The sequence below is a fragment of the Ranitomeya imitator genome, chromosome 6, assembly GCF_032444005.1.
Source record: "Ranitomeya imitator isolate aRanImi1 chromosome 6, aRanImi1.pri, whole genome shotgun sequence".
NCBI classification, from domain to species: Eukaryota; Metazoa; Chordata; class Amphibia; order Anura; family Dendrobatidae; genus Ranitomeya; species Ranitomeya imitator.
The window spans coordinates 222,587,054-222,659,142 of NC_091287.1; positions in this window are offsets into that span (position 1 = coordinate 222,587,054).

Genomic DNA, 72,089 nt, shown 5'->3' on the forward strand with positions numbered 1-72,089 from the left:
ATGGGCTGGCGCCATGCGCATGGTCAGCTGTGTCCAAAACTGAGGTTTATTTATAGCCAACGGTGTAGCATCAATGCCCCTTAAAGGAATAGGGTTCTGCAAAGGCTGCAAGGGGAAACCACAACGTCTGGCAAATTCTAAGTCCATTAAGTTCAGGGCGGCGCCTGAATCCACAAATGCAATGACAGAAAATGATGATAATGAGCAGATCAAGGTCACAGATAACAGAAATTTAGGTTGTACAGTACTGATGGTAACAGAACTAGTATTCTCTTTGTACGCTTAGGGCAATCAGAAATAACATGAGCAGAATCGCCGCAGTAAAAACACAACCTATTCTGATGCCTGAATCTTTGTCGTTCAGCTCTAGACAAAATCCTATCACACTGCATAGGCTCAGGGGTCCGCTAGGAGGACAATGCCACAGTGTGCACAACTCTGCGCTCGCGCAAGCGCCGATCAATCTGAATGGCCAGAGACATAGAATCACTCAGACCAGCAGGCGTGGGGAACCCCACCATAACATCTTTAACGGATTCAGAAAGACCCTTTCTGAAAATTGCCGCCAAGGCATCCTCATTCCATTTAGTCAATACAGACTATTTTCTAAATTTCTGGCAATACGATTCTGCCGCTTCTTGACCCTGACACAGGGCCAACAAGGTCTTCTCTGCATGATCCACTGAATTAGGTTCATCATACAATAACCCTAGCACCTGAAAAAAGGTGTCTACATTAAGCAAAGCAGGATTCCCAGATTCCAGGGAAAATGCCCAATCCTGAGGATCACCACGCAGCAGGGAAATAACAATTTTAACCTGCTGAATGGGATCACCAGAAAAACGGGGTTTCAGAGCAAAAAACAGTTTACAGTTATTTTAAAAGCTCAAAAATTTAGACCTGTCCCCAAAAAACAAATCAGGAGTAGAAATTCTAGGCTCTAAAACTGGAGTCTGAACGATATAATCGGAAATACCCTGTACTCTAACAGCAAGTTGGTCCACACGAGAAAACAATTCCTGAACCTCCATGCCAGCGCCTAACTCCTGAGCCACCCAGAGGAAGAGGGAAGGAAAGACACAACAGACTACAGAAAAAAAAATGGCTCAGCACTTTCCTTCCCTTCTTCTGAGATGCGTTTAACTCATTGTTGTTGGCCAGTTGTACTGTTATGATCTGGTGGCCTAGGAGCAGCATGAGACGTACTCTGGAGAAGGAGGTACCTGTACTGACCGCAAACCCTGAACTTAGCAGCGCAACTAGAAATAGCCGTGGGATGTACCTAACACTCCCTAGACACCTCGACACAGCCTAAGGACTAACTTCCCCTAAAGATAGAAATGGGAAAACTATCTTGCCTCAGAGAAAATCCCCAAAGGATAGACAGCCCCCCACAAATATTGACTGTGAGAGGAGAGGGAAATGACAAACGCAGACTGAAATCAGGATTAGCAAAGGAGGCCTTACTAGCTAAAAAGAAAGAATAGGACAGAGAACTATGCGGTCAGTTTTAAAACACTAGAAAATATCCACCACAGAAAATACAAAACTCCACATCTGACTAAAGACATGGAGGGTATATCTGCAACTCCAGAGATACCACTTGGCTGCAAAAAATCCTTACACAGACAAGCTGGACAAGACAAAACATGAAAATGCACTGAACTATAAGGCCCACAGCATGTGGACAGCAAAAACAAAGCCAGGACTTATCTTTGTTGAAAAGCACAGCAAACAGGAGAGACCAGTAAGGGATGTGAATCCTCCAAAAACAATGGACAACTGGCACTGACTAAAGGATCAAGCAGGACTAAATAGCTGAGTCCAAACTGCAAAAAGTGAACACACCTGATAAATGCTGCGATCCAAAGACAGCAGCACTACCACTCATAACCACCGGAGGGAGCCCAAGAGCAGAATTCACAACAAAATTGACAGGAATTGAGATGGGACACCATGTTGCGTTTGGAGAGCCACTGATGTGCCTAAACATTGAAACCCCCCACAAGTGACACCATTTTGGAAAGTAGACCCACTAAGGAACTTATCTAGATGTGTGGTGAGCACTTTGACACACCAAGGGCTTCACAGAAGTTTATAATGCAGAGCCGTAAAAATAAAACAAAAATTTTTTCCCACAAAAATTATTTTTTAGCCCCAGTTTTGTATTTTCCCGAGGGTAACAGGAGAAATTGGACCCCAAAAGTTGTTGTCCAATTTGTCCTGAGTGCGCTGATACCATATGTGGGGGGAACCACCGTTTCGGCACATGGGAGGGCTCGGAAGGGAAGGAGCGCCATTTGGAATGCAGACTTAGATGGAATGGTCTGCAGGCGTCACATTGCGTTTGCAGAGCCCCTAATGTACCTAAACAGTAGAAACCCCCACAAGTGACACCATTTTGGAAAGTAGACCCCCTAAGGAACTTATTTAGATGTGTTGTGAGAGCTATGCACCCCCAAGTGTTTCACTACAGTTTATAACGCAGAGCCGCGCAAAAATAAAAAATATTTTTTTTCCACAAAAATTATATTTTAGCCCCTAGTTTTGTATTTTTCCAAGGGTAACAGGAGAAATTGGACCCTAAATATTGTTGTCCAATTTGTCCTGAGTACGCTCATACCCGATATGTGGGGGGGGGGACCACCGTTTGAGCACATGGCAGAGCTCGGAAGGGAAGGAGCATCATTTGGAATGCAGACTTAGATGAATTGGTCTGCAGGCGTCACATTGCGTTTGCAGAGTCCCATATGTACCTAAACAGTAGAAACCCCCCACAAGTGACCCCATATTGGAAACTAGACCCCCCAAGGAACTTATCTAGATGTGTTGTGAGAACTTTGAACCCCCAAGTGTTTCACTACAGTTTATAACGCAGAGCCGTGAAAATAAAAAATCCTTTTTTTTCCCACAAAAATGATGTTTTAGCCCCTAGTTTTGTATTTTCCCAAGGGTAACAGGAGAAATTGGACCCTGAAAGTTGTTGTCCAATTTGTCCTGAGTACGCTGATACCCCATATGTTGGGGTAAACCCCTGTTTGGGCACACGGGAGAGCTCGGAAGGGAAAGAGCACTGTTTTACTTTTTCAATGCAGAATTGGCTGGAATTGAGATCGGACGCCATGTCGCTTAACGCTAACCACACCTCTAACCCAGACACACCCCTAACCCTAATCCCAACCCTATTCCCAACTGTAAATGTAATCCAAACCCTAACTTTAGCCCCAACCCTAACCCTAACTTTAGACCCAACCCTAACTGTAGCCTAAACCCTAGCCCCAACCCTAACCCTAGCCCCAACCCTAACCCTAGCCCCAACCCTAACCCTAATGGGAAAATGGAAATAAATACATTTTTTTAATTTTTTAACTTTTCCCTAACTAAGGGGGTGATGAAGGGGGGTTTGATTTACTTTTATAGTGGGTTTTTTAGCGGATTTTTATGATTGGCAGCCGTCACACACTAAAAGACGCTTTTTATTGCAAAAAATATTTTTTGCCTTACCACATTTTGAGAGCTATAATTTTTCCATATTTTGGTCCACAGACTCATGTGAGGTCTTGTTTTTTGCGGGACGAGTTGACGTTTTTATTGGTAACATTTTCGGGCACGTGATATTTTTTGATCGCTTTTTATTCTGATTTTTGTGAGGCAGAATGACCAAAAACCAGCCATTCATGAATTTCTTCTGGGGGAGGCGTTTATACCGTTCCGCATTTGGTAAAATTGATAAAGCAGTTTTATTCTTCGGGTCAGTACGATTACAGCGATACCTCATTTATATCATTTTTTTATGTTTTGGCGCTTTTATACAATAAAAACTATTTTATAGAAAAAATAATTATTTTTGCATCGCTTTAGGCCGGCGTCACACACAGCGTAAAACAATACGGTCCGTATATTACGGCCGTAATACGCTGAAAAGTCCCGAAAAAAGTGGTCCGTAGCTCCTCCGTAGGCAGGGTGTGTCAGCGTTTTTTGCGCATGGCATCCTCCGTATGTAATCCGTATGGCATCCGTACTGCGTGGTTTTCTCGCAGGCTAGCAAAACCAACATACCGCTATAGAAGTGATCCATGTGTCCCAAAAAGAAAAGAAAATATATATATACTGTCTATATATATATATATATATATATATATATGTATATATATATATATATATATATATATATATATGTGTCAGTAGACACATATATTAGAGAGAAAAGCCGGTAATTCAGTGCGGTGTACAGTAAAATCACACTGACAGCTTACAGTAGAATAGGTAGAATAAATGTGTACACATAGAATAGGTATATATATATATATATGTCATTAGACACATATATGTATATATATTAATATTTATTCCAGCGCTAGACAGCTTGAAAGCCGGTAATTCAATTACCGGCTTTTTCCTTCTCCTTCCTAAAACCCGACATGATTTGAGACATGGTTTACATACAGTAAACCATGTCTTCTCTCCATTTTTTTTGCAGATTCCACACTACTAATGTCAGTAGTGTGTATCTGCAAAATTTGGCCGTTCTAGCTCTTAAAATAAAGGGTTAAATGGCGGAAAAAATTGGCGTGGGCTCCCGCGCAATTTTCTCCGCCAGAGTAGTAAAGCCAGTGACTGAGGGCAGATATTAATAGCCTGGAGAGGGTCCATGGTTATTGGCCCCCCCCTGGCTAAAAATATCTGCCCCCAGCCACCCCAGAAAAGGCACATCTGGAAGATGCGCCTATTCTGGCACTTGGCCACTCTCTTCCCATTCCCGTGTAGCGGTGGGATATGGGGTAATGAAGGGTTAATGCCACCTTGCTATTGTAAGGTGACATTAAGCCTAATTAATAATGGAGAGGCGTCAATTATGACACCTATCCATTATTAATCCAATACTAGTAAAGGGTTAAATAAAACACAAACACATTTTTTAAAATTATTTTAATGAAATAAAAACAATGGTTGTTGCAGTATTTTATTCAACGCCCAATCCAGTCACTGAAGACCCTCGTTCTGTGAGTAAAAAAACATAATAAACCAACAATATACTTACCCTCCGCAGATCTGTAACGTCCAATGATGTAAATCCTTCTGAAGGGGTTAAAACATTTTGCAGCAAGGAGCTGTGCTAATGCACGCTGCTCCTCGCTGCAAAACCCCAGGGAATGAGGCTAAAAATAGATCAATGATCTATATTTAGCTTCATTTGCGGTGAGGCGCCCTCTGCTGGCTGTTCATAGATCGTGGGAAATTACCTAGAAAGCCAGGGAGCCCACGCCAATTTTTTCCGCCATTTAACCCTTTATTTTAAGAGCTAGAACGGCCAAATTTTGCAGATACACACTACTGACATTAGTAGTGTGGAATCTGCAAAAAAAATGGAGAGAAGACATGGTTTACTGTATGTAAACCATGTCTCAAATCATGTCGGGTTTTAGGAAGGAGAAGGAAAAAGCCGGTAATTGAATTACCGGCTTTCAAGCTGTCTAGCGCTGGAATAAATATTAATATATATACATATATGTGTCTCACTGACATATATATATATATATATATACCTATTCTATGTGTACACATTTATTCTACCTATTCTACTGTAAGCTGTCAGTGTGATTTTACTGTACACCGCACTGAATTACCGGCTTTTCTCTCTAATATATGTGTCTACTGACACACATATATATATATATATATATATATATATATATATATATATATATATATATATATATATATACATATATATATATATATATATATATATATATAGACAGTATATATATATTTTCTTTTCTTTTTGGGACACATGGATCACTTCTATAGCGGTATGTTGGTTTTGCTAGCCTGCGAGAAAACCACGCAGTACGGATGCCATACGGATTACATACGGAGGATGCCATGCGCAAAAAACGCTGACACACCCTGCCTACAGAGGAGCTACGGACCACTTTTTTCGGGACTTTTCAGCGTATTACGGCCGTAATATACGGACCGTATTGTTTTACGCTGTGTGTGACGCCGGCCTTATTCTGAGGACTATAACTTTTTTATTTTTTTGCTGATGATGCTGTATGGCAGCTCGTTTTTTGCGGGACAAGATCAAGATGACGCTTTCAGTGGTACCATGGTTATTTATATCTGTCTTTTTGATCGCATGTTATTCCACTTTTTGTTCGGCGGTATGATAATAAAGCGTTGTTTTTTGCCTCGTTTTTTTTTTTCTTACGGTGTTTACTGAAGGGGTTAACTAGTGGGACAGTTTTATAGGGTCGTTACGGATGCGGCGATACTAAATATGTGTACTTTTATTGTTGTTTTTTTATTTAGATAAAGAAATGTATTTATGGGAATAATATATTTTTTCTTTTTATAATTATTTAGGAATTTTTTTTTTTTTTTTTTACACATGTGGAAATTTTTTTTAAAACTTTTTTACTTTAACGGGGGGGACATCACAGATCACTGATCTGACAGTTTGCTCAGCACTCTGTCAGATCACCGATCTGACTTACAGCGCTGCAGGCTTACCAAGCGCCTGCTCTGAGCAGGCACTTGGTAAGCCACCTCCCTCCCTGCAGGACCCGGATGCCGCGGCCATCTTGGATCCGGGCCTGGAGCAGGGAGGGAGGTAAGGAGACCCTCGCAGCAACGCGATCACATCGCGTTGCTGCGGGGGTCTCAGGGAAGCACGCAGGGAGCCCCCTCCCTGCGCGATGCTTCCCTGTACCGCCGGCACACCGCGATCATGTTTGATCGCGGTGTGCCGGGGGTTAATGTGCCGGGGCGATCCGTGACCGCTTCTGACACATAGCACCGGATGTCAGCTGCGATAGGCGTGAGCGCGGCCGATCGCGCTGGACGTACTATTCCGTCCTTGGGAAGTAGGGCCCACCCCACATGGACGGAATAGTAAGTCCAATGGCAGAAAGGAGATAAGCAAGAAAAAAAGCCTATCTGAAATATAATCACAGTGCAAAACCATGTGAACGTGTATTGCTAGGTAATAATAAATATGCGTCAGGTCCAATGAATCAGAAGTAAATATACTACCTGACTGAGCAGTAGGAAAGATATATGATCAGACTAGTTAAACCCTATAATAAGGGGAATATAAGAAGTCCAAATCACTGTAATATCAATTGCCTGATCCACTCACTGAAAAGCTCACATGGCAGCCATCATGAACATGTGGTCTTAAAGGGATGGGGGTGTGATGACAGGTAGAGGGGAATGATGGGAGAGAGAGCATCAGCTGATGCATTCTTTTCCATCATTGCATTGAACTGTAGTTGAATGCATCAGCGCTGCCAGGGGGGTGAGTTGATGCTGGCAGGGGGATTGTTGGCGCTGGAGGTAGGCAGCTGGCTGGGGGCTCCTGGGGGAGCGGGGGCCTTAGGTAGCTGCCTGGTCTGCCTGCTGCTAACGCCTGCCCTGTGCGTGGCTTTCCTCCGGGTACTCCGGTTTCCTCCCACACTCCAAAGACAGGGAATTTAGATTGTGAGCCCTATCGAGGACAGCGGTGATAATGTGTGCAAACTGTAAAGTGCTGTGGAATATTTTGGCGCTATATAAATAGAAGATTATTATTATTAAAAATTATGATTTTTTTTGCTGACATTAATAATCCAATCACCTGATGAACACACATTTTGCTCATTCATTGGGTCATTGCCGACATGTAAACACAGGCCATTGATAGGAAACAGTTCTTTCTCCGAATGTCAGCTCTTGTATATATACCTTTAAAATAGAATTTAAATTAAAAAAAATCTGATCTGGTAATATAGTATGGTGCTTTAAAAATAGTTTGCATTAATTTCTCCAACTTACTATATCAGATTTTTACTGCAGAGCGGCATTTTAAAAGTAAAAAAATATTTTTATTATATTCTTATAAAAAATATGAGCTAGATAGAGAAAGATGATCAAACTGATTAAAATACAAATGGGACAGTAATCAGTGATGGTGTGTGGGTGTAGCTCACGCTAATAAGCAATAATGATCCCTATTTCCTCTACTCTAACTCAATTAAAGCTAACTAACTACTCAGTAGCTTCTAAATGAAATTTTCTTTCCCTATGGCTAAATTGTTGAACAAAAGAGAAGAACTGATAGACTTGAGTTACCAAACAGAATAAAAAATACACAATATCACAATTGTAACTGACTAACTGTCCTCACAAATTTCCACCTGCGTTTCATAATTGTAATACGACAGCCTTGATTAATCAGGGGCTAGGCAGCAGGGTTGTCAACCATCCAGAGATAACAGGAAAGTCCGCTTTTTTACCATATGTAATAAAAAATTTGATGTCTTCGTAACATTGTTTGGAAACTGGAGACGCTTGTTCAGATTTTTTGACTGTGATTACTATCATCTTACAGAATGCATTGAACGTAGCTGATGTCTTCATCATAATTATAGGCTGTAGACATGTATCACTTATAATTTTAATAATTTATTACGGTTTTCCAATGTGTTCGCAAAAAAATTTGGTTGTCCTTGATTTTTAGATAGGCTGTCCGGGAAAAAAAAAAATCAAGTTGGAAACACACACGCAGAAAAGTGTAAAACAGTAATAATGATAGTACAATAAGACACATTTGTGTACACCTAGTGGCAAGGGTGCTTACCGCATTTGGCTGTTCAGCTGTTAGCTTTAAATGTAAATGTTTGTGTTATGTACTGTTATCTCAATATTCTAATTCACGTTTAAGTAATGTGACACAGAGTGGTAACCATGGGTGAGGTACTCGTCTTCTGCACCCTGTCATGCTTCAGAAAAATGGGGTCCTTGGTGTGTGTGTGAAGTGATGTTGCTGTGGACACCTTCAGCTTGAGCTCTGCCATGACCCATGTGGCAACAGAACCCTTTAACCCGAGGATCAGGAAATCAGACAAGTTGTTAAAAACAAAGTATTTTTATTGACAATCTAACTGGCATATAAAGGATAGCAGGAAATTGTGCTGTTCACTTCTGCACAATACAGAGGCGACAATACTTGTGATGAATGTTACTGTAGATTACAGGAAAAGATTTACAGATTAAATTTAGCACCTCCATAATACCAATGTAGCACCACCCAAGTCAATGTGTTCCGTTGTGACTACTACACTCCATCTACACTTCCTGTGAACATACGTAAAGGAGATTTTCCCACTTTCTCCTACCTATACAAGCACCAACCTTGCTGACACCGTCTCAATGACTGCAGCTTCCAGGTCGGTCCAGCGCTAAGGACGTTCTGAACAGTCTCTTAAACACTTTCCTATCCACTGCTTGCCTGTTTAAAAGAGAACACTGCCGCCTCCAAAGCTCTAGTGCAGTTTCTTCCTTGTTGAGGTTGTCTCTTCTTGTCTCTCTCTCACTAGCTAAAAAACAGGAGCTGACTCGCACATCCCCAATCATCTTCTCCAAGTATGGGCTGGTCCTATAATTAACCCTGTCATCTCTAAGTAATAACAGCCTAAAGGAAAACAACACATAAAATACAGTACAATGTGATACACCTTCATACATCCATAATTTTTCAATTACAGAAGTAGATATACACTGCTCAAAAAATAAAGGGAACACTCAAATAACACATCCTAGATCTGAATGAATGAAATATTCTCATTGAATACTTTGTTCTGTACATAGTTGAATGTGCTCACAAAAAATAACACATAAATCATCAATGGAAATCAAAATTAATATCCCATGGAGGTCTGAATTTGGAATGATACTCAAAATCAAAGTGGAAAATCAAATTACAGGCTGATCCAACTTCAGTGAAAATGCCTCAAGACAAGGAAATGCTCAGTGGTGTGTGTGGCCACCAAGTGCCTGACTGACCTCCCTACAATGCCTGGGCATGTTCCTGATGAGGCGGCGGATGGCCTGAAGGATCTCCTCCCAGACCTGGACTAAAGCATCCGCCAATTCCTTGGCAGTCTGCAGTGCAATGTGACGTTGGTGGATGGTGAGAAACAATATGTGTCTCCTTATGAGTCTCACAACACATAGCCAGATTGGGTTGTTAAATGTTAAAGTTGAAAAACGCATCAAAAACGCTGCGTGTGAACATAGCCCAAGTGATGGAGGAACATTTTTGTTTGGAGTTAATTATTTTGCCCTAAATACAAGTCATTACCCTGGAAAGGATGTTCCTTAGCATATTTCCCAGCAAAATCCATTTGGGTTTTGGTTTTGTATGTTTTTTGGTGCACCTGTAACAATGGCGTGAAACTCTGACAATATTGTTTACAGCTGTGACCTAGGAGTCAGAAATGTTTCCAGGGACATTTGCCATGATGTTCCTGTGTCATTTGAGCAGTGTTTCCATCATTTTCAGACATTTTTAGCCCTTAAAAGACCCTGGGGGGATCGCGCTAAAAATGTTTGGGTCCCCATAGACTTACATTGGGCTTGTTGTTCTGTCAGAGTACCCGAGTATTACAAATTGCTCGACCCGAGCAACAAGCACCCGAGCATTGTAGTGCTAGCCCATCACTATGTGGCACTGCTGAGGTGTTATGGAAGCAGAGTCTGATATCTCTCATCTTCCTCTTTACTATACCCCATAGATTCTCTATGGGGTTAAGGTCAGGTGAGTTTGCTGGCCAATGAAGCGCAATGATACTGCTGTTTTTAAACGAGGTATTGGTACTTTTGGTACTGTTGGCAGTGTGGACAGCTACCAACTCTTGCTGGAGAATTAAATTTCCATCTCCAAAAAGCTTGTCGGCAGAGGGAAGCATGAAGTGCTCTAAAATTTTCTGGTGCACGGCTGCACTGACTTTGGTTTTGATAAAATACAGTGGACCTATACCAGTAGATGACATAGTAACATAGTAGTAACATAGTTAGTAAGGCCGAAAAAAGACATTTGTCCATCCAGTTCAGCCTATATTCCATCATAATAAATCCCCAGATCTACGTCCTTCTACAGAACCTAATAATTGTATGATACAATATTGTTCTGCTCCAGGAAGACATCCAGGCCTCTCTTGAACCCCTCGACTGAGTTCGCCATCACCACCTCCTCAGGCAAGCAATTCCAGATTCTCACTGCCCTAACAGTAAAGAATCCTCTTCTATGTTGGTGGAAAAACCTTCTCTCCTCCAGACGCAAAGAATGCCCCCTTGTGCCCGTCACCTTCCTTGGTATAAACAGATCCTCAGCGAGATATTTGTATTGTCCCCTTATATACTTATACATGGTTATTAGATCGCCCCTCAGTCGTCTTTTTTCTAGACTAAATAATCCTAATTTCGCTAATCTATCTGGGTATGGTAGTTCTCCCATCCCCTTTATTAATTTTGTTGCCCTCCTTTGTACTCTCTCTAGTTCCATTATATCCTTCATGAGCACCGGTGCCCAAAACTGGACACAGTACTCCATGTGCGGTCTAACTAGGGATTTGTACAGAGGCAGTATAATGCTCTCATCATGTGTATCCAGACCTCTTTTAATGCACCCCATGATCCTGTTTGCCTTGGCAGCTGCTGCCTGGCACTGGCTGCTCCAGGTAAGTTTATCATTAACTAGGATCCCCAAGTCCTTCTCCCTGTCAGATTTACCCAGTGGTTTCCCGTTCAGTGTGTAATGGTGATATTGATTCCTTCTTCCCATGTGTATAACCTTACATTTATCATTGTTAAACCTCATCTGCCACCTTTCAGCCCAAGTTTCCAACTTATCCAGATCCATCTGTAGCAGAATACTATCTTCTCTTGTATTAACTGCTTTACATAGTTTTGTATCATCTGCAAATATCGATATTTTACTGTGTAAACCTTCTACCAGATCATTAATGAATATGCTGAAGAGAACAGGTCCCAATACCGACCCCTGCGGTACCCCACTGGTCACAGCGACCCAGTTAGAGACTATACCATTTATAACCACCCTCTGCTTTCTATCACTAAGCCAGTTACTAACCCATTTACACACATTTTCCCCCAGACCAAGCATTCTCATTTTGTGTACCAACCTCTTGTGCGGCACGGTGTCAAACGCTTTGGAAAAATCGAGATATACCACGTCCAATGACTCACCGTGGTCCAGCCTATAGCTTACCTCTTCATAAAAACTGATTAGATTGGTTTGACAGGAGCGATTTCTCATAAACCCATGCTGATATGGAGTTAAACAGTTATTCTCATTGAGATAATCCAGAATAACATCCCTCAGAAACCCTTCAAATATTTTACCAACAATAGAGGTTAGACTTACTGGCCTATAATTTCCAGGTTCACTTTTAGAGCCCTTTTTGAATATTGGCACCACATTTGCTATGCGCCAGTCCTGCGGAACAGATCCTGTCGCTATAGAGTCCCTAAAAATAAGAAATAATGGTTTATCTATTACATTACTTAGTTCTCTTAGTACTCGTGGGTGTATGCCATCCGGACCCGGAGATTTATCTATTTTAATCTTATTTAGCCGATTTCGCACCTCTTCTTGAGTTAGATTGGTGACCCTTAATATAGGGTTTTCATTGTTTCTTGGGATTTCACCTAGCATTTCATTTTCCACCGTGAATACCGTGGAGAAGAAGGTGTTTAATATGTTAGCTTTTTCCTCGTCATCTACAACCATTCTTTCCTCACTATTTTTTAAGGGGCCTACATTTTCAGTTTTTATTCTTTTACTATTGATATAGTTGAAGAACAGTTTGGGATTAGTTTTACTCTCCTTAGCAATGTGCTTCTCTGTTTCCTTTTTGGCAGCTTTAATTAGTTTTTTAGATAAAGTATTTTTCTCCCTATAGTTTTTTAAAGCTTCAATGGTGCCATCCTGCTTTAGTAGTGCAAATGCTTTCTTTTTACTGTTAATTGCCTGTCTTACTTCTTTGTTTAGCCATATTGGGTTTTTCCTATTTCTAGTCCTTTTATTCCCACAAGGTATAAACCGCTTACACTGCTTATTTAGGATGTTCTTAAACATTTCCCATTTATTATCTGTATTCTTATTTCTGAGGATATTGTCCCAGTCTACCAGATTAAGGGCATCTCTAAGCTGGTCAAACTTTGCCTTCCTAAAGTTCAGTGTTTTTGTGACTCCCTGACAAGTCCCCCTAGTGAAAGACAGGTGAAACTGTACAATATTGTGGTCGCTATTTCCTAGATGCCCAACCACCTGCAGATTTGTTATTCTGTCAGGTCTATTAGATAGTATTAGGTCTAAAAGTGCTGCTCCTCTGGTTGGATTCTGCACCAATTGTGAAAGATAATTTTTCTTGGTTATTAGCAGAAACCTGTTGCCTTTATGGGTTTCACAGGTTTCACTTTCCCAGTTAATATCCGGGTAGTTAAAGTCCCCCATAACCAGGACCTCATTATGGGTTGCAGCTTCATCTATCTGCTTTAGAAGTAGACTCTCCATGGTTTCTGTTATATTTGGGGGTTTGTAACAGACCCCAATGAGAATTTTGTTATGGTGATATGGGGACATGGCTCCCCAAATCATTACTGATTGTGAAAGCTTCACACTAGACCCCAAGTAGCTTGGATTGTGTGCCTCTCCACTCTCCCTCCAGTCTCTGGGACCTTGATTTCCACATGAAATGCAAAATTTGCTTGCATCTGAAAAGAACACCTTGGACCACTGAGCAACCTTTCCGTTCTTTTTCTCCTTGGCCAGGTAAGACACTTCTGGCATTGTCTATTGGTCATGAGTGGATTGACACAAGGAATGCAACACTTGTAGCCCATATCCTGGATACGTCTGTGTATGGTGGCTCTTGAAGAAATTACTCCAGCAGCAGTCAACTCCTTGTGAATCTCCCCCAAATTTTTGATTGGTCATTTCTTAACAATCCTTTCAAGGCTGTGCAGTTATCCCTGTTGCTTGTGCACTTTTTTCTACCACACTTGTTCCTTCCCAAACTTTCTATTAATATGCTTGGATACAGCACTCTGTGAACAGCACTTTTGGGGTTTTGTTGTCCGTGGTTGTGTGGGAACTGCAGGCCCAGCAACTAGAACTAGAGGGCAGGAGATTGCAGGTCTCATGGCCCCAGCTGACACCCTGAAGTACAGCAGCATATGCGAGCCCGGAGTCACCACGAGGAAGTGACACCTGGAACACGCTCAAGCTGCCTGCCATGCAGGTAGTGTTCCATTTAATGGACAGACAGAGAGGGACTTGAGTGGAGCATAAAGCATCAAGAGCCCAGGGAGCAGCGCAGTAGGGAGGCCTCCACAACCAATTGGCTAGGTGGGTTCAGAATTGCTTCCAGGCTGCCTGGATCTCCAATACCACCTGTTACCTGTGCTCTGGACTGCACCTTCAACCAGGAATTAAAGGTCAAGAAAACTGCAGCCCTTGTGTCCTCTAGTCCTTTCCAGCACCGTCAGTCCTGCACCCCAACATCCACGATCCCTGATAGACTGTACTCGTAACCCTGGGAAGCAGAACCATCTCAGCAGCGACACCATCAGCCCAGCGGTCCCCTAAAGCAGCATCAGCTACCTATTGCCGAACAACACAGGTGGCGTCACGTGAAATCCCCTACAAACATTCCCTCATCCCTTTATTGTGCGCCCCGGGCCATGGCCTGGGTTCCGCTGCCGTGGCCACCTCTTTAAGAATCGTCCGACCTGATTCCGAGTACCCCACGACCCAAGCGGGTGTCGCATATACACATCCTTAGGCTAGGTTCACATTGCGTTAGTGCAGTTCGTTTAGTGTATACGCTAATGGACTGCGTTAACGCAATGTCCAAAAAGGGATCGCGTTTAGTGATCGCACTAAGCGCAGATGCCAGATCTGCCCGAGAACGGACCCAAAAACGCTGCAGACAGCAATCGAGGTCGGTCACAAAATAACGGAACATCGCTAACGCGTGCCAAAAATGGCATGCGTTGGGGATGCGTTACATACATTGTGGTCATGGGGTGCGCTAACGGATCCGTTACATTGCGTTAGTGGCGCTATGTAACGGATTCCGTTAGCGGATACCCACTAACACAATGTGAACCTAGCCTAAGATGTCCTTGCAAATAGTATAAATCAGCTTTAAAAGCATATGACATTTAATCAAGTATTTTCTAGCTGGCCTTTGATTCATGTAAACCATGTTTGTATGTATTGTCTACTCCTGAGAGTCACAGGACGTTTATCAGAAAAGTGTATCAGAGGCTATGGTTTTCTGTTGTACTTAAGAAAAGACTTTTTAGCCTTCTGAAAGACAAAATAATCCACTGATCTTTTGTACATAATAGAAGATGATTGTTAACAAACATTCAATAGAGTCATTATCTCTAATTAAATGAGTGGAACAAAGCCGCTTTATACTTCAGGGGCAAAGAAAACATGTAGTTATAGTCTCAGTTCTAATTGAGATTCAAAGAAAATGTTGTCAATCTGCATAAGTATTGTTTAAATAATGAAGCAAATAAAATAGTTATAAATACTGAATCCCATCACCTAACTTAGTTAATAAGTATTTTAAACTTTAAAGCGCTGTGGAATATGTTGGCGCTATATAAATAAAGATTATTATTATTATTATAAGTAGAGTTGAGCGACTTTTACTTTTTTAGGATCGAGTCGGGTTTTGCGAAACCCGATTTTCTCAAAAGTTGGGTCGGGTGAATCAGCCGATTATTGCGAAAAGTCGGGGGCCGACTGAAACACGAAACCCAATGCAAGTCAATGGGGAATCAAAGTCGGCAGTGAGTGGAGGACAGGAAAACACCTACAGTGCCCATTTTAATGCCAAAAACATCAATTCATATTACTGAAGCTTGTCAATCTTAATTTACTTTATAATAATAGTTAGGCATTGAAAACAGGGGGTCATTTGGCTAAAGTTGTGGGGGGGTAGGGCTGGCTCAAGATTTTCGTGGGCCCAGGAAAGGCGGAATACGTCACGGCGGTGGAGCAGGTAGAAGTAAGTATTTCAACTTTACAAGTGCTGTGATCCTGAGCAAGCAGGGGGGGGGGGCCACTAGTTGGCACTGGCACAGGGCCCCTCATAGTACGGTGGTGTGTTTGACGGCGGGTGGCGCCTCCCACTGCCAGAGACACTTTTGCGTACTATGAGGGGCCCTGTGCCAGGGCCAACGAGTATGCCCCCCTACCTGATGAAGGAACCTGCACTTTCATCTGCACCTTCCTCTTTGTCCCCGTGTAAGGTGGTATAGTATGCGGGAAGGGGAACCTGACTTTCAGCAGGGTCAGATTCTGGCTGTGTAAAGTGCAAGGGGAATGTAGTGGTCTGGGTCAATGTACCAGCAGACTCATCAAGCAGTGGCTGGGCAATGGGCAGGATGAGTAGGAAACACAGATATAGGCCCCCCCCAAAAAAGTAGGCTAAATGCAGTTCAAAATTGGTAACAGGACTAAACAGGTGGCATAGCTTTGTTCTGTGGAGGACAATTGTAATGAGTGGCGCAGACACAGTTAGTAGGCCCAAAATAAAAAAGTAGGCTAAATGCAGTTAAAAATTGGTAACAGGAGTACACAGGCAGCATTGCTTTGTTCAGTGGAGGAGGACAACTATAATGAGTGGCTGACAGCCAGAGACAGGTAGTAGGCCCAAATGATAAAGTAGGCTAAATGCAGTTCAAAATTGGTAACAGGAGTACACAGGCGGCATTGCTTTGTTCTGTGGCGGAGGACAACTGTAATGAGTGGCTGACAGCCAGACACAGGTAGTAGGCCCAAATGATAAAGTAGGCTAAATGCAGTTCAAAATTGGTAACAGGAGTACACAGGCGGCATAGCTTTGTTCAGTGGAGGACAACTGTATTGAGTGGCGCAGAAAGACTTAGTAGACCCAAAATAAAAAAGGAGGCTAAATGCACTTCAAAATTGGTAACAGGAGTACACAGGCGGCATTGCTTTGTTCAGTGGAGGAGGACAACTGTAATGAGTGGCGCAGAGAGACTTAGTAGGCCCAAAATAAAAAAATAGGCTAAATGCAGTTCAAAATTGGTAACAGGAGTGCACAGTCAGCATTGCTTTGTTCGGTGGAGGAGGACAACTGTAATGAGTGGCTGACAGCCAGACACAGGTTGTAGGCCCAAATGATAATGTAGGCTAAATGCAGTTCAAAAGTGGTAACAGGAGTACACAGGCGGCATAGCTTTATTCAGTGGAGGACAACTGTAATGAGAGGCTGACACAGTTAGTAGGCCCAAATAAGTAAGTAGGCTAAATGCAGTTCAAAATTGGTAACATGACTAAACAGGCGGCATTGCTTTATTCAGTGGAGGACAACTGTAATGAGTGGCTGACACAGTTAGTAGGCCCAAATAATAAAGTGGGCTAAATGTCTGCCAAAAAATTGTTCATAAATAAACAGGTGGCATAGCTAGGTACAGGGGTGGGCTCCTCTGCTGAGTAGCAGACAGAGGTAGTTGGCGCAAAGTATTAACTGGTCTAAATGGAGGCCAGGACCCCTGTATATTTTTACTATCATCTATCATTTCAACAAATTTGTATTGGCAGTGCCATTGAATGATTTAACAGCGCAGAATACACAGTGGTGGAGCAGGGAGAGGTAAGTATTGCAAGTGGTAGAGCACTGTTCGAGCTGGGGGGGGAACACTCTCTCGTGGGCGGCGGTACTGACACAGGGCCCCTCATATTACGACGGTGTGTCTGATGTTGGTTGTGCACCACCACCGTCAGAGACACTTCATTGTACTATGAGGGACCCTGTGCCAGTGCCGTCGCCCAAGAGTGGGCACACCCACCTGTCCAGGCAAACAGCACTCGCACGGGTGCTTGCACCAAGTTGTGACCATGGCCCTGTGGGGGGAGTCAGCCCATTTAGGGAGGTATAAAAAAGGCCTATGGTGGACATTCAGCAGCTGCAAATAGAGGAATTTTTCAGGCAAGCTACGTGTCATCAGGGGAAGGTGGGGCAAAATAATTTGAAATCGATGACTGGTTCATTTTAATGAAGGTTAGATCATCAACATTTTGGGTAGCCAGATGTGTACTTTTTTTGGTCAGTATTGAACCAGCAGCACTGAAGACTAGGGTTGAGCGAAACGGGTCGTTCATTTTCAAAAGTCGCCGACTTTTGGCAAAGTCGGGTTTCATGAAACCCGATCCGACCCCTGTGCGGGGTCGGCCATGCGGTACGCGACTTTCGCGCCAAAGTCGCATTTCAATGACGTGAAAAGCGCCATTTCTCAGCCAATGAAGGTAAACGCAGAGTGTGGGCAGCGTGATGACATAGGTCCTGGTCCCCACCATCTTAGAGATGGGCATTACAGTGATTGGCTTGCTGTCTGCGGCATCACAGGGGCTATAAAGGGGCGTTCCCGCCGACCGCCATGTTACTGCTGCTGATCTGAGCTTAGGGAGAGGTTGCTGCCGCTTCGTCAGAAGCAGGGATAGCGTTAGGCAGGGTCCATTAACCACCAAACCGCTTGTGCTGTAGCGATTTCCACTGCCCAACACCACCTTCGGTGTGCAGGGACAGTGGAAGCTACATTTTTTTTTTTTCCCTCAGCGCTGTAGCTCATTGGGCTGCCCTAGAAGGCTCCCTGATAGCTGCATTGCTGTGTGTACGCCGCTGTGCAAACCAACTGCTTTTTTCAAAGCACAAATCCTCTTGTTCCTTCCTTTCTGCACAGCTATCTTTTTTGTTTGTACACTAGTGTTGAGCGATACCGTCCGATACTTGAAAGTATCGGTATCGGATAGTATCGGCCGATACCCGAAAAATATCGGATATCGCCGATACCGATATCCGATACCAATACAAGTCAATGGGACATCAAGTATCGGAAGGTATTCTCATGGTTCCCAGGGTCTGAAGGAGAGGAAACTCTCCTTCAGGCCCTGGGATCCATAGGGAGGTGTAAAATAAAGAATAAAAATAAAAAATATTGATATATTTACCTCTCCGGCGGCCCCTGAACTCAGCGCGGGTAACCGGCAGGCTTCTTTGTTCAAAATCAGCGCTTTTAGGACCTGAGAAACACGTCCCGGCTTCTGATTGGTCGCGGGCCGCCCATGTGACCGCCATGCGACCAATCACAAGCCGCGACGTCACCGCAAGCTATTAGCGCGCTCATTTTTAAAAATGAGCGCGTTAATGGCTTTCAAAGACGTAGCGGGTTGTGATTGGTCGCGGCCGCGACCAATCACAAGCCGCGACGTCACCGCAAGCTATTGACGCGCTCATTTTTAAAAATGAGCGCGTTAATGGCTTTGAAAGACATAGCGGCTTGTGATTGGTCGCGTGGCCGCGACCAATCACAAGCCACGACGTCACCGCAAGCTATTGACGCGCTCATTTTTAAAAATGAGCGCGTTAATGGCTTTGAAAGACATAGCGGCTTGTGATTGGTCGCGTGGCCGCGACCAATCACAAGCCGCGACGTCACCGCAAGCTATTAGCGCGCTCATTTTTGAAAAATGAGCGCGTTAATGACTTTCAAAGACGTAGCGGCTTGTGATTGGTCGCGGCCACGCGACCAATCACAAGCCGCTATGTCTTTCAAAGCCATTAACGCGCTCATTTTTAAAAATGAGCGCGTCAATAGCTTGCGGTGACGTCGCGGCTTGTGATTGGTCGCGGCCACGCGACCAATCACAAGCCGCTATGTCTTTCAAAGCCATTAACGCGCTCATTTTCAAAAATGAGCGCGCTAATAGCTTGCGGTGACGTCGCGGCTTGTGATTGGTCGCGTGGCGGTCACATGGGCGGCCCGCGACCAATCAGAAGCCGGGACGTGTTTCTCAGGTCCTAAAAGCGCTGATTTTGAACAACGAAGCCTGCCGGTTACCCGCGGACTCACCAGGGGCCGCCGGAGAGGTAAATATATCAATATTTTTTATTTTAATTCTTTATTTTACACATCTCTATGTATCCGATACCGATACCCGATACCACAAAAGTATCGGATCTCGGTATCGGAATTCCGATACCGTAAGTATCGGCCGATACCCGATACTTGCGGTATCGGAATGCTCAACACTATTGTACACACTTTTTATTTAATTTGTGCATCAGTCCACTCCTTATTGCTGCCTGCCATACCTGGCTGAGATTACTGCAGGGAGATAGTAATTGTAGGACAGTCCCTGTTTTTTTTTTTTTTTTGTGGGAGATTAAGATTGGCATTTCTGCTACAGTGCCATCCCTGTGTGTGCCATCTCTCACTCAGTGGGCCATAGAAAGCCTATTTATTTTTTTGCTTGATTTGGGTTATAAAATCTACCTGAAAAAATCACTACATCAATCAGTGGGAGAAAAATATTGGCCTCAGGGCTTGTGTGCCACTCTTGACTCCTGTATGTGCCATCTCTCAGTCAGTGGGCCATAGAAAGCCTATTTATTTTTTTGCTTGATTTTGGTTCTAAAATCTACCTGAAAAAATCACTACATCAATCAGTGGGAGAAAAATATTGGCCTCAGGGCTTGTGTGCCACTCCTGACTCCTGTGTGCATCATCACTCACTCAGTGGGCCATAGAAAGTCCTTTTTTTTTTTTTTGCTTTATTTGGGTTCTAAATTCAACCTGAAAAAATCAATAAATCAATCAGTGGGAGATTAATATTGGCCTTTGGGCTTGTGTGCCAGTCCTAAGCGTGCCATCTCTCTCTCTCAGATAGTGGGCCATAGAAAGCCTATTTATTTATTTTTTTATTGGGATTATAAATTTTCCCTGGAACAAAAAAAAAAAAAGTGGGAGATTAATATTGGCCTCTGGGCTTGTGTGCCAGTCCTGAGCGTGCCATCTCTCTCACAAATAGTGGGCCATAGAAAGCCTATTTATTTTTTTGCTTGATTTGGGTTCTAAAATCTACCTGAAAAAATCACTACATCAATCAGTGGGAGAAAAATATTGGCCTCAGGGCTTGTGTGCCACTCCTGACTCCTGTGTGCATCATCACTCACTCAGTGGGCCATAGAAAGCCCTTTTTTTTTTTTTTTTGCTTTATTTGGATTCTAAATTCTACCTGAAAAAATCAATAAATCAATCAGTGGGAGATTAATATTGGACTTTGGGCTTGTGTGCCAGTCCTAAGCGTGCCATCTCTCTCTCTCAGATAGTGGGCCATAGAAAGCCTATTTATTATTTTTTTTATTGGGTTTATAAATTTTCCCTGGAACAAAAAAAAAAAAAGTGGGAGATTAATATTGGCCTCTGGGCTTGTGTGCCAGTCCTGAGCGTGCCATCTCTCTCACAAATAGTGGGCCATAGAAAGCCTATTTATTTATTTTTTTTTGGTTTTATAAATTCTCCCTGAAAAAAAAAAGGGAGATTAATATTGGCCTTTGGGCTTGTGTGCCAGTCCTAAGCGTGCCATCTCTCTCTCTCTCAGATAGTGGGCCATAGAAAGCCTATTTATTATTTTTTTTATTGGGTTTATAAATTTTCCCTGGAACAAAAAAAAAAAAGTGGGAGATAAATATTGGCCCCTGGGCTTGTGTGCCACTCCTGACTCCTGTGTGCGTTATCTCTCACTCAGTGGGCCATAGAAAGCCTTTTTTTGTTTTATGTGTTTTCTAAATTCTCCCTGAAAAAATCATTTTATTTTATTTGGTTTCTAAATTCTTCCTGAAAAAATCATTTTATTCTATTATTTTTTTTTCCTAAAGTCTCCCTGAAAAAAAAAAAGAAAACAAATCAGTGGGAGATTAATATTGCCCTTTCTGCTTGTGTGCCAGTCTTGACTCCTGGGTGTGCCATCTCTCTCTCTCTCTCCAATTGTGGGCCATAGAAAGCCCATTATTTTTTTAGCTTGATTTGGGTTCCAAAATCTACCTGAAAAAATCACTACATCAATCAGTGGGAGATAAATATTGGCCTCTGGGCTTGTGTGCCACTCCTGACTCCTGTGTGCGTCATCTCTCACTCAGTGGGCCATAGAAAGCCTTTTTTTGTTTTATTTGTTTTCTAAATTCTCCCTGAAAAAATCATTTTATTTTATTTGGTTTCTAAATTCTTCCTGAAAAAATCATTTTATTCTATTATTTTTTTTTCCTAAAGTCTCCCTGAAAAAAACAAAAAAAACAAATCAGTGGGAGACTTATATTGCCCTTTCTGCTTGTGTGCCAGTCTTGACTCCTGGGTGTGCCATCTCTCTCTCTCTCTCCAATTGTGGGCCATAGAAAGCCTATTATTTTTTTAGCTTGATTTGGGTTCCAAAATCTACCTGAAAAAATCACTACATCAATCAGTGGGAGATAAATATTGGCCTCTGGGCTTGTGTGCCACTCCTGACTCCTGTGTGCGTCATCTCTCACTCAGTGGGCCCTAGAAAGCCTATTTTTTGTTTTATTTGTTTTCTAAATTCTCCCTGAAAAAATCATTTTATTTTATTTGGTTTCTAAATTCTTCCTGAAAAAATCATTTTATTCTATTATTTTTTTTTCCTAAAGTCTCCCTGAAAAAAAAACAAAAAACAAATCAGTGGGAGATTAATATTGCCCTTTCTGCTTGTGTGCCAGTCTTGACTCCTGGGTGTGCCATCTCTCTCTCTCTCTCCAATTGTGGGCCATAGAAAGCCTATTATTTTTTTAGCTTGATTTGGGTTCCAAAATCTACCTGAAAAAATCACTACATCAATCAGTGGGAGATAAATATTGGCCTCTGGGCTTGTGTGCCACTCCTGACTCCTGTGTGCGTCATCTCTCACTCAGTAGGCCATAGAAAGCCTTTTTTTGTTTTATGTGTTTTCTAAATTCTCCCTGAAAAAATCATTTTATTTTATTTGGTTTCTAAATTCTTCCTGAAAAAATCATTTTATTCTATTATTTTTTTTTCCTAAAGTCTCCCTGAAAAAAAAAAAAAAAACAAATCAGTGGGAGATTAATATTGCCCTTTCTGCTTGTGTGCCAGTCTTGACTCCTGGGTGTGCCATCTCTCTCTCTCTCTCCAATTGTGGGCCATAGAAAGCCTATTATTTTTTTAGCTTGATTTGGGTTCCAAAATCTACCTGAAAAAATCACTACATCAATCAGTGGGAGATAAATATTGGCCTCTGGGCTTGTGTGCCACTCCTGACTCCTGTGTGCGTCATCTCTCACTCAGTGGGCCATAGAAAGCCTTTTTTTGTTTTATTTGTTTTCTAAATTCTCCCTGAAAAAATCATTTTATTTTATTTGGTTTCTAAATTCTTCCTGAAAAAATCATTTTATTATATTATTTTTTTTTCCTAAAGTCTCCCTGAAAAAAAAAAAAAAAACAAATCAGTGGGAGATTAATATTTACATTTGTGCTTCAGTGACAGTCCTGCGTGTGTGGCATCTCTCTCATTTGTTGCCACCAACAACAGAGTGTGTAACATTGTGCCTGATTTTCGTTGTGGTCTCACTCACCTGTAAAGGGGTAGCTAAATCATACTGAAGTTATAGCTCACCGTGTAATTTGTGTGACAGCAACAAATACCGTTAGTTTGTTTACGTTTTTAAAACAATGAGGAAGTCTGGTGTAGGGTTGAGCGAAACGGGTCGAACATTTTCAAAAGTCGCCGACTTTTGGCTAAGTCGGGGTTTCATGAAACCCGATCCGACCCCTGTGCGGGGTCGGCCATGCGGTACGCGACTTTCGCGCCAAAGTCGCGTTTCAATGACGCGAAAAGCGCCATTTCTCAGCCAATGAAGGTAAACGCAGAGTGTGGGCAGCGTGATGACATAGGTCCTGGTCCCCACCATCTTAGAGAAGGGCATTGCAGTGATTGGCTTGCTGTCTGCGACGTCACAGGGGCTATAAAGAGGCGTTCCCGCCGACCGCCATCTTACTGCTGCTGATCTGAGCTTAGGGAGAGGTTGCTGCCGCTTTGTCAGAAGCAGGGATAGCGTTAGGCAGGGTCCATTAACCACAAAACCGCTTGTGCTGCAGCGATTTGCACTGTCCAACACCACCCTCGGTGTGCAGGGACAGTGGAATTTTTTTTTTTTTTTTTTTTCCCCTCAGCGCTGTAGCTCATTGGGCTGCCCTAGAAGGCTCCCTGATAGCTGCATTGCTGTGTGTACGCCGCTGTGCAAACCAACTGCTTTTTTCAAAGCACAAATCCTCTTGTTCCTTCCTTTCTGCACAGCTATCTTTTTTGTTTGTCCACACTTTTTATTTCATTTGTGCATCAGTCCACTCCTTATTGCTGCCTGCCATACCTGGCTGAGATTACTGCAGGCAGGGAGATAGTAGCTGCCTGCCATACCTGGCTGAGATTACTGCAGGCAGGGAGATAGTAATTGTAGGACATTCCCTGTTTTTTTTTTTTTTTTTTTTTTGGTGGGAGATTAAGATTGGCAATTTGGCATTTCTGCTAGAGTGCCATCCCTGTGTGTGCCATCTCTCTCACATAGTGGGCCATAGAAAGCCTTTTCATTTTTCTGTATTTTTTTTTGTGGGGTGTATAAATTCTCCCTGATAAAAATACAGTGGGAGATTAATATTGGCCTTTGGGCTTGTGTGCCAGTCCTGAGTGTGCCATCTCTCTCACAAATAGTGGGCCATAGAAAGCCTATTTTATTTTTTTTTGGGTTTTATAAATTCTCCCTGAAAAAAAGGGAGATTAATATTGGCCTCTGGGCTTCTGTGCCAGTCCTGAGCGTGCCATCTGTGCCAGTCCTGAGCGTCCCATCTCTCTCACAAATAGTGGGCCATAGAAAGCCTATTTAATTTTTTTTTTGGTTTTATAAATTTTCCCTGAAAAAAGGGAGATTAATATTGGCCTCTGGGCTTGTGTGCCAGTTGTGAGCGTGCCATCTGTGCCAGTCCTGAGCGTGCCATCTCTCTCACAAATAGTGGGCCATAGAAAGCCTATTTAATTTTTTTTTTGGTTTTATAAATTTTCCCTGAAAAAAGGGAGATTAATATTGGCCTCTGGGCTTGTGTGCCAGTTGTGAGCGTGCCATCTGTGCCAGTCCTGAGCGTGCCATCTCTCTCACAAATAGTGGGCCATAGAAAGCCTATTTAAATATTTTTTTGGTTTTATAAATTCTCCCAGAAAAAAAGGGAGATTAATATTGGCCTCTGGGCTTCTGTGCCAGTTGTGAGCGTGCCATCTGTGCCAGTCCTGAGCGTGCCATCTCTCTCACAAATAGTGGGCCATAGAAAGCCTATTTAAATATTTTTTTGGTTTTATAAATTCTCCCAGAAAAAAAGGGAGATTAATATTGGCCTCTGGGCTTCTGTGCCAGTCCTGAGCGTGCCATCTGTGCCAGTCCTGAGCGTCCCATCTCTCTCACAAATAGTGGGCCATAGAAAGCCTATTTTATTTTTTTTTTGGGTTTCAGAAATTCTCCCTGGAAAAAAAAAGGGAGATTAATATTGCCCTTTGGGCTTGTGTGCCAGTACTAAGCGTTCCATCTCTCTCTCTCTCTCAGTCAGTGGGCCATAGAACGCATATTTTTGGTTTTATTTGTTTTCTAAATTCTCCCTGAAAAAATCATTTTATTTTATTTGGTTTCTAAATTCTTCCTGATAAAATCATATTTTTTTTATTATTTTTATTTCTAAAGTCTCCCTGAAAAAAAAAAAAAAAAAAAACAACCAAAAAAACAGTGGGAGATTAATATTGGCCTTTCTGCTTGTGTGCCAGTCTTGACTCCTGGGTGTGCCATCTCTCTCTCTCTCTCTCTCTCTCTCTCTCTCTCTCTCTCTCTCTCCAATTGTGGTCCATAGAAAGCCTATATTTTTTTTCCTTGATTTGGGTTCTAAAATCTACCAGAGAAAATAACTACATCAATCATTGGTAGAAAAATATTGGCCTCTGGGTTTGTGTGCCACTCCTGACTCCTGTGTGCGTCATCTCTCAGTCAGTGGGCCATAGAACGCCTATTTTTGGTTTTATTTGTTTTCTAAATTCTCCCTGAAAAAATTATTTTATTTTATTTGGTTTCTAAATTCTTCCTGATAAAATCATATTTTTTTTATTATTTTTTTTTCTAAAGTCTCCCTGAAAAAAAAAAAAAAAAACAGTGGGAGATTAATATTGGCCTTTCTGCTTGTGTGCCAGTCTTGACTCCTGGGTGCGTCATCTCTCAGTCAGTGGGCCATAGAACGCCTATTTTTGGTTTTATTTGTTTTATAAATTCTCCCTGAAAAAATCATTTTATTTTATTTGGTTTCTAAATTCTTCCTGATAAAATCATATTTTTTTTATTATTTTTTTTTCTAAAGTCTCCCTGAAAAAAAAAAAAAAAAAACAACCAAAAAAAACAGTGGGAGATTAATATTGGCCTTTCTGCTTGTGTGCCAGTCTTGACTCCTGGGTGCGTCATCTCTCAGTCAGTGGGCCATAGAACGCCTATTTTTGGTTTTATTTGTTTTCTAAATTCTCCCTGAAAAAATCATTTTATTTTATTTGGTTTCTAAATTCTTCCTGATAAAATCATATTTTTTTTATTATTTTTTTTTCTAAAGTCTCCCTGAAAAAAAAAAAAAAAAAAACAACCAAAAAAAACAGTGGGAGATTAATATTGGCCTTTCTGCTTGTGTGCCAGTCTTGACTCCTGGGTGCGTCATCTCTCAGTCAGTGGGCCATAGAACGCCTATTTTTGGTTTTATTTGTTTTCTAAATTCTCCCTGAAAAAATCATTTTATTTTATTTGGTTTCTAAATTCTTCCTGATAAAATCATATTTTTTTTATTATTTTTTTTTCTAAAGTCTCCCTGAAAAAAAAAAAAAAAAAACAACCAAAAAAAACAGTGGGAGATTAATATTGGCCTTTCTGCTTGTGTGCCAGTCTTGACTCCTGGGTGCGTCATCTCTCAGTCAGTGGGCCATAGAACGCCTATTTTTGGTTTTATTTGTTTTCTAAATTCTCCCTGAAAAAATCATTTTATTTTATTTGGTTTCTAAATTCTTCCTGATAAAATCATATTTTTTTTATTATTTTTTTTTCTAAAGTCTCCCTGAAAAAAAAAAAAAAAAAAACAACCAAAAAAAACAGTGGGAGATTAATATTGGCCTTTCTGCTTGTGTGCCAGTCTTGACTCCTGGGTGCGTCATCTCTCAGTCAGTGGGCCATAGAACGCCTATTTTTGGTTTTATTTGTTTTATAAATTCTCCCTGAAAAAATCATTTTATTTTATTTGGTTTCTAAATTCTTCCTGATAAAATCATATTTTTTTTATTATTTTTTTTTCTAAAGTCTCCCTGAAAAAAAAAAAAAAAAAACAACCAAAAAAAACAGTGGGAGATTAATATTGGCCTTTCTGCTTGTGTGCCAGTCTTGACTCCTGGGTGCGTCATCTCTCAGTCAGTGGGCCATAGAACGCCTATTTTTGGTTTTATTTGTTTTCTAAATTCTCCCTGAAAAAATCATTTTATTTTATTTGGTTTCTAAATTCTTCCTGATAAAATCATATTTTTTTTATTATTTTTTTTTCTAAAGTCTCCCTGAAAAAAAAAAAAAAAAAAACAACCAAAAAAAACAGTGGGAGATTAATATTGGCCTTTCTGCTTGTGTGCCAGTCTTGACTCCTGGGTGCGTCATCTCTCAGTCAGTGGGCCATAGAACGCCTATTTTTGGTTTTATTTGTTTTATAAATTCTCCCTGAAAAAATCATTTTATTTTATTTGGTTTCTAAATTCTTCCTGATAAAATCATATTTTTTTTATTATTTTTTTTTCTAAAGTCTCCCTGAAAAAAAAAAAAAAAAAAACAACCAAAAAAAACAGTGGGAGATTAATATTGGCCTTTCTGCTTGTGTGCCAGTCTTGACTCCTGGGTGTGCCATCTCTCTCTCTCTCTCTCTCCAATTGTGGTCCATAGAAAGCCTACATTTTTTTTCCTTGATTTGGGTTCCAAAATCTACCAGAGAAAATAACTCCATCAATCATTGGTAGAAAAATATTGGCCTCTGGGCTTGTGTGCCACTCCTGATTCCTGTGTGCGTCATCTCTCACTCAGTGGCCCATAGAAAGCATATAGTTTGTTACATTTGTTTTCTAAATTCTCCCTGCAAAAATCTATTTTTTTTTTTTTGGGGGGTTTCTAAAGTGTTCCTGAAAAAAATAAAAATAAAAAAAAAATAATAGTGTGACATTAATATTAACATTTGTGCTTCAGTGACAGTCCTGCGTGTGGGGCATCTCTCTAATTTGCAGCCACCAAAAAAAGAGTGTGTAACATTGGGCCTGATTTTCGCTGTGGTCTCACCAACCTGTAAAGGGGTAGCTAAATCATACAGAAGTTATAGCTCACCGTGTAAGTTGTGTGACTGCAACAAATAACGTTAGTTTGGTTACGTTTTTAAAACAATGAGGAAGTCTAGTGGAAGAGGTCGTGGCCGGGGGCGTTCATTGTCAGCTGGTAATGAGGGTAGTGGTAGTGGTGGAGCATCAGGTGGTCGTGGGGGAAAAAATATTGCACCTAAGTCTGGAGCTGTGGAGCCAGGTTCGTCGTCCGGCTACACAAGGCCTCGAACGCTCCCTTTTCTGGGATTAGGAAAACCGCTTTTAAAGCCGGAGCAGCAAGAGCAAGTTTTGGCTTATCTTGCTGACTCAGCCTCTAGCTCTTTTGCCTCATCTCGTGAAACTGGTAAAAGTAAAAGCAGCGCGTCGTTAGTGGATGTTCACGGTCAGGGACAAGTCACTTCCTTGTCCTCTTCAGCAAAAACAACAACAGAGAAGAATGCAGCAGGCGACACAACGGGTTACTCCATGGAGCTCTTTACACATACCGTCCCTGGCTTAGAAAGTGAAGCAGTTAACAGTCCATGCCCATTACAAATTGAATCTGACATGGAGTGCACTGACGCACAGCCACAGCCAGACTACTATGCTGGTCCTTTGACTCAGACCACAACATTGCCCTCGCAGGGTGCTGATCAAGAATCAGACCCTGATGAGACTATGTTGCCCCATCACGAACGCTATACCACCGAACGACACGGTGACACAGACGAAGTTGCGCAGGAGGTACAAGAAGAGTTATTAGATGACCCAGTTCTTGACCCCGATTGGCAGCCATTGGGGGAACAGGGTGCAGGCGGCAGCAGTTCTGAAGCAGAGGAGGAGGAGGGGCCGCAGCAGGCATCAACATCGCCACAGGTTCCATCTGCCGGGCCCGTATCTTGCCCAAAACGCGTGGCAAAGCCAAAACCTGGTGGAGGACAGCGTGGCCATCCGGTTAAAGCTCAGTCTGCAATGCCTGAAAAGGTATCCGATGCTAGAAAGAGTGCAGTCTGGCATTTTTTTAAACAACATCCAATTGATCAGCGCAAAGTCATCTGTCAAAAATGTTCTACTTCCTTAAGCAGAGGTCAGAATCTGAAAAGTCTCAATACTAGTTGCATGCATAGACATTTAACCACCATGCATTTGAAAGCTTGGACTAACTACCAAACGTCCCTTAAGGTTGTTGCACCCTCGGCCAATGAAGCTAGTCATCAACGCAACATCCCTTCCGGCAGTGTAGGACCACCATTTAGCGCACCACCTGCTGTATCTGTGCAGGTATCTTTGCCAGGCCAAAGCAGTCAGGGTCAGGGAATCACCAGTTTCGTAGTAGGAAACACTGCATCTAGGGCACCGGCGGCAACAATACCATCTCCCACCGTCTCTCAGTCTGCCATGTCCACCGGCACCCCCGCTAGTTCCACGATCTCCAGCTCTCCAGTCCAGCTCACCCTACATGAGACTATGGTTAGAAAAAGGAAATACTTAGCCTCGCATCCGCGTACACAGGGTTTGAACGCCCACATAGCTAGACTAATCTCGTTAGAGATGATGCCCTACCGGTTAGTTGAAAGCGAAGCTTTCAAAGACCTGATGGACTACGCTGTACCACGCTACGAGCTACCCAGTCGACACTTTTTTTCCAGAAAAGCCATCCCAGCCCTCCACCAGCATGTTAAAGAGCGCATCGTCCATGCACTCAGGCAATCTGTGAGCACAAAGGTGCACCTGACAACAGATGCATGGACCAGTAGGCATGGCCAGGGACGTTACGTGTCCATCACGGCACACTGGGTAAATGTGGTGGATTCAGGGTCCACAGGGGACAGCAAGTTTGGGACAGTTCTGCCTAGCCCACGGTCTAGTAAACAGTTGTCTGTAGCCGTTCGCACCCCCTCCTCCTCCTCCTCCTCGTCCTCCTGCAGAAGCAAGAGCTCGTCCACAGACCGCAGTCGCACAAACACTCCATCCGCACCTGCCACTGTTGCACACCAGGTCTCCCATTATGGGGCAGCTACTGGCATACGTCAGCAGGCTGTATTGGCTATGAAGTGTTTGGGCGACAATAGACACACCGCGGAAGTTCTGTCCGAGTTCTTGCAGCAAGAAACGCAGTCGTGGCTGGGCACTGTAGATCTTGAGGCAGGCAAGGTAGTGAGTGATAACGGAAGGAATTTCATGGCTGCCATCTCCCTTTCCCAACTGAAACACATTCCTTGCCTGGCTCACACCTTAAACCTGGTGGTGCAGTGCTTCCTGAAAAGTTATCCGGGGTTATCCGACCTGCTCCTCAAAGTGCGTGGACTTTGCGCACATATCCGCCGTTCGCCTGTACACTCCAGCCGTATGCAGACCTATCAGCGTTCTTTGAACCTTCCCCAGCATCGCCTAATCATAGACGTTGCAACAAGGTGGAACTCAACACTGCACATGCTTCAGAGACTGTGCGAACAGAGGCGGGCTGTTATGTTTTTGTGGGAGGATACACATACACGGGCAGGCAGTAGGATGGCAGACATGGAGTTGTCAGGTGTGCAGTGGTCGAAGATTCAAGACATGTGTCAAGTCCTTCAGTGTTTTGAGGAATGCACACGGCTGGTTAGTGCAGACAACGCCATAATAAGCATGAGCATCCCCCTAATGCGTCTGCTGATGCAAAGTTTGACGCACATAAAGGATCAGGCGTCTGCACCAGAGGAAGAGGAAAGCCTTGATGACAGTCAGCGATTGTCTGGTCAGGGCAGTGTACATGACGAGGTACCGGGCGAAGAGGAGGTGGAGGATGAGGAGGATGATGGGGATGAGTATATTTTTAATGAGGAAGCTTTCCCGGGGGCACGGGAAATTGGTGGCGTGGCAAGGCCGGGTTCTGGTTTTTTGAGGGACACAAGTGACGTAGATTTGCCTGCAACTGCCCCTCAACCAAGCACAACCGCAGATTTGACAACGGGAACTTTGGCCCACATGGCGGATTATGCCTTGCGTATCCTCAAAAGGGACACACGCATTACAAAAATGATGAACGATGACGATTACTGGTTGGCCTGCCTCCTTGATCCTCGCTATAAAGGCAAATTGCAAAATATTATGCCACATGAGAACTTGGAACTAATATTAGCAACAAAACAATCAACTCTTGTTGACCGTTTGCTTCTGGCATTCCCTGCACACAGCGCCCGTGATCGTTCTCACACGAGCTCCAGGGGCCAGCAGACCAGAGGTGTTAGAGGGGCAGAAATCAGAAGTGGCGTTGGACAGAGGGGTTTTCTGACCAGGTTGTGGAGTGATTTTTCTATGACCGCAGACAGGACAGGTACTGCAGCATCAATTCAAAGTGACAGGAGACAACATTTGTCCAGTATGGTTACAAACTATTTTTCATCCCTTATCGACGTTCTCCCTCAACCGTCATTCCCATTTGATTACTGGGCATCCAAATTAGACACCTGGCCAGAATTGGCAGAATATGCATTGCAGGAGCTTGCTTGCCCGGCAGCTAGTGTCCTATCAGAAAGAGTATTCAGTGCTGCAGGTTCAATACTAACAGAAAAAAGGACTCGTCTGGCTACCCAAAATGTAGATGATCTAACCTTCATTAAAATGAACCACAACTGGATTTCAAAATCTTTTGCCCCACCCTGCCCGGCTGACACCTAGCTTTCCTATGAAAAGGTCTTGCCTGTGGACTATTCTGAATGACTTTTCCAATCTCGTAATTTTCTTCACCTGATTGTCCAGCATACGACATGTTTCCACCTCACGAAATGGCCAAACTCCCCACACGGGGCCGTGCTATCGCCACTTTGCGCTTGGACCCTTGAGAGTGCTGTTTGTCTGAAGAGGTGGGTGTGGCCGCTTTTGGTCGACGGCACTGCCACTGGGTCCCTCATAGTACAATAAAGTGTCTCTGGCGGTGGTGGTGCGCACCCAACGTCAGACACACCGTTGTAATATGAGGGGCCCTGTGCCTGTACCGCCGGCCACAAGACAGTTCCCCCCCCCAGCTCAAACAGTGCTCTACCACTAGCAAAATTATCTCTCACAGCTTCACCAATGTGTAGTCTAGCCGCTGACATCCTTCAATGCCTGGCACTGACAATACCATTGTTTTGACATTTTTGTTATGTTAGGCCTTCGAAGCCTGTCTGCGGTCCCTTCTTTCTACAACTACTACACTGACCAGGGCACTGCTGGCCGTGTTACCCTGGAACCAATTTAAAAGTGCCTACAGTCAGCCCAATTTTGTTATGTTAGGCCTTCGAAGACTGTCTGCCGTCACTCCTTCCACTAGACTTCCACTGACCATACACTGCTGCCCATGTACCCCTGGAACCAATTTAAAGTGCCTACAGCCAGCCCAATTTTGTTATGTTAGGCCTTCGAAGCCTGTCTGCGGTCACTCCTTCCACTAGACTTCCACTGACCAGACCACTGCTGCCCGTGTACCCCTGGAACCAATTTAAAAGTGCCTACAGCCATGTGTTATTATTTTAGGCCTTCGATGCCTGTCTGCGGTCACTCCTTCCACTAGGCCTCCACTGACCACACCACTGCTGCCCGTGTACCCCTGGAACCAATTTAAAATTGCCTACAGCCAGCCCAATTTTTTTATTTTAGGCCTTCGATGCCTGTCTGCGGTCCATTCTTTCAACTACTACTACACTGACCAGGTCACTGCTGCCCGTGTACCCCTGGAACCAATTTAAAATTGCCTACAGCCAGCCCAATTTTTTTATTTTAGGCCTTCGATGCCTGTCTGCGGTCCATTCTTTCAACTACTACTACACTGACCAGGTCACTGCTGCCCGTGTACCCCTGGAACCAATTTAAAATTGCCTACAGCCAGCCCAATTTTTTTATTTTAGGCCTTCGATGCCTGTCTGCGGTCCATTCTTTCAACTACTACTACACTGACCAGGTCACTGCTGCCCGTGTACCCCTGGAACCAATTTAAAATTGCCTACAGCCAGCCCAATTTTTTTATTTTAGGCCTTCGATGCCTGTCTGCGGTCCATTCTTTCAACTACTACTACACTGACCAGGTCACTGCTGCCCGTGTACCCCTGGAACCAATTTAAAATTGCCTACAGCCATGTGTTATTATTTTAGGCCTTCGATGCCTGTCTGCGGTCACTCCTTCCACTAGGCCTCCACTGACCACACCACTGCTGTCCGTGTACCCCTGGAACCAATTTAAAATTGCCTACAGCCATGTGTTATTATTTTAGGCCTTCGATGCCTGTCTGCGGTCACTCCTTCCACTAGACTTCCACTGACCAGACCACTGCTGCCCGTGTACCCCTGGAACCAATTTAAAAGTGCCTACAGCCAGCCCAAGTTTGTTATGTTAGGCCTTCGATGCCTGTCTGCGGTCCATTCTTTCAACTACTACTACACTGACCAGGTCACTGCTGCCCGTGTACCCCTGGAACCAATTTAAAATTGCCTACAGCCAGCCCAATTTTTTTATTTTAGGCCTTCGATGCCTGTCTGCGGTCCATTCTTTCAACTACTACTACACTGACCAGGGCACTGCTGGCCGTGTACCCCTGGAACCAACATCAGAAAATATAAAAATAAGTATTTTGCTTATAAAAAAGAAAATACTGGTGAGATATCAAATGCAGACATTTTAACATTAAAAACAAACACACAACTCTAATCTGGTACAGTACTAAAAATGGCCACCAGCTACAATTACTTTCTCCTGCAAGTAGTTAACTGAAAGTTTTTTTAAATTGAAAACACACATATGGCATCCACCGAGTGTTGTCCTGTCGCGTCTTCTTTATATTATTGCCGAGAAGATGCAAAATAATGAAAATAATAAAATCATTAATTACCAAAATAATAGAGAAAGTCAACACCACATTGCAAATAAACATTCATTCCAAATAAAGAAGCAGGGCGCGTCCGAGGGTGAGTATATACCTAATAAGAATATAATCACCCTCGGACGCGCAATGCTTATTTCCAACAGCCTTCCTTCCTAAGAATCAGCCCTTCCGTCGTGTAGAGAGACGTTGTGTTACACTCCAAGGTGTTCCCCAGGTTGCCTTTCCTGAGCTTCGATCTTCCGGCTCTCGTTTAGTAGTTCTTGGAAACTACTCTGCATTAGGCCTTCAAATTGGGTATGGGGTGTAGAGAGATGGTGTGTTCCACTCCAAGGTGTTCCCCAGGTTGCCTTTCCTGAGCTTCGATCTTCCGGCTCTCGTTTAGTAGTTGTTGGAAACTACGCTGCATTAGGCCTTCAAATTGGGTATGGGGTGTAGCGAGAGGGTGTGTTACACTCCAAGGTGTTCCCCAGGTTGCCTTTCCTGAGCTTCGATCTTCCGGCTCTCGTTTAGTAGTTCTTGGAAACTACACTGCATTAGGCCTTCAAATTGGGTATGGGGTGTAGAGAGAGGGTGTGTTACACTCCAAGGTGTTCCCCAGGTTGCCTTTCCTGAGCTTCGATCTTCCGGCTCTCGTTTAGTAGTTGTTGGAAACTACGCTGCATTAGGCCTTCAAATTGGGTATGGGGTGTAGCGAGAGGGTGTGTTACACTCCAAGGTGTTCCCCAGGTTGCCTTTCCTGAGCTTCGATCTTCCGGCTCTCGTTTAGTAGTTCTTGGAAACTACACTGCATTAGGCCTTCAAATTGGGTATGGGGTGTAGAGAGAGGGTGTGTTACACTCTAAGGTGTTCCCCAGGTTTCCTTGCCATTGCTTCGGTCTTCCGACTCTCGTTTAGTAGTTGTAGAAAAGTACACTGCATTAGGCCATACAAAATGGGTATGGGGTGGAGAGAGATGGTGTGTTACACTCCAAGGTGTTCCCCAGGTTGCCTTTCCTGAGCTTCTATCTTCAGGCTCTCATTAAATTGTGGTTAAATGGAACAACTGCATTTGGCGTACTAGTTGGTTTGGGGCCTACTATCGGTGTCTGCCACTCCTTGCTGTTCTCCTCCACTGAACAAAGCTGTGCCGCCTGTTTACTACGGTTGCCAATTTTGAACTGCATTTCGACTACTTACTGATTTGGCCCTACTCTCTGTGTCAGCCTCTCATTCCAGTTGTCCTCCACTGCAATGCCCCCTGGTTATTCCTGTGTTACCAATTTTGAACTGCATTTAGCCCACTTTCTTCTTTGGGCCTATATCTGTGTTTCCACTTCATCGTGCCCATTGCCCAGCCAGTGATAGATGAGTCTGCTGGTACATTGACCCATAACGCAACATTCCCCGTGCACGCTACACAACAACATTGTGACCCTGCTGAAAGTCAGGTTGCTCTTCCCGCATACCATACCACCTTACACGGGGACAAAGAGGAAGGTGCAGATGAAAGTGCAGGTTCCTTCATCAGGTGGGGGGAGGAATACTAGTTGGCGACGTCACTGGCACAGGGCCTCTCATAGTACGCAAAAGTGTTGCTGCCGGTGGGAGGCGCCCCCGCCGTGCAAACACACCGCTGTACTTTGAGGGGCCCTGTGCCAGTGCCAATGCCAACGAGTGGGCCCCCCCTGCTTGCTCAGGTTCACAGCACTTGCAAAGTTGAAATACTTACCTCTCCCTGCTCCACTGCCGTGACGTGGTCCAGATTTCCTGGGCCCACTAATTACTTGAACCAGCCCTACCCCCCACAACTTTAGCCAAATGACCCCCAATTTCAAATGCCTTCCAATTATTATAAGGTAAATTACGCTTGACAAGCTTCATTAAGAAGAATGGATGGTTTTGACATTAAAATGGCCACTCTAGGTGTTTTCCTGGCCCCCACTCACTGCCGACTATGCTGCCCCATTGACTTGCATTGGGTTTCGTGTTTCGGTCGATCCCGACTTTACGTCATAATCGGCCGATTTCACTCGACCCGACTTTGGACATAGTCGGGTTTCGCAAAACCCGGCTCGACTCTAAAAAGGTCAAGGTCGCTCAACTCTAGTCTGGTGGAAGAGGTCGTGGCCGGGGGCGTTCATTGTCAGCTGGTAATGAGGGTAGTGGTAGTGGTGGAGCATCAGCTGGTCGTGGGAAAAAAAATATTGCACCTAAATCTGGAGCTGTGGAGCCAGGTTCGTCGTCTGGCTACACAAGGCCTCGAACGCTCCCTTTTCTGGGAGTAGGAAAACCGCTTTTAAAGCCGGAGCAGCAAGAGCAAGTTTTGGCTTATCTTGCTGACTCAGCCTCTAGCTCTTTTGCCTCCTCTCGTGAAACTGGTAAATGTCAAAGCAGCGCGTCGTTAGTGGATGTTCACGGTCAGGGACAAGTCGCTTCCTTGTCCTCTTCAGCAAAAACAACAACAGAGAAGAATGTAGCAGGCGACACAATGGGTTACTCCATGGAGCTCTTTACACATACCGTCCCTGGCTTAGAAAGTGAAGCAGTTAACAGTCCATGCCCATTACAAGTTGAATCTGACATGGAGTGCACTGATGCACAGCCACAGCCAGACTACTATGCTGGTCCTTTGACTCAGACCACAACATTGCCCTCGCAGGGTAATGATCAAGAATCAGACCCTGATGAGACTATGTTGCCCCATCACGAACGCTATACCACCGACCGACACGGTGACACAGACGAAGTTGCACACGAGCTACAAGAAGAGGTAATAGATGACCCAGTTCTTGACCCCGATTGGCAGCCATTGGGGGAACAGGGTGCAGGCGGCAGCAGTTCTGAAGCGGAGGAGGAGGGGCCGCAGCAGGCATCAACATCGCAACAGGTTCCATCTGCCGGGCCCGTATCTTGCCCAAAACGCGTGGCAAAGCCAAAACCTGTTGGAGGACAGCGTGGCCATCCGGTTAAAGCTCAGTCTGCAATGCCTGAAAAGGTATCCGATGCTAGAAAGAGTGCAGTCTGGCATTTTTTTAAACAACATCCAATTGATCAGCGCAAAGTCATCTGTCAAAAATGTTCAACTACCTTAAGCAGAGGACAGAATCTGAAAAGTCTCAATACAAGTTGCATGCATAGACATTTAACCACCATGCATTTGCAAGCCTGGACTAACTACCAAACGTCCCTTAAGGTTGTAGCACCCTCGGCCAATGAAGCTAGTCAGCAACGCAACATCCCTTCCAGCAGTGTAGGGCCACCATTTTCCGCACCACCTGCAGTATCTGTGCAGGTTTCTTTGCCAGGCCAAAGCAGTCAGGGTCAGGGAATCACCAGTTTCGTAGTAGGAAACACTGCATCTAGGACACCGGCGGCAACAATACCATCTCCCACCTTCTCTCAGTCTGCCATGTCCACCGGCACCCCCGCTAGTTCCACGATCTCCAGCTCTCCAGTCCAGCTCACCCTACATGAGACTATGGTTAGAAAAAGGAAGTACTTAGCCTCGCATCCGCGTACACAGGGTTTGAACGCACACATAGCTAGACTAATCTCGTTAGAGATGATGCCCTACCGGTTAGTTGAAAGCGAAGCTTTCAAAGCCCTGATGGACTACGCTGTACCACGCTACGAGCTACCCAGTCGACACTTTTTTTCCAGAAAAGCCATCCCAGCCCTCCACCAGCATGTTAAAGAGCGCATCGTCCATGCACTCAGGCAATCTGTGAGCACAAAGGTGCACCTGACAACAGATGCATGGACCAGTAGGCATGGCCAGGGACGTTACGTGTCCATCATGGCACACTGGGTAAATGTGGTGGATGCAGGGTCCACAGGGGACAGCAAGTTTGGGACAGTTCTGCCTAGCCCACGGTCTAGGAAACAGTTGGCTGTAGCCGTTCGCACCCCCTCCTCCTCCTCTTCGTCCTCCTGCAGAAGCGAGAGCTCGTCCACAGACCGCAGTCACACAACCACTCCATCCGCAGCTGCCACTGTTGCACACCAGGTCTCCCATTATGGGGCAGCTACTGGCAAACGTCAGCAGGCTGTATTGGCTATGAAGTGTTTGGGCGACAACAGACACACCGCGGAAGTTCTGTCCGAGTTCTTGCAGAAAGAAACGCAGTCGTGGCTGGGCACTGTAGATCTTGAGGCAGGCAAGGTAGTGAGTGATAACGGAAGGAATTTCATGGCTGCCATCTCCCTTTCCCAAATGAAACACATTCCTTGCCTGGCTCACACCTTAAACCTGGTGGTGCAGTGCTTCCTGAAAAGTTATCCGGGGTTATCCGACCTGCTCCTCAAAGTGCGTGGACTTTGCTCACATATCCGCCGTTCGCCCGTACACTCCAGCCGTATGCAGACCTATCAGCGTTCTTTGAACCTTCCCCAGCATTGCCTAATCATAGACGTTGCAACAAGGTGGAACTCAACACTGCACATGCTTCAGAGACTGTGCGAACAGAGGCGGGCTGTTATGTTTTTGTGGGAGGATACACATACACGGGCAGGCAGTAGGATGGCAGACATGGAGTTGTCAGGTGTGCAGTGGTCGAAGATTCAAGACATGTGTCAAGTCCTTCAGTGTTTTGAGGAATGCACACGGCTGGTTAGTGCAGACAACGCCATAATAAGCATGAGCATCCCCATAATGCGTCTGCTGATGCAAAGTTTGACACACATAAAGGATCAGGCATCTGCAGCTGAGGAAGAGGAAAGCCTTGATGACAGTCAGCCATTGTCTGGCCAGGGCAGTGTACAGGACGAGTTAGCGGGCGAAGAGGAGGAGGAGGACGAGGAGGATGATGGGGATGATTATATTTGTAATGAGGAAGCTTTTCCGGGGCCACTGGAAATTGGTGGCGCGGCAAGGCCGGGTTCTGGTTTTTGGAGGGACACAAGTGACGTGGATTTGCCTGAAACTGCCCCTCAACCAAGCACAACCGGAGATTTGAGAACTGGAACTTTGGCCCACATGGCGGATTATGCCTTACGTATCCTCAAAAGGGACACACGCATAACTAAAATGATGAACGATGACGATTACTGGTTGGCCTGCCTCCTTGATCCTCGCTATATAGGCAAATTGCAAAATGTAATGCAATGTAATGTACAGTCACTAGGGGGACTTGTCAGGGAGTCACAAAAACATTGAACTTTAGGAAGGCAAAGTTTGAACAGCTTAGAGATGCCCTTAATCTGGTAGACTGGGACAATATCCTCAGAAATGAGAATACAGATAATAAATGGGAAATGTTTAAGAACATCCTAAATAGGCAGTGTAAGCGGTTTATACCTTGTGGGAATAAAAGGACTAGAAATAGGAAAAACCCAATGTGGCTAAACAAAGAAGTAAGACGGGCAATTAACAGTAAAAAGAAAGCATTTGCACTACTAAAGCAGGATGGCACCATTGAAGCTCTAAAAAACTATAGGGAGAAAAATACTTTATCTAAAAAACTAATTAAAGCTGCCAAAAAGGAAACAGAGAAGCACATTGCTAAGGAGAGTAAAACTAATCCCAAACTGTTCTTCAACTATATCAATAGTAAAAGAATAAAAACTGAAAATGTAGGCCCCTTAAAAAATAGTGAGGAAAGAATGGTTGTAGATGACGAGGAAAAAGCTAACATATTAAACACCTTCTTCTCCACGGTATTCACGGTGGAAAATGAAATGCTAGGTGAAATCCCAAGAAACAATGAAAACCCTATATTAAGGGTCACCAATCTAACCCAAGAAGAGGTGCGAAACCGGCTAAATAAGATTAAAATAGATAAATCTCCGGGTCCGGATGGCATACACCCACGAGTACTAAGAGAACTAAGTAATGTAATAGATAAACCATTATTTCTTATTTTTAGTGACTCTATAGCGACAGGGTCTGTTCCGCAGGACTGGCGCATAGCAAATGTGGTGCCAATATTCAAAAAGGGCTCTAAAAGTGAACCTGGAAATTATAGGCCAGTAAGTCTAACCTCTATTGTTGGTAAAATATTTGAAGGGTTTCTGAGGGATGTTATTCTGGATTATCTCAATGAGAATAACTGTTTAACTCCATATCAGCATGGGTTTATGAGAAATCGCTCCTGTCAAACCAATCTAATCAGTTTTTATGAAGAGGTAAGCTATAGACTGGACCACGGTGAGTCATTGGACGTGGTATATCTCGATTTTTCCAAAGCGTTTGATACCGTGCCGCACAAGAGGTTGGTACACAAAATGAGAATGCTTGGTCTGGGGGAAAATGTGTGTAAATGGGTTAGTAACTGGCTTAGTGATAGAAAGCAGAGGGTGGTTATAAATGGTATAGTCTCTAACTGGGTCGCTGTGACCAGTGGGGTACCGCAGGGGTCAGTATTGGGACCTGTTCTCTTCAACATATTCATTAATGATCTGGTAGAAGGTTTACACAGTAAAATATCGATATTTGCAGATGATACAAAACTATGTAAAGCAGTTAATACAAGAGAAAATAGTATTCTGCTACAGATGGATCTGGATAAGTTGGAAACTTGGGCTGAAAGGTGGCAGATGAGGTTTAACAATGATAAATGTAAGGTTATACACATGGGAAGAGGGAATCAATATCACCATTACACACTGAACGGGAAACCACTGGGTAAATCTGACAGGGAGAAGGACTTGGGGATCCTAGTTAATGATAAACTTACCTGGAGCAGCCAGTGCCAGGCAGCAGCTGCCAAGGCAAACAGGATCATGGGGTGCATTAAAAGAGGTCTGGATACACATGATGAGAGCATTATACTGCCTCTGTACAAATCCCTAGTTAGACCGCACATGGAGTACTGTGTCCAGTTTTGGGCACCGGTGCTCAGGAAGGATATAATGGAACTAGAGAGAGTACAAAGGAGGGCAACAAAATTAATAAAGGGGATGGGAGAACTACAATACCCAGATAGATTAGCGAAATTAGGATTATTTAGTCTAGAAAAAAGACGACTGAGGGGCGATCTAATAACCATGTATAAGTATATAAGGGGACAATACAAATATCTCGCTGAGGATCTGTTTATACCAAGGAAGGTGACGGGCACAAGGGGGCATTCTTTGCGTCTGGAGGAGAGAAGGTTTTTCCACCAACATAGAAGAGGATTCTTTACTGTTAGGGCAGTGAGAATCTGGAATTGCTTGCCTGAGGAGGTGGTGATGGCGAACTCAGTCGAGGGGTTCAAGAGAGGCCTGGATGTCTTCCTGGAGCAGAACAATATTGTATCATACAATTATTAGGTTCTGTAGAAGGACGTAGATCTGGGTATATATTATGATGGAATATAGGCTGAACTGGATGGACAAATGTCTTTTTTCGGCCTTACTAACTATGTTACTATGTTACTATGTTACATGAGAACTTGGAACTAATATTAGCAACCAAACAATCAACTCTTGTTGACCGTTTGCTTCTGGCATTCCCTGCACACAGCGCCCGTGATCGTTCTCACACGAGCTGCAGGGGCCAGCAGACCAGAGGAGTTAGAGGGGCAGAAATCAGAAGTGGCGTTGGCCAGAGGGGTTTTCTGACCAGGTTGTGGAGTGATTTTGCTATGACCGCAGACAGGACAGGTACTGCAGCATCAATTCAAAGTGACAGGAGACAACATTTGTCCAGTATGGTTACAAACTATTTTTCATCCCTTATCGATGTTCTCCCTCAACCGTCATTCCCATTTGATTACTGGGCATCAAAATTAGACACCTGGCCAGAATTGGCAGAATATGCATTGCAGGAGCTTGCTTGCCCGGCAGCTAGTGTCCTATCAGAAAGAGTATTCAGTGCTGCAGGTTCAATACTAACAGAAAAAAGGACTCGTCTGGCTACCCAAAATGTAGATGATCTAACCTTCATTAAAATGAACCACAACTGGATTTCGAAATCTTTTGCCCCACCTTGCCCGGCTGACACCTAGCTTTCCTATGTAAAGGTCTTGCCTGTGGACTATTCTGAACGACTTTTCCAATCTCGTAATTTGCAGCACCTGATTGTCCAGCATCCGACATGTTAACACCTCCCTAAATGGCCAAAGTCCCCACACGGGGCCGTGGTATCGCCACTTGGCGCCAGCACCCGTGAGAGTACTGTTTGTCTGAAGAGGAGGGTGTGCCCGCTTTTGGTCGACGGCACTGCCACTAGGTCCCTCATAGTACAATAAAGTGTCTGGCGGTGGTGGTGCGCACCCAACGTCAGACACACCGTTGTAATATGAGGGGCCCTGGGCCTGTACCGCCGGCCACAAGACAGTCCCCCCCAGGTCAAACAGTGCTCTACGACTTGCAAAATTTTCTCTCACAGCTCCACCAATGTTTAGTCTATGCGCTGACATCCTTCAATGCCTGGCACTGTCAATACCATTGTATTGACATTTTTCTTATGTTAGGCCTTCGAAGCCTGTCTGCGGTCCCTCCTTCCACTAGGCCTCCACTGACCTGTCTACTGCTGCCCGTGTTCCCCTGGAACCAATTTTAAATTGCCTACAGCCAGCCCAATTGATTATGTTAGGGCTTCGAAGCCTGTCTGCGGTCCCTCCTTCCACTAGGCCTCCACTGACCTGTCTACTGCTGCCCGTGTTCCCCTGGAACCAATTTTAAATTGCCTACAGCCAGCCCAATTTATTATGTTAGGGCTTCGAAGCCTGTCTGCGGTCCCTCCTTCCACTAGGCCTCCACTGACCTGTCTACTGCTGCCCGTGTTCCCCTGGAACCAATTTTAAATTGCCTACAGCCAGCCCAATTGATTATGTTAGGGCTTCGAAGCCTGTCTGCGGTCCCTCCTTCCACTAGGCCTCCACTGACCTGTCTACTGCCGCCCGTGTTCCCCTGGAACCAATTTTAAATTGCCTACAGCCAGCCCAATTTATTATGTTAGGGCTTCGAAGCCTGTCTGCGGTCCCTCCTTCCACTAGGCCTCCACTGACCTGTCTACTGCTGCCCGTGTACCCCTTGAACCAACATCAGAAAATATAAAAATAAGTATTTTGCTTATAAAAAAGAAAATACTGGAGAGATATCAAATGCAGACATTTTAACATTAAAAACAAACACATACAACAAAAATCTGGTACAGTACTAAAAATGGCCACCAGCTACAATAACTTTCTCCTGCAAGTAGTTAACTGAAAGTTTTTTCAATTTAAAACACAGATATGGCATCCACCGAGTGTTGTCCTGTCGCGTCTTCTTTATATTATTGCCAAGAAGATGCAAAACAATGAAAATAATAAAATCATTTTTTACCAAAAAAATAGAGTTTAAGTCAAAACCACATTGCAAATAAACATTCATTACAAATAAAGAAGCAGGGCGCGTCCGAGGGTGAGTATATACCTAATAAGAATATAATCACCCTCGGACGCGCCCTGCTTCTTTCCGACAGCCTTCCTTCCTAAGAATCAGCCCTTCTGTGGTGTAGAGAGAGGGTTTGTTACACTCCAAGGTGTTCCCCAGGTTGCCTTTCCTGAGCTTCGATCTTCATGCTCTCGTTTAGTAGTTGTCGGAAAGTAGGCTGCATTAGGCCTACAAATTGGGTATGGCGTGGAGAGAGATGGTGTGTTACACTCCAAGGTGTTCCCCAGGTTTCCTTGCCATTGCTTCGGTCTTCCGACTCTCGTTTAGTAGTTGTAGAAAACTACACTGCATTAGGCCTACAAAAAGGGTATCGGGTGGAGAGAGATGGTGTGTTACACTCCAAGGTGTTCCCCAGGTTGCCTTTCCTGAGCTTCGATCTTCCGACTCTCGTTTAGTAGTTGTTGGAAACTACACTGCATTAGGCCTACAAATTGGGTATGGGGTGTAGAGAGATGGTGTGTTCCACTCCAAGGTGTTCTCCAGGTTGCCTTTCCTGAGCTTCGATCTTCCGGCTCTCGTTTAGTAGTTGTTGGAAACTACGCTGCATTAGGCCTACAAATTGGGTATGGGGTGTAGAGAGATGGTGTGTTCCACTCCAAGGTGTTCTCCAGGTTGCCTTTCCTGAGCTTCGATCTTCTGGCTCTCGTTTAGTAGTTCTTGGAAACTACACTGCATTAGGCCTACAAATTGGGTATGGGGTGGAGAGAGATGGTGTGTTCCACTCCAAGGTGTTCTCCAGGTTGCCTTTCCTGAGCTTCGATCTTCCGGCTCTCGTTTAGTAGTTGTTGGAAACTACGCTGCATTAGGCCTACAAATTGGGTATGGGGTGTAGAGAGATGGTGTGTTCCACTCCAAGGTGTTCCCCAGGTTTCCTCGCCAATGCTTCGATCTTCATGCTCTCGTTTAGTAGTTGTTGGAAACTACGCTGCATTAGGCCTACAAATTGGGTATGCGGTGTAGAGAGATGGTGTGTTCCACTCCAAGGTGTTCTCCAGGTTGCCTTTCCTGAGCTTCGATCTTCCGGCTCTCGTTTAGTAGTTCTTGGAAACTACACTGCATTAGGCCTACAAATTGGGTATGGGGTGTAGAGAGATGGTGTGTTCCACTCCAAGGTGTTCTCCAGGTTGCCTTTCCTGAGCTTCGATCGTCCGGCTCTCGTTTAGTAGTTGTTGGAAACTACGCTGCATTAGGCCTACAAATTGGGTATGGGGTGTAGAGAGATGGGGTGTTCCACTCCAAGGTGTTCCCCAGGTTTCCTCACCAATGCTTCGATCTTCATGCTCTCGTTTAGTAGTTGTTGGAAACTACGCTGCATTAGGCCTACAAATTGGGTATGGGGTGTAGAGAGATGGTGTGTTCCACTCCAAGGTGTTCTCCAGGTTGCCTTTCCTGAGCTTCGATCTTCCGGCTCTCGTTTAGTAGTTGTTGGAAACTACACTGCATTAGGCCTACAAATTGGGTATGGGGTATAGAGAGATGGTGTGTTCCACTCCAAGGTGTTCTCCAGGTTGCCTTTCCTGAGCTTCGATCTTCCGGCTCTCGTTTAGTAGTTCTTGGAAACTACACTGCATTAGGCCTACAAATTGGGTATGGGGTGTAGAGAGATGGTGTGTTCCACTCCAAGGTGTTCTCCAGGTTGCCTTTCCTGAACTTCTATCTTCAGGCTCTCATTAAATTGTGGTTAAACGGAACAACTGCATTTGGCGTACTAGTTGGTTTGGGGCCTACTATCGGTGTCTGCCACTCCTTGCTGTTCTCCTGGTTTCCTGTCCTGAAATTCCATTTTCAGGCGCTCGTTAAGTAGTTGTTAATGTTAGACTGCATTTGGCCTACTAGTTGGGTTGGGGCCTACTATCGGTGTCTGCCACTCCTTGCTGTTCTTTTTCACTGAACAAAGCTGTGCCGCCTGTTTACTACGGTTGCCAATTTTGAACTGCATTTCGACTACTTACTGATTTGGGCCTACTCTCTGTGTCAGCCTCTCATTCCAGTTGTCCTCCACTGCAATGCCCCCTGGTTATTCCTGTGTTACCAATTTTGAACTGCATTTAGCCAACTTTATTATTTGGGCCTATATCTGTGTTTCCTCCTCATCCTGCCCATTGCCCAGCCAGTGATAGATGAGTCTGCTGGTACATTGACCCATAACGCAACATTCCCCGTGCACGCTACACAACAACATTGTGACCCTGCTGAAAGTCAGGTTGCTCTTCCCGCATACCATACCACCTTACACGGGGACAAAGAGGAAGGTGCAGATGAAAGTGCAGGTTCCTTCATCAGGTGGGGGGAGGAATACTAGTTGGCGACGTCACTGGCACAGGGCCTCTCATAGTACGCAAAAGTGTTGCTGCCGGTGGGAGGCGCCCCCGCCGTGCAAACACACCGCTGTACTTTGAGGGGCCCTGTGCCAGTGCCAATGCCAACAAGTGGGCCCCCCCTGCTTGCTCAGGTTCACAGCACTTGCAAAGTTGAAATACTTACCTCTCCCTGCTCCACTGCCGTGACGTGGTCCAGATTTCCTGGGCCCACTAATTACTTGAACCAGCCCTACCCACCACAACTTTAGCCAAATGACCCCCAATTTCAAATGCCTTACAATTATTATAAGGTAAATTACGCTTGACAAGCTTCATTAAGAAGAATGGATGGTTTTGACATTAAAATGGGCACTCTAGGTGTTTTCCTGGCCCCCACTCACTGCCGACTATGCTGCCCCATTGACTTGCATTGGGTTTCGTGTTTCGGTCGATCCCGACTTTACGTCATAATCGGCCGATTTCACTCGACCCGACTTTTGAGATAGTCGGGTTTCGCGAAACCCGGCTCGACTCTAAAAAGGTCAAGGTCGCTCAACTCTACTGAAGACTCTTTCTGATAGCACACTAGCAGCTGGGCAAGCGAGCTCCTGTAATGCATATTCTGCCAATTCAGGCCAGGTGTCTATTTTAGATGCCCAGTAATCAAAGGGGAATGACCTGTGACCCTGTACCTGACCTTGCAACGCCACCAGTTTCTATTGCCCCCTGAGAAGCATACTCCTCCCATAAATATTCAACCCCATCATCCTCCTCCTCCTCCTCTTCATCCGCCACTTCATCCAGGAGAGTTCCCTGAGTTCCCTGAGCAGACAATGGCTGACTGTCATCAAGGCTTCCCTCCTCGGCTGCAGACGCCTGCTCCTTAATGTGCGTCAACTTTGCATCAGCAGACACATTAGTGGGATGTTCATGCTTATGATGGCGTCGTCTGCACTTACCAGCCATGTGCAGCCGTGTGCATTCCTCAAAACACTGATTGACTTGACAGAGGTCTTGTAGCTTCGACCACTGCACACCAGACAACTCCATGTCTGCCATCCAACTGCCTGCCCGTGTATGTGTATCCTCCCACAAATAAATTCCAGCACACCTCTGTTCGCACAGCCTCTGAAGCATGTGGAGTTCCACCTTGTTGCAACGTCAATTATTAGGCGGTGCTAGGGAAGATTCAGTGATCACTGATGGTTCAGCATACGGCTGGAGTGTACGGGCGACCAGCGGATGTGCGAGCAAAGTCTTCGCACCATCAGGAGCAGGGCGGATAACCCCGGATAATTTTTCAGGAAGCACTGCACCACCAGGTTCAAGGTGTGACCCAGGCAAGGTATGTATTTAAGTTCTGAAAGGGCTATGGCAGCCATAAAATTCCTTCCGTTATCACTGACTACCTTGCCTGCCTCAAGATGTACACTGCCCAGCCATGACTGAGTTTCTTGCTGCAAGTACTCGGCCAGTACTTCCGCGGTGTGTCTGTTGTCGCCCATACACTTCATTTCTAACACAGCCTGCTGACGCTTACCACTAGCTGTTCGATAATGGGACACCTCGTGTGCAACACTGGCAGCTGCGAATGGATTGGTCGTGTGACTGCGCTCTGAGGACGAGCTTTTGCTTCTGGAGGAGGAGGAGGAGGGGTGGCGAACGCCTACAGCCAACTGTTTCCTAGACCGTGGGCTAGGCAGAACTGTCCCACTATGGCTGTCCCCTGTGGACCCTGCATCTACCACATTAACCCAGTGCGGCAAGATGGACACGTAACGTCTCTGGCCATGCCTACTGGTCCATGCATCTGATTGTAGGTGCACCTTTCCACTGACTGATTGCCTCAGTGCATGGACAATGCGGTCTTTGACATGCTGGTGGAGGGCTGGGATGGCTATTCTCACAAAGAATTGCCGACTGGGTAGGTCATAGCGTGGTACTGCGTAGGTCATCAGGTCTTTGAAAGCTTCGCTTTCAACCAACCGGTAGGGCATCATCTCTAACGAGATTAGTCTAGCAATGTGGGCGTTCAAACCCTGTGTACACGGATGAGAGGATGAGTACTTTCTTTTCCTAAGGAGAGTCTCTTTTAGGGTGAGCTGGACTGGAGAGCTGCATATGGCAGAACTAGCGGGGGTGGTGCTGTACATGGCAGATTGAGAGACGGTTGGTGATGGTATTCTTGATGTTGGCCTACATACAGTGTTTCCTACCAAGAACCTTGTGATTCCCAGACTGGAGTTAGTCCAGGCTTGCAAGTGCATGCTGGTTAAAAGTCTAAGCATGCACGTTGTATTTAAATTTTGGAGATTCTTCCCTCTGATAAAGGTCTTTGAGCATTTCTTACAGATAACTTTGCACTGATCATTCGGATCTTGGTTAAAAAATTGCCACACTACTATGGAACACCTTTTCAGGCATTGCACGCTGTGCTACTTTTACTGGATGGCCACGCTGTCCTAAAACTGTTTTGGTTTTTGACAAACATTTTTGGCCAGATACAGGCCTGCCAGATGAAAGCTGTTGCGATGTAGATGGCTGCTGCGGATCATCCTCCTCCGCTTCTGAGCTATTGGCAGCGGCACCCTCTTCCACCAATGGCTGCCAATCTGGGTCAACAACTGGGTCATCTATCACCTCCTCTTCAATGTCATATGCACCTTCCTCTGGGTCACCGTGTAAGGTGCTATAGCGTTCGTGATGGGGCACCATAGTCTCATCAGGGTCAGATTCTGGCTAGGTACACTGCGAGGGCAATGTAGTGATCTGAGTCAATGGAACAGCATAATAATCTAGCTGTGGCTGTGCATCATTGCACTCCATGTCCAATTCATCTTGTAATGGGCTGTTAACAATTTCCCTTTCTAATCCAGGCACGGTATGTGTAAAGAGCTCCATGGAGTAAACTGTAGTGTCGCCTGCCGCATCCTTCACTTTTGGTTTGGGTGAAGGACACAAGGAAGCTCCTGACTGGGAGCATTCACTGACTTCTCGCTGCTTTTATATTTCAAACTTTCTGAAGAGGAGGCAAAAGAGCTAGAGGCTGAGTCAGCAAGGAAAGCCAAAACTTTTTCCTGCTGCTCCAGCTTTAAAAGCTGTTTTCCTACTCCCAGATAAGGGAGCCTTCGAGGCCTTGTGCAGCCAGACGATGACGCTGCCTCAACACATCAAGCCTTAGGTGCTATTTTGCTTTTCCCACTACCACCAGATGCTCCACCACCATCAGTACCAGCTGGCAACGGCCGCCCACGGCCTCTTCCAGCAGACTTCCTCATTTTTGGGAAAATCTAACCAAAGTAACAACCGTTATATGGTACTGTAAAACAAGGTAGAAGGTGTATATAAATTTGTTGAGAATTTAAATCTCCCTTTTTTTTGGGAGACTTAACCAAAACTCCTGCCCAGAGTATAACACTACACAATGTAAGTGGCAGACCGTGGCTGGAAGATATACGACAAACTAACAGAACTGACGTAGATCCACTTTGTGACAATTTGAATCTCCCTTTTTTGGGGTGGAGACCGCACCAAAACTCAGGCCCAGTGTAAAACACTACACAATGTAAGTGGCAGAACGTGGCTGGCTGATATACGACAAACTAACAGAACTGACGTAGATCCACTTTGTGACAATTTAAATCTCCGTTTTTTGGGGGGGGGAGACTGCACCAAATCTCAGGCATGGTGTATAACACTACACAATGTAAGTTGCAGAACGTGGCTGGCTGATCTACGACAAACTAACAGAACTGACGTAGATCCACTTTGTGACAATTTGAATCTCCCTTTTTTTGGGGGGGGAGACTGCACCAAAACTCAGGCCCAGTGTATTACACTACACAATATAAGTGGCAGAACGTGGCTGGAAGATATACGACAAACTAACAGAACTGATGTAGACACACTTTGTGACAATTTGAATCTCCCTTTTTTGGGGGGGAGACTGCACCAAAACTCAGGCCCAGTGTATAACACTACACAATGTAATTGGCAGAACGTGGCTGGCTGATATACGACAAACTAACAGAACTGACGTAGATCCACTTTGTGACAATTTAAATCTCCGTTTTTGCGGGGGAGACTGCACCAAATCTCAGGCATAGTGTATAACACTACACAATGTAAGTGGCAGAATGTGGCTGGAAGATATACGACAAACTAACAGAACTGACGTAGATCCACTTTGTGACAATTTAAATCTCCGTTTTTGCGGGGGAGACTGCACCAAATCTCAGGCACAGTGTATAATGTAAGTAGCAGAACGTGGCTGGAAGATATATGAAAAAATACAAGGACTGTAGTACAATTTCAGTCTCCCTACAATGATCTCATTACAAGTATGGCAGCAATAAAAAGGACTGCTGCACACAAAAGTGTGGACAAATAAACAAGATAACTGTGCAGAAAGGAGCAACAGGATTTTTGCTTTTAAAAAAGCAGTTGCTTTGCACAGCGGCATACAAACAGCAATGCAGCTATCAGGGAGCCTTATAAGGCAGCCTAATAAGCTACAGAGCTGATGCACAAAAATATAAACTCCACTGTCCCTGCAAAGAAAAGGTGGTGTTGGACAGTGGAAATCGCTACAGCACAAGCAGTTTCGGGGCTTAATCTTCCCTCCCTAACTATATCCCTTCTTCTGATGCAGCTGCGGCAACCTCTCCCTTTGCTACGATCAGCTTAAGTAAGATGGCGGTCGGCGTGCATGCCCCTTTATAGCCCCTGTGACTCAGCAGAAAGCAAGCCAATCACTGTCATGCCCTTCTCTAAGAAGGTGGGGACCGAAACCTATGAAACAACAGAGAACAAAGTGAAAGTCATAAAAATGGGGATCACCACACAATTAATTTGGCAAACAATGAACACAACTTTTATTTATGTATATAACCACACATGAAACATGCAATAGAAAAAACACACAGTTTAAAAACCATTAAATAAGGAGACATACTTGTCCCTTGTGAAACAAGCCCACAACAGAGCCTGCGCCAGAAAAATAAGGCCAATACCCTATAAGCGGATGGCTATATGGACACCACTAGAAAGAAACATACAATGCAGTGGGGTAAAGCCCATACATGAGTCTTGGAGGTAGACAGAATAAGGAGAGATACAATCCTACCCAACCATAACATATAAAACAATAAACACTCAGTGCTGCTATAAATATAGCCACTGCTGCTACCCCAGATGGAAAAATATCCCTATTAGATGTACACAGGAATAATAATCCCAGCTCACATCACCCAATAAGGCTCAATGCGAGTAAAGGTACAGGGGACCCCATGTGAAGCTGGTCAAATATAATACCATAAGTCAATACCCAGCTGAGCATGGTCTGATATACCGAGCGCAGGTGAAGCGGTGACCCGACGCGTATTGCCACACTGAGGTGGCTTCGTCAGGGGTGCCAACCGCTATGCATGTTTTACGTTATATACAAGTTCCATGGATTTTCTTCCCAATCACAGCTGTGTGCGATCCGCCGCATGTGGAGTTCAGTAAATCACTTCCTGGTTTGGGTATAACTGCGCAGGCGTTAGAAATGCCTGACTCACACACAGAAGCCATAGTAGCGTTACGTATGCAAAAGGTATCGGCGCCTGCGCCTTAGGACAGAGCGCCGAAGTATAGAGCATAAACCTAGTAAGGGTGAACCAGGCAAACCAAATATCGCCCACAGAGGTGCAACTGAGCAGGCGTTTGGAAATGCCTGACTCATACAAAGATGCCATAGTAACGTAATATGCACAATGGTAGCGGCGCCTGCGCATATAAGCGCCGGAGTATAGAACATAGACCTAATATCAGGTAAACCGGGCGAACCAAATACCGCCCACAAAGGTACAGCTGCGCAGGTGTTGAAGATGCCTGACTCACACATAAATGCAATAGTAACGTTACTAATACAAAGGTAGCCGCGCCTGCGTATTAAGACAGAGCGCCGAAGTATAGAACACAAACCTGATATGTAGTGAACCAGGCGAACCAGATGCTGCCCACAAAGGTTGACAAGTTTAGAAAGGAGACAGCATTCCCCATAATAAGCCTGCTATATTTTCAATCAGTGTGACAATATCTCAGGTAAGCGCAGGCATCTAGCTTCCCTCTCATTGCTGAAGAAAAGGAATAAACTCAAGCAAGAGTGCAAGCGTATATGGATCGCTGAGCTGATAAATCCCAGTGTATAAAGTATAAGTATTTCAGAAAAAACGCCAAAATTTACCATATAGGCCCAGCCAAAAAATGGGCCGGCCTCGATAAATACAGTAAGCCCTGACTATTAAGTCAGGGAAACTGGTAGCCTAATGAATGTTGTAAAGTCAAAATCAGAGAATGTACGTCCGATAAGTTACAAGTGCGCACGCGCTCAAGTTGCCCCTTGAAACTGGTAGAATCTCACATCACAGCCAGAAAGTAAATGTATAGTGCTCAAAGAGCTAGTTAGACACAGTGCACAGCAGTCTATGCGTATAGGGAAGACAGCCAAATTATGCGGCGGAAGCCCAGCAGTCCATAGGGAGAACAGCCATAGGGAGGACACCCAAATTATGCGGTGGAAGCCCAGCACAATAATTAGCTGGGCAGACTCAGTGTCGCCAGCCCCGGCTATCAGCCCGGAAAACTGGCAGTGATCCTAGTGGTCATTAGAATAAATGTGCACATGCAATGCCGTCGGATAGCTCACGCACCCGGCCCATCCAGTAATGTAAAAGATCTCCCAAACCATAGTAGAAATGGTGACAGATATAAATATGAATAAGCCGACTTAGTTACAGAGCCAGAAGGTTGCATATTAGGACAAAACACAAGTACAGTGGGGCAAAAAAGTATTTAGTCAGTCAGCAATAGTGCAAGTTCCACCACTTAAAAAGATGAGAGGCGTCTGTAATTTACATCATAGGTAGACCTCAACTATGGGAGACAAACTGAGAAAAAAAAATCCAGAAAATCACATTGTCTGTTTTTTTTTACATTTTATTTGCATATTATGGTGGAAAATAAGTATTTGGTCAGAAACAAACAATCAAGATTTCTGGCTCTCACAGACCTGTAACTTCTTCTTTAAGAGTCTCCTCTTTCCTCCACTCATTACCTGTAGTAATGGCACCTGTTTAAACTTGTTATCAGTATAAAAAGACACCTGTGCACACCCTCAAACAGTCTGACTCCAAACTCCACTATGGTGAAGACCAAAGAGCTGTCAAAGGACACCAGAAACAAAATTGTAGCCCTGCACCAGGCTGGGAAGACTGAATCTGCAATAGCCAACCAGCTTGGAGTGAAGAAATCAACAGTGGGAGCAATAATTAGAAAATGGAAGACATACAAGACCACTGATAATCTCCCTCGATCTGGGGCTCCACGCAAAATCCCACCCCGTGGGGTCAGAATGATCACAAGAACGGTGAGCAAAAATCCCAGAACCACGCGGGGGGACCTAGTGAATGAACTGCAGAGAGCTGGGACCAATGTAACAAGGCCTACCATAAGTAACACACTACGCCACCATGGACTCAGATCCTGCAGTGCCAGACGTGTCCCACTGCTTAAGCCAGTACATGTCCGGGCCCGTCTGAAGTTTGCTAGAGAGCATTTGGATGATCGAGAGGAGTTTTGGGAGAATGTCCTATGGTCTGATGAAACCAAACTGGAACTGTTTGGTAGAAACACAACTTGTCGTGTTTGGAGGAAAAAGAATACTGAGTTGCATCCATCAAACGCCATACCTACTGTAAAGCATGGTGGTGGAAACATCATGCTTTGGGGCTGTTTCTCTGCAAAGGGGCCAGGACGACTGATCCGGGTACATGAAAGAATGAATGGGGCCATGTATCATGAGATTTTGAGTGCAAACCTCCTTCCATCAGCAAGGGCATTGAAGATGAAACGTGGCTGGGTCTTTCAACATGACAATGATCCGAAGCACACCGCCAGGGCAACGAAGGAGTGGCTTCGTAAGAAGCATTTCAAGGTCCTGGAGTGGCCTAGCCAGTCTCCAGATCTCAACCCTATAGAAAACCTTTGGAGGGAGTTGAAAGTCCGTGTTGCCAAGCGAAAAGCCAAAAACATCACTGCTCTAGAGGAGATCTGCATGGAGGAATGGGCCAACATACCAACAACAGTGTGTGGCAACCTTGTGAAGACTTACAGAAAACGTTTGACCTCTGTCATTGCCAACAAAGGATATATTACAAAGTATTGAGATGAAATTTTGTTTCTGACCAAATACTTATTTTCCACCATAATATGCAAATAAAATGTTAAAAAAACAGACAATGTGATTTTCTGGATTTTTTTTTCTCAGTTTGTCTCCCATAGTTGAGGTCTGCCTATGATGTAAATTACAGACGCCTCTCATCTTTTTAAGTGGTGGAACTTGCACTATTGCTGACTGACTAAATACTTTTTTGCCCCACTGTATATACCCTAGTAGCCCAGCAGAACATTGGCTGGACAACTTTGATGAGGAAAACTATCAATGCTCTTGATGGTCAAATACAATATATTATTTTATTTTATGCGTCTGCATGAGATCCCATAGGGTTATACGGACATTTGGCCCATCAGACATTACTGAGGAAAGAAAAACCAAACCCCTGTCCACGTACAATCAAGTTTTCCTCCGTGAGCCAGCTTGGTCACTCCAATTAAGATAGAATGTATACTCCAAAGAACTTAAACATTAGTAAGTGGTGATCGTATATCCAGTCTTTGGGACCGAAACCTATGTCATCACGCTGCCCACACTCTGCGTCCTCCTTCATTGGCTGAAAAATGGCGCTGAAAACGTCATACGAAACCTCATGGCGGTTCCCACACTAGGATCGGGTCGGGTTTCACGAAACCCGACATTGCTGAAAGTCGGCGATTTTTGAATTTGTCCGATCCATTTCGCTCAACCCTATTTATCAGGGCTATGCTCAAAAGTGGAAAGCATGCTGTAATTAACATGACAGTGAGCAATGCAGATAACATTTTTAAGGGTCAAAAAAGTCAGATGATTAAAAGAGAATGTTCACTATCAAGTTCATTTGTATAATTTTGCTGGTTGTGAATGTTTAACTCCTTAGTGACTGAGACAATTTTGATCTTAATGACCAGGCCAACCAGGCAATCTTGCCTTGCGCAGGCGTGTACTACGGAGGATAGAGAATGAACTTCAATCCAATATTGCGGCCAGCATGCAGCCAGCGGGTAAGGAAAGGGTGAATCAAACACCTGAAAACTCCGCCCATATGACCGAAACCGATCCCGCCAAATACAGGTGACAGGTTCCCTTTAAACCTTCAGGTGCTTCACAGGATCTGAAGCAATGTGGAAGAAAAAAAGGAATAATTAACTTTTTTTTCAAAAATTTTACATTAGCCTCAATTTTTTTATTTCTACTAAACAGGAAAAAATGGACCCTAAAACTAGTTGTGCAATTTCACCTGAGTACGCCGATACCCATTTGTGGGGTAAAAGTTCTGTTTGGGGTGCACGGCAGGAAACGGAAGAGATGGAGTACCGTTTGACTTTTTGAAAGAAAAAATAGGTGGAATTTAAAGTGGATTGTCACGGGTGTGTCAGAGACTGCATACTATCGCTCTGCATCTGACTGCAGAAGGTCTCATCAGTTTGCTTTGCAGACATCTTCCTAGGCGTTCTAACCTTAGGACTCAGTGGAAACCTCCCCCTGGCTCTACATCATGTTCCAAATTATTATGCAAATTACATTTTTCTCGGATTTTCCTAAATGGTCGGTGCAAATGACAGTCAGTCTAATAAAAGTCATCGAGTTTACATTGAATTTAATTGAAGAAATCTCCCAATGATAACAGTATAATCTCCAAAATGAATAAAAACTCAAAACGCACTGTCCCAAATTATTAGGCACAGTAGAATTTCTAAACATTTGATATGTTTTAAAGAATTGAAAATGCTCATTTGTGGAATTTTCAGCATTAGGAGGTCACATTCACTGAACAAAAAAGCTATTTAACTCCCAAACATCCTAATAGGCCAAGTTACATGCTAACATAGGACCCTTTCTTTGATATCACCTTCACAATTCTTGCATCCATTGAACTTGTGAGTTTTTGGAGAGTTTCTGCCTGTATTTCTTTACATGAAGTCAGAATAGCCTCCCAGTGCTGCTGTTTTGATGTGAACTGCCTCACACCCTCATAGATCTTTTGCTTAATGATACTCCAAAGGTTCTCTATAGGGTTGAGGTCAGGGGAAGATGGTGGCCACACCATGAGTTTATCTCCTTTTATGCCCATAGCAGCCAATGACTCAGAGGTATTCTTTGCAGCATGAGATGGTGCACTGTCATGAATGAAGATGATTTTGCTCCTAAAGGCACATTTCTGCTTTTTATGCCATCGAAGAAAGTTGTCAGTCAGAAACTCTATATACTTTGCAGAGGTCATTTTCACACCTTCAGGAACCTTAAAGGGCCATACCAGATGTTTCCCCTTAATTCCGACCCAAAACATGATTCCGCCACCTCGTTGCTGACATCGCAGCCTTGTTGGGACATGGTGTCCATCCACCAAACATCCACTACTCTATCCATCTGGACCATCCAGGGTTGGTCGACACTCATCAGTAAACAAGACTGTTTGAAAATTAGTCTTCAGGTATGTCTGGGCCCACTGCAACCGTTTCTGCTTGTGAACACTGTTTAGGGGTGGCCGAATGGTAGGTTTATGCACCACAGCAAGCCTCTGAAGAATCCTACACCTTGAGGTTCGAGGAACTCCAGAGGCACCAGCAGCTTCAAATAACTGTTTGCTGCTTTGTAATGGTATTTTGGCAGCTGCTCTCTTAATCCAATGAATTTGTCTGGCAGAAACCTTCCTCATTATGTCTTTATCTGCATGAACTCTGTCTGTGCTCTGTTTCAGTCACAAATCTCTTCACAGTGTGATGATCACTCTTAAGTTTTCGTGAAATATCTAATGTTTTCATACCTTGTCCAAGGCATTGCACTATTTAATGCTTTTCAGCAGCAGAGAGATCATTTTTGATTCTCATATTGCTTGAAACCTGTAGCCTGCTTAATAATGTGGAACATCATTTTTAAGTAGTTTTCCTTTAATTAGAATCACCTGGAAAACTAATTATCACATGTTTAAGATTGATTTCGGTGATCCATTGAACCCTGAGATAAAATAGTATCCACAAGTTTATTTGAAAAACAAAACAATTAAATCTTTGACACTTAAATCCAATTTGCATAATAATTTGGAGCACAGTGTAGTTGACACACCTGGAACGGGGTGTATATAACTCCCAGCTTGCTGCTGGAAGTTGCGGTTGATTCGTCTATTTCCAGTGACCTGTTGCGGCTTGGAGTTATAGTGGAACGTCCGCCAGGGCCGTGGGGTACTCGGTACCAGGTCCAGTCATTATTAAAGAGGTGGTCACGGTGTCTGTGGCCCTGGGAGCCCAAGTAAAAGGGAAGGTCTTTAAAGGGATTTGAATAAAGTTTGTAGAAATGGGAAATGTTCATGACGCCACCCGTGGTACTCAGTCAGGAGTGACCGACACTGCTTAAAGGGGTCCTCCGGGGGTGATAGTACTGCAACAAAGATGGTATCGCTTCCCACAGGTGAAGCTGGGTCCCCAGGGCTCCCGGTGTGTTTGGGCAAAGATGGTGTGGTGCCGCAAATAAAAGGAGGACATAGGATTGCAGTCTCTTTGCCTGGTTTACTGGCTGTAGTAATCTCCAGTCCAGGGTACCAGCAACAGGTGGCAGGTGGCAATGGTGGATCCATTTCCCAGATGAGGTTTGCAAGCCTTCTTTCTCACGCTTTTATCCGAGGTCCTTGCTGCCTGTGGCCCCCTTACAAGGTTCTCTCTTCTGTCCTGGGACAGTACCCCATGTGGTGGGCAATGCAAGCCCTTTTACAGGGTCTCTATCACGACCTGGGCTCCCTGTGTACTGCTGCACCTTCAGGTGTGGGTCAGACAGACGTCCTTCCGGTTCTGCTGTGGGACCTGAATTACAATACAGCCTCAGGCTCCCGGTGACCGGTTCCTGCGCTTCAGCTCAGAGGGTGCCCGGTCACAGTTCCCCTCCGAACTCCTGACTTCTCTTTTGCTTTTCCCCTCCAAAACTTGCTATTCCTGCAACCCTTCTGGTTCTCTTCCATCCTGGAGCTGCAGCTTCACGCATGGCTGCATGGCCCCACTCTCTGCTCTCACTCCTCTCTCCTCCAACTCCTCTCAACAACTAACTCCTCCTCCAGACCAGAATACATATATCTTTGGGAAGCTCCCCTGAATCTGGGTTCAGAGCTTCCCCTTCTGGCCTGGATAAAGAATGTGTTGCATGTAGGTGTATTACCAGTTCAAGGGAATACTCCTTGCCTCCAGGCATGCCATCACCCTCCCCGAAAGGAAGGCAACATCACTGGAACAACCAGTTACCTGGGGTGATACAATAGCAGTTGGCTATTTTCCTCTCTGGTGTTTGGAGGACGTCCGTGTTTCTCTCTGAGTCTTCTCTAGTTAAGTGTTCCCCCTTGTTTGCGTTTCCCTTCTGTATTTAGTGGTAGTAGGGATTGACTAGCACTATCCTGTCCTTCCCGATGCAGGGCTTATAGCCAGGGTCAGGCAGGGATTAGGTATCCTGCTCGGCGATAGGCGCAGAACCTATATAGGGATGATAAGGCAGACAGGGTGACATTAGTTCTGTGTAGAGGTCTCACTCCCCCCTTCCCTAGCATTCGGTTCTCTTTCCCTTTCCCTTTGCACTTAGCCTTTTCTACTCGTTGCATGATATGGATGCCAGCTCACGTTTGGAGAGCCCCTAATGTGCCTAAACAGTGAAAAAACCCAGAATTGAACCCATTTTGGAAATTAGACCCCTCAAGGAAAGTATCGAGATGTGTGGTGAGCACTTCGAACCCTCAGGTGCTTCACAGAAGCATATAACGTAGAACCGTGAAGATGAACAATCTAATTTTTTCCCACGAAAATGTACTTTTAGCCCCATTTTTCTTATTTTCACTAGGGCAATAGGAAAAAATGGACCTTAAAAATTATTGTGCAATTTCTCCTGAGTACACGTAAACCCCATATGTGGGGAAAAATTATTGCTTGGGAACATGACCGGGCTGGGTATGGAAGGAGCACATTTGACTTTTTGAAAGCAAAAGTGGCTGGAATCGAGGGCGGATGCCATATCGTGTTTGGAAAGCTCCTGATGTGCCTATACAGTGGAAACCCCTCTAAAGTGACCCCATTTTGTATACTAGACCCCTCAAGGAATGTATCTACATGTGTGTTGAGCCCCTTGATCCCCCAAGTGCATCTCAGAAATTTATAACGTAGAGCTGTGAAAAGAAAAAAATCCTAGAAAAATGTACTTTTATTCTCTATTTTCTTATTTTTACAAGGATAACAGACAAATTGGACTTCAAAATATGCAGTTCAATTTCTTATGAGTACGCTGATATACCATATGTGGGGAGAAAGTACCATTTGGGCACACTGCAGGACTTGGAAAGGAAGGAGTGACGTTTTAGAACTCAGACTTTGATAAAATGGTCTGCCGGCATCATGTCGAGTTTGGAGAGCATCAAATGTGTCTAAACAGTGAAACCCCTCCAAGTTACCCCATTTTGGAAACTGCACCACTGACAAATTTTATCCACGTGTATAGTGAGCATTTTGAACCCACAAGCACTACACAGAATTTGGTAATATTAGGTCATCATTTTGAAAATGTTCAATTTTTTCACAAAAGTGTTGTTTTAGTCCCAAATTTGTAATTGTCACTATGGATAATAAGAGAAAATCGACCTCTTAATTTGATATGCAATTTCTCCCCATTTTTGTTCAAAGACTTCTGTTTGGGCACATGGCGGGGCTAAGAAAGGAAAGAATGTTTTTGTTTCAAATATATTGTGAATGCCAAGTGACCTTTGAAGAACCTATGATATCATGATGTGCAAAAACAGAAAACCCCCACGAGTAACCTCATTTTTGAAAATAGACCCCTCAAGGAATTAATCTAGGGGTGTGCTGGAACATTTTTATCCTACAGGTGATTCACAAAACTTTATAGCATTTAGATGTGTGAACAAAAAATAATTTTTTAATAAAAAATACTGTTTTAGCACCAAATTTATAAACTTACACAAGCGGTAATGGAATAAATTGGACCCCACAATTTGTTATGTAATTTCTCTTGAATGCGGCAGTACGTATATGTTGTTGTATACGTTGTTGTAGACTGCTGTTTGGGCACACAGCAGGGATCGGATGGGAAGGAGCCCTACTTGGCTTTTCGAACCCAGATTTCATGTGAATAGATTGTGTGCTCCCTTAGCTGAGCCCCTGAGGTTCCAGAACAGCAGAAACATCGCAGTTGACCCCATATTGGAAACTTCACTGCCTAAATCATTCATCTAGTGGTGTAGTGACTATTTTGAACAGATGTCTCACATAATTTTATAACATTGAGATATGGAAATATGATATTTTAGTGGTACAAATCTAATTTTTGTTTTTACTGCAAATTTGTCAGGTACATAAGGGTTAATAGGTGAAGCTGGACCCCATAATTTATTGCGCAATTTCTCGTGAAAGTGGTAATGCCCCACATGCCATCAGAAATTACTATAAAGCCATGTATCAGGGCTGAGAAGGATGGAGCGCTATTTGATTTTTGGGGCACAGATTTTGTTACAATAGTTTGCAGCCGACATTTGAAGAGCCCCTAAGGTGCGAGAACAGCAGAAAAAACTCAAAAGTGATACCAATGTAGAAATTGCACATCTTATTGAATTCATTTATGGCTGCGGGGACTATTTTGTAACATCCATGTGAGGATTTTTTTCTGGAGAATTGCAAATATGCCAGTTCGGTGCCCATATATTGTGCCCCCATAGAGTGTAGTGCCCCCATATATTGTAACGTCTCAATACATTGTGCCTAGCTTCTGATTCTGGTGACACACATCCCATAAATTGTTGAGTGCTCTCTCCCCGCTACAATAATGCCAAATATGAGGCCGCTTACTGCAGTTTAGGCACAGTGGGGCTCAGAAGGATGGTGCATTTGGATTTGGAAGCGCAGATTTCACTGGATTTTATTGGAGGGAGTGGGAGCCATGTCTCTTTTCCAGAGTCTTTTTTCTAGCAGTAACATGGGAACCCCGGTATTTCCAGTGACAGATGACGGACCTGAGTGGAGGCTGATTTTGTGCAGGATACATTGAGTTTTTTATTGGTAACATTACAAAATATTTTTTGATCACTTTCGCTATAAGGCGGTATCACATTCTTGTGTTCTACACTTAGCACTTAAATTAGGGTTTTCATGTAAATCCCACAAAATGCAATTCAGATTAAATCCCCAAGAGAAGCACCCCCATAATGAGGCCAATGGAGACATATTGGAGTCCGTTTGGCATCTGCTTCAGTGGTATGTATCCTTTTAGGCATGCACAGATACATGGACAGCTACACTTGTGTGCTAGAAAGATATCTAAAATGATGGCACACAGCCGTAACACAAACCAGTGCAAAGTGACTACATCAGCCTCATAAGTGAGAGGTTCCGTCGGGGTTTTTGTCTAAATCGCAGCTTTAGTGGATTTACATGGAAAACCCAGACGAAAGCGCTCAGCAGAGAGCACAGGATAAATGTGAGCCTAGACTTATTCTGATTTTTGGGAGGTAGAATGAACAAAAAGACAGCAGCACAAGAATAGTTCTAATTTTTATTTTTTGCGCAGTTCACTATAGGATTTTAGTGATAAGGCCACCAGGCGGCGCTATTCTCTTATTCCTCAGCGCTGATAAAAAACACTAAGGAATAAGACTCCTTAACGAATGCCGTTAAAAGGCATATCAAAGGTTGTTAAGGGGTTAAATTACTGGGAAAATCTTCAGGAAAATCAACAATTCACTTACAGGATCACAACCAATAATATGCGATCCTGTATGTAGGACAGGGGATCAGGCCATGCCCACATACGCTGCCATTGTGTGACTTACTGATTCAGGCACTGCTCTTTGGAGTGCTGTCAGACATCACAATGGGAAGAGCAGATGATGGTAATTGAAGAGGTAGAGTGGTGCACCAAGCACTTGTCAGGGGTGAACAATATATAATATTAATATTAAATATATAGTAAAACTGTTTTCACATAAAACAAAATAAATAAAATCTGCATCGGTCATATGATTTATATAGGGGTTAGGTCTTTTATTATCTTTATATAGCGCTAACATATTCCGCAACTCTTTACAGTTTGCACACATTATCATCGCTGTCCCTGACAGGGCTCACAATCTAAATTCCCTATCAGTATGTCTTTGAAATGTGGGAGAAAACCGGAGGAAATCCACACAAACACGGAGAGAACATGCAAACTCTTTGCAGATGTTGTCCTTGGTGGGGTTTGAACCCAGGACTCCAGCGCTGCAAGGCTGCAGTGCTAACCACTGCGCAACCGTGCTGCCCGGTGGTCCCCTGTAATAATCCATAAATAAATTAATCTCAAGGCCTAGATCCCTTATAATAATCCATAAATAAATTAATCTCAATTTTGGGAGTCCCTCTAAAAGATTTTATTATGCACAAATATGCAAACATAAACTGCATATTTTATCTAAAAACAACTACTATGTGTTAGGAGTCGAGTTTCCTCTGCTGCACAGGGGGAATCTCGATCCGTGTCTGCTGCGGTCTCCCATTCGGTATCGGCCGCAGTGGGCTCTGCTCAGCGGAGAAGTCGCTCCCAGCGTCTCGCTGGGGCTGATTCGGTGCATAGGGTCACTACTGCCTTTTCTGGCTTTCCTATGGTACCCTGCACTGATCTGCGGCGAGCGAGCCTCTCTGGGACTAAGTCCTTGTTTACTCACACTGAGCATGCCCAGAGCAGGGTCTCCCATTGGAGGTCGAGGGCCACATGTTCGGTCACATGCTCAGGTGCTGCAGTACATTCCATTGGTCCTTCTGGTAGGTCCTGAAAGGGCAAAACATGCTCAGGTACTGCAGCACTTTCCATTGGTCCTTCTGGAAGGTCCTGAAAGGGCAAAAACTTCAGTAGCAGCTTCCTGTGCTGCAACTATATAAACTGCGCATGACCGCACGGCCATGCGCTAGTATCGTCTTATGCTATATGCTTTGCGCCAATGTGGTCATGTGTTTGAATGTGTTCAGGGACCTGGCTGAAATAAGCCCCTAGAATGCTGGCACCTCCGGCGAGGAGTTTTGTATGCATGCATGACCACTCACTGCTCACATCTGGGTAGTTGGCCTGTGCCTCTGTGAAAGTCTAACAAGGCACAGAGCTTTCCTCTCGCGGTTACTCTGTGAAGCTAACAGAGTTGGTATATACCGCCATATAGAGCCGCCATTATTTAGCAGCAGGTGCTTTCCTGCACGGTGGATCCCGGGTTGCGAACGCACCAATTCCATTTAATAAATTATATATTTGGTGCGTTCCGCCAACCCTAACAGTATACTAGCGCCAGGATCTGGCTAAGTAATGGCGGATGAACAGCGATTGCAGGGGTACATCCAGCTGCTGGAGGGCCGGTTGGCGTCTCTTGAGCGTGCAACCTCTGCGGTGGATGTTACCGCAATAGCTGTTCAGGCTGCTAGCGTGGCTGCAGCAGCTTTACCCACTGCCACCTCTGTTCCGACCCTATCTCACCTTCCTTTGCCTGAGAGATACTCTGGGGACAGTAAGTCCTGTAGGGGTTTCGTGAGCCAATGTGGTATACACCTCGAGCTTCTGGCTGCATGTTTCCCTACTGAGAGGGCAAAGGTGGGATTCATAATCTCTCTCCTGTCGGACAGAGCGTTGGAGTGGGCTACGCCGCTGTGGGAGCGCAACGATCATGTGGTGCGGAGTGTTCCTAGGTTTCTGGACACTCTGAAACAAGTCTTTTTAGGACCTCAAGTCACCCATGATACAGCGCTCCAACTGCTGGCTTTGACTCAGGGTTCAACCATGGTCAGCCATTTTGCTGTTCACTTCTGGACATTAGCGTCTGAGTTGGAATGGCCAGATAAAACCCTCATTCCCGTATTTTGGAGGGGGCTGGCTGACCATGTGAAGGACGCTTTGGCCACTAGGGAGATTCCCGCCACACTGGAGGAGCTCATAGCCGTATCTACTCGTATTGACCTCCGTTTTAACGAGCGGAGGTTGGAGCGAGCCCAGTGTAGGCAGAGGTTTCGGCTGGCTCCCACCTTCGCCAAACCTTTGGAATCTCCAGTCCAGGCATCCGAGTCACATGAGGCCTTAGAGGTGACACGAGCGGGATCCAAGTCTCAGTCTGCCCATGCACATAAGGTCCGTCATGTTTGCCAGCAGTCAGGACACCTTGCCTCCAAGGGTCCTCAGCGGTCGGGGAAACGTCAGCGTCTAGTGGCAGTTGGAGGAGGTACACTGGACACGGCGACGTTTGCCTCAAAGTTGTCCTTCAAGGGGACAATTACCATAGGCCCATCCACTCTTATGGTCGAGCTATGCGTGGATTCTGGGGCAGAGGGTAACTTTATGTCTTCCGCTTTTGCCCAGCGTCACGCAATACCCTTGGTGATGCTCGCTGTTGTGAATTCTGTGGCTGAGTTCACTTCTGTGGTCACAAGGGGTATTGCAGTCTCTGGGCTTCCTCCCTCAGGTGTTTTGGTGAGCTCGTTGGCTGCCTTGCTATTTAGCTCCACCTGAGTCTGTCTTCCTTGCTCCTTGTCAATGTTCCAGTGTTGGATCTGAGCTGCTGCATCTTTCCTTGGGCCTGCTGCTCTGCTAGATAAGTGCTTCTAGTTTGTTTTCTGTTTTTTCTGTCCAGCTTGCTATTGTCTTTTGCTGGAAGCTCTGAGAAGCAGAGGGGTGCACCGCCGTGCTGTTAGTTCGGCACGGTGGGTCTTTTTGCCCCTTTGCGTGGTTTTCGTTTTAGGGTTTTTTGTAGACTGCATAGTTCTCTTTGCTATCCTCGCTCTGTCTAGAATATCGGGCCTCACTTTGCTGAATCTATTTCATTCCTACGTTTGTCTTTTCATCTTGCTAACAGTCATTATATGTGGGGGGCTGCCTATTCCTTTGGGGTATTTCTCTGAGGTAAGTCAGGCTTGTATTTCTATCTTCAGGCTAGTCAGCTCCTCAGGCAGTGCCGAGTTGCATAGGTAGTTGTTAGGCGCAATCCACTGCTGCTTATAGTTGTGTGAGGATAGATCAGGTACTGCAGTCTACAGAGATTCCACGTCTCAGAGCTCGTCCTATTGTTTTTGGTTATTGCCAGATCTCTGTATGTGCGCTGATTACTGCACGCTGTGTTGCCTGATTGCCAGCCATAACAGTACAAGGAGCCTCACCAATGATTCCCAATAGAGGGAAAAAAGAAATCCTGACATCATTTTTTTTTCTTAGCTCTGTCTTCAGTCTTTTTTTTCCCCTAGACATTAGAGTGCTTCAGGACACAGCTGTGGACATGGATATTCAGGCTCTGTGCTCCTCAATGGATAATCTCGTTGTAAATGTACAAAAGATTCAAGATACTATTGATCAGAAATCGATGCTAGAACCAAGAATTCCGATTCCTGATTTGTTTTTTGGTGACAGAACTAAGTTCCTGAGCTTCAGAAATAATTGTAAGCTATTTTTGGCCTTGAAACCTCATTCTTCTGGTAATCCTATTCAACAGGTTTTGATTATTATTTCTTTTTTGCGCGGCGACCCACAGGACTGGGCGTTTTCTCTTGCACCAGGAGATTCTGCATTGAGTAATGTTGATGCATTTTTCCTGGCGCTCGGATTGCTTTACGATGAGCCTAATTCAGTGGATCAGGCTGAGAAAAATCTGCTGGCTTTATGCCAGGGTCAGGATGATGTAGAAGTATATTGTCAGAAATTTAGGAAATGGTCAGTACTCACTCTGTGGAATGAATCTGCACTAGCGGCTTTGTTCAGAAAGGGTCTCTCTGAAGCTCTTAAGGATGTAATGGTGGGATTTCCTATGCCTGCTGGTTTGAATGAGTCTATGTCCTTGGCCATTCAGATCGGTCGTCGCTTGCGCGAGCGTAAATCTGTGCACCATCTGGCGGTACTGCCTGAGAGTAAACCTGAGCCTATGCAGTGCGACAGGACTATGACTAAAGTAGAACGGCAAGAACACAGACGTCTGAATAGACTGTGTTTCTATTGTGGTGATTCTACTCATGCTATTTCTAATTGTCCTAAACGCACTAGGCGGTTCGATAGCTCTGCCGTTATTGGTACTGTACAGTCCAAATTCCTTTTGTCCATTACCTTAATGTGCTCTTTGTCATCGTATTCTGTCATGGCGTTTGTGGATTCAGGCGCTGCCCTGAATCTGATGGATTTGGATTATGCTAAACGTTGTGGATTTTTCTTGGAGCCTTTGCGGTGTCCTATTCCGTTGAGAGGAATTGATGCTACACCTTTGGCCAAGAATAAGCCTCAGTACTGGGCCCAGCTGACCATGTGCATGGCTCCTGCACATCAGGAAGTTATTCGCTTTCTGGTACTGCATAATTTGCATGATGTGGTCGTGTTGGGGTTGCCATGGCTACAAACCCATAATCCAGTATTGGATTGGAACTCTATGTCGGTAACCAGCTGGGGTTGTCAGGGAGTACATGGTGATGTTCCATTTTTGTCTATTTCGTCATCCATTCCTTCTGACATCCCAGAGTTCTTGTCGGACTTTCAGGATGTATTTGAAGAGTCCAAGTCTGATGCCCTACCTCCGCATAGGAATTGTGATTGTGCTATCGATTTGATTCCTGGTAGTAAATTCCCTAAGGGTCGTTTATTTAATTTGTCCGTACCTGAACACACCGCTATGCGCAGTTATGTGAAGGAGTCCCTGGAGAAGGGACATATTCGCCCATCGTCGTCACCATTGGGAGCAGGGTTCTTTTTTGTAGCCAAGAAGGATGGTTCGCTAAGACCGTGTATTGATTACCGCCTTCTTAATAAGATCACTGTTAAGTTTCAGTATCCCTTGCCATTGATTTCTGACTTGTTTGCTCGGATTAAGGGGGCTAGTTGGTTTACTAAGATTGATCTTCGTGGTGCGTATAATCTGGTGAGAATCAGGCAGGGAGATGAATGGAAAACGGCATTTAATACGCCCGAGGGTCATTTTGAGTATCTGGTGATGCCGTTCGGACTTGCCAATGCTCCATCTGTTTTTCAGTCTTTTATGCATGACATTTTCCGTGAGTATCTGGATAAATTCTTGATTGTTTACTTGGATGACATTTTGATCTTCTCAGATGATTGGGAGTCTCATGTGAAGCAAGTCAGAATGGTTTTCCAGGTACTGCGTGCTAATTCCTTGTTCGTGAAGGGATCAAAGTGTCTCTTCGGTGTGCAGAAAGTTTCATTTTTGGGGTTCATCTTTTCCCCTTCTACTATCGAGATGGATCCGGTTAAGGTTCAGGCCATCCAGGATTGGACTCAGCCGACATCTCTAAAAAGTCTGCAGAAATTCCTGGGCTTTGCTAATTTTTATCGTCGCTTCATCTGTAATTTTTCTAGCATTGCCAGACCATTGACCGATTTGACCAAGAAGGGTGCTGATTTGGTTAATTGGTCTTCTGCTGCCGTGGAAGCTTTTCAGGAGTTGAAGCATCGTTTTTGCTGTGCCCCTGTGTTGTGTCAACCTGATGTTTCTCTTCCGTTCCAGGTCGAGGTTGATGCTTCTGAGATTGGTGCAGGGGCGGTTTTGTCACAGAGAGGTTCTGGTTGCTCAGTGTTCAAACCATGTGCTTTCTTTTCCAGGAAATTTTCTGCTGCTGAGCGTAATTATGATGTGGGCAACCGAGAGTTGCTGGCCATGAAGTGGGCATTCGAGGAGTGGCGTCATTGGCTTGAGGGTGCTAAGCATCGCGTGGTGGTATTGACTGATCATAAGAACTTGACTTATCTCGAGTCTGCCAAGCGCTTGAATCCTAGACAGGCCCGTTGGTCGTTATTTTTTGCTCGTTTTGATTTTGTGATTTCATACCTTCCGGGCTCTAAAAATGTGAAGGCGGATGCTCTGTCTAGGAGTTTTGTGCCCGACTCTCCGGGGTTATCTGAGCCGGTGAGTATCCTCAAGGAAGGAGTCATTGTGTCTGCCATCTCCCCTGATTTGCGGAGAGTGTTGCAGAAATTTCAGGCTAATAAACCTGATCGTTGTCCGGCCGAGAAACTGTTCGTCCCTGATAGGTGGACTAGTAAAGTTATCTCTGAACTTCATTGTTCGGTGCTGGCCGGTCATCCAGGAATCTTTGGTACCAGGGAGTTGGTTGCTAGATCCTTCTGGTGGCCATCTCTGTCACGGGATGTGCGTGCTTTTGTGCAGTCCTGTGGAATTTGTGCTAGGGCTAAGCCCTGCTGTTCACGTGCCAGTGGGTTGCTTTTGCCCTTGCCGGTCCCGAAGAGGCCTTGGACACATATTTCGATGGATTTCATTTCTGACCTTCCCGTTTCTCAAAAAATGTCGGTCATTTGGGTGGTCTGTGATCGCTTTTCTAAAATGGTCCATCTGGTGCCCTTGGTTAAATTGCCTTCCTCCTCTGATTTGGTGCCTTTGTTCTTCCAGCATGTGGTTCGTTTACATGGCATTCCTGAGAATATTGTTTCTGACAGAGGTTCCCAGTTTGTTTCGAGGTTCTGGCGAGCCTTTTGTGGTAGGATGGGCATTGACCTATCTTTCTCCTCGGCCTTCCATCCTCAGACTAATGGCCAGACCGAACGAACCAATCAGACCTTGGAAACATATCTGAGATGTTTTGTTTCCGCTGACCAGGATGATTGGGTGTCATTTTTGCCGTTGGCTGAGTTCGCCCTTAATAATCGGGCCAGCTCGGCTACCTTGGTCTCTCCATTTTTCTGCAATTCTGGGTTCCATCCTCGTTTCTCTTCAGGACAGGTTGAGTCTTCGGACTGTCCTGGTGTGGATTATGTGGTGGACAGGTTGCAGCAGATCTGGACTCAGGTAGTGGACAATTTGACCTTGTCCCAGGAGAAGGCTCAGCTTTTCGCTAATCGCAGACGCCGTGTGGGACCCCGACTTCGTGTTGGGGATTTGGTTTGGTTATCTTCTCGTCATATTCCTATGAAGGTTTCCTCTCCTAAATTTAAACCTCGTTTTATTGGTCCGTATAGGATTTCTGAGATTCTCAATCCGGTGTCTTTTCGTCTGACCCTCCCAGACTCCTTTTCCATACATAATGTATTCCATAGGTCGTTGTTGAGGAGATACGTGGCACCTATGGTTCCATCTGTGGAGCCTCCTGCCCCTGTTTTGGTGGAGGGGGAATTGGAGTATATTGTGGAGAAGATTTTGGATTCTCGTGTCTCTAGACGGAAACTCCAGTATCTGGTCAAATGGAAGGGTTATGCTCAGGAAGATAATTCCTGGGTTTTTGCCTCTGATGTCCATGCCCCAGATCTTGTTCGTGCCTTTCATGTGGCTCATCCTGGTCGGCCTGGGGGTTCTGGTGAGGGTTCGGTGACCCCTCCTCAAGGGGGGGGTACTGTTGTGAATTCTGTGGCTGAGTTCACTTCTGTGGTCACAAGGGGTATTGCAGTCTCTGGGCTTCCTCCCTCAGGTGTTTTGGTGAGCTCGTTGGCTGCCTTGCTATTTAGCTCCACCTGAGTCTGTCTTCCTTGCTCCTTGTCAATGTTCCAGTGTTGGATCTGAGCTACTGCATCTTTCCTTGGGCCTGCTGCTCTGCTAGATAAGTGCTTCTAGTTTGTTTTCTGTTTTTTCTGTCCAGCTTGCTATTGTCTTTTGCTGGAAGCTCTGAGAAGCAGAGGGGTGCACCGCCGTGCTGTTAGTTCGGCACGGTGGGTCTTTTTGCCCCTTTGCGTGGTTTTCGTTTTAGGGTTTTTTGTAGACTGCATAGTTCTCTTTGCTATCCTCGCTCTGTCTAGAATATCGGGCCTCACTTTGCTGAATCTATTTCATTCCTACGTTTGTCTTTTCATCTTGCTAACAGTCATTATATGTGGGGGGCTGCCTATTCCTTTGGGGTATTTCTCTGAGGTAAGTCAGGCTTGTATTTCTATCTTCAGGCTAGTCAGCTCCTCAGGCAGTGCCGAGTTGCATAGGTAGTTGTTAGGCGCAATCCACTGCTGCTTATAGTTGTGTGAGGATAGATCAGGTACTGCAGTCTACAGAGATTCCACGTCTCAGAGCTCGTCCTATTGTTTTTGGTTATTGCCAGATCTCTGTATGTGCGCTGATTACTGCACGCTGTGTTGCCTGATTGCCAGCCATAACAGCTCGCCAAGCCGGTAACCGTTCGAGTGGTAAATGGGTCAACACTACCTTCACAGATTACCCACCAAACCATTCCTTTCACGCTATCTGTGTCTCCATCATATCAGGAGATAATCTCCCTATTAGTCATTCCTGAGGGAATTGATGAGGTCCTGTTGGAGATACCATGGCTTCGCTACCATTCTCCTCATATTGAGTGGTCCTCAGGGAGAATTTTGGGTTGGAGTAAATCTTGCGAGGGTAGATGTCTGAGGGAGTGCGTTCAGGTTGCTACTACACAGGTACCCGCAGATCTTTCCTCTCTCCCCAAGCACTATTGGCCCTATGCAGACGTGTTCTCCAAAAGAGCTGCGGAGACCCTTCCGCCTCACCGCCCCTATGACTGTCCTATTGACCTCTTGCCTGGTGCTGAGCCTCCCCGGGGTTGAGTCTATCCGTTATCTCTCCCGGAGACGGAGGCAATGTCCCAGTACATCCAGGAGAATCTGGCAAGAGGATTCATTAGGAAGTCAGTGTCACCGGCAGGGGCAGGGTTCTTCTTTGTACAGAAGAAGACTGGAGACTTACGTCCATGCATAGACTACAGGGGTCTTAACGCCATCACCGTTAAGAACAAGTACCCACTACCCCTGATATCTGAGCTGTTTGATAGGCTACGGGGAGCGAGGGTATTTACAAAGTTAGATCTGCGGGGTGCTTACAACCTGATTCGCATCCGTGAGGGGGATGAATGGAAGACGGCTTTTAACACCAGGGATGGGCACTATGAATATCTGGTGATGCCCTTCGGGCTCTGTAATGCCCCAGCCGTTTTCCAAGACTTTGTGAACGACATCTTCCGGGATATGCTCACCACCTCGGTCGTAGTCTATCTGGATGATATTCTCATCTTCTCTCCAGATATTGACTCCCATCGGAGAGATGTTCGCAAAGTCTTCGACCTCTTACGGGCAAACTCCCTCTACGCCAAGTTGGAGAAGTGTGTGTTTGAGCAGGAGTCCTTGCCTTTCCTTGGTTATATCATCTCTGCCCAGGGTTTGGCTATGGATCCTGCCAAGCTACAGGCTGTAATGGACTGGCAGGAACCCCATTCTCTTAAAGCGGTGCAGCGCTTTATGGGGTTCATTAACCCCTTCCCGACCTTTGACGCATACGCTGCGTCATGAAAGTCGGTGCCATTCCGACCCATGACGCAGCATATGCGTCATGGAAAGATCGCGTCCCTGCAGGCCGGGTGAAAGGGTTAACTCCCATTTCACCCGATCTGCAGGGACAGGGGGAGTGGTAGTTTAGCCCAGGGGGGGTGGCTTCACCCCCTCGTGGCTACGATCGCTCTGATTGGCTGTTGAAAGTGAAACTGCCAATCAGAGCGATTTGTAATATTTCACCTAAAAAACTGGTGAAATATTACAATCCAGCCATGGCCGATGCTGCAATATCATCGGCCATGGCTGGAAACACTTATGTGCACCCACCCCACCCCTCCGATCGCCCCCCCACCCCCCCGATCTGTGGTCCGCTCCCCTCCGTCCTGTGCTCCGCTCCCCCGTCCTCCTGTCCGCTTCCCCGTGCACCAATCACACCCCCTGTGCTGCAATCAAACCCCCCCGCACTCCGATCCCCCCCCGCACACAGCGACCCCCCCCCCGTGCTCCGATCCACCCCCCCCGCACAGCGATCCCTCACCCCGTGCTCCAATCCTTCCCCGTGCTCCAATCCTCCCTCCCGTGTTCCGATCCACCCCCCCCATGATCCGATCCACCCCCCCCGTGCTCCGACGCCCCCCCCGTGCCCTGATCTCCCCCCCTTATACTTACCTGGCCGCCCGAGGTCCGTCCGTCTTCTTTCCTGGGCGCCGCCATCTTCCAAAATGGCGGGCGCATGTGCAGTGCGCCCGCCGAATCTGCCGGCCGGCAGATTCGTTCCAGAGTGAATTTTGATCACTGAGATATATCCTATCTCAGTGATCAAAATAAAAAAAATAGTAAATGACCCCCCCCTTTGTCACCCCCATAGATAGGGACAATAAAAAAAATAAAGAATTTTTTTTTTTTTCACTAAGGTTGGGGTAAGAACTAGGGTTAGGGTTAGGGGTAGGGTTAGGGGTAGGGTTAGGGGTAGGGTTAGGGGTAGGGTTAGGGGTAGGGGTAGGGTTAGGGCTAGGGTTAGGGGTAGGGGTAGGGTTAGGGCTAGGGTTAGGGTTAGGGTTAGGGGTAGGGTTAGGGCTAGGGTTAGGGTTTCGGTATGTGCACACGTA